Raw genomic sequence first — 54,413 nt, forward strand, 5'->3', positions numbered from 1 at the left:
CTGCTGGCTAATCCTTTGGCTGCCCAATAGCGCTGTGCAATGGCAGGAACCTTGGCTCTAAAGTCAGAGGTACTGGGCCTCAGTTTCCCCAACTGTAAAATGGATGGAAGCTGGACTAGATGATCTCTAAGGTTCCTCCTAGTTCCGTATTTTGTGCTCCGAAGTGTCGCTACTCCAGGACCGCTCGCCAAGGTCCATGCCTTGAGGAGGTGCGCCTCCCTGTCCCTCTGTCTCTCCCACAAACAGCCCGCCTCCAAGCCCACAAGCTCCCTCCCGTGGACAGCAGCGTCAAGGAGAAGGCGGTGCGGCCCCTTTAAACCGGGCTGGGGGCGGGGCTCCGCAGGGGCGGGGCGAGGACGCACGAGCTACGCCGGGGGCGGGGCACGCTGCTGCTGGCCCGCTCCGGGCCGTTGGACTCGTGCTGGTGACGATGTGGGCGCTGCGGGTGGCACTGGCGCAGCTCCGGCCCCGGCCCCAGAGGGGGCCCCAGCGGGACGCGGCCCGACGCGCGGCCTCCTCGGCCTCCCGCTCCGCGGCAGGCGGCGCCGCCGGCGTCCGGGCGCTAGTCTATGCGCAGCACGGGGAGCCGGTCAAGGTCGTTGAGTAAGAGCCGGGGGCGGGGGGCGGGGCGGGCGCTCGGCAGGGGGCGGGCGGGGCTGTAAGAACGAGGGCTCGGGCCCTGGGGTTCTGTGCAGCGGCCATGGGTTCTAGAGCGCGAGAACATGCCGCCGCCCGAGGCCTCCTAGAACCCTCACGTTCCACTGCCCTTGTCACCTCTAACGTTCCCTGGCCCCCTCCTGCTATTGAGCTCTAACGTGTCAAGTTCAGACATCACCCGGAACCCTGAAGTTACCAGTTTATTCACCTCTAACTTTCCACGTTCAGGGGTACCACGCAGTTCCAACGTTCCACGTTCTGAGATGCCTTAGAGCCCTAAACTTTCCAAATCAAAGAACCTCTAGCATTCCACATTCCAAGGCCTCATTCAGCTCCCAGGGTTCAAGTCCAAGGGCCCCATTCAGCTCTAATGTGCCAAGTTCTGCTCCGTTAGAACCCCAGAGTGTCATGTTTATTCATCTCTAAAGGACCCCATTCACCCCAGATTTTCCAAGCTCAGGTGCCCCATTAAGGTTCCAAGTCCAAGCGCCCCATTCAGCTCTCATGTGCCAAGTTCTGGGATCCATTAGAACCCCAAAGTGTCATGTTTATTCACCTCTAATAGACCCCATTCACCCCAGACTTTCCAAGTCTAGAGACCCCATCTGGCTGTAATAGTCCACTTTGCTGCCTCATTCACCTCTTAACGTTCCAAGTTCAGAGAGAGCCCTGATGCTACCCATTCAGGGGCCCCATTCAGCTGTAATGGTTCTTCATTCTAAGGTTCCTTTCAGCTCTAACATTCTACTTTTTAAAGATCCTTCTAGCCCTGATATTTCATGTTCTAAAGGCCTGTTTCATCTGTAATTATCTATGTTTTAAGGTGCTTCCCAGCTGTGACTTTCTGTATTCTAAGGTCCTTCAGCTGTAATCTGCGTTCTAAGCTGTCTTCTGCTTTTAACATTTTGTGTTTTATGACTAGAGCTTGGGAGAAGGTCTTGTGGAAATGTCGATCTGTTAGGCTAAGGAAAGGATCTGTGAGGGCAGGAATCAAAGGTCTTTGTGGAGGGAAGTTTTTTTGGGAGAATTGTAGATTTAAGGTGAGGACAGGAAAGAGGAGTCTGGAGGTGGGGGAGGTTCCCTGGGAATGAGTCTCTGCAGGAGGAAGTGACCTGAGTCAGATGGGCCGGTGGCCTAGCATACTAGATGTAGACTCCTTTGGGGACACTGGGAGCCCATGCTGCGGGGTACATGAGATTGATTAGTGAAAGGATGGAAATCGGTTTAACCTCTTATATTTGTTAGCAGTTTGCAGGTTTTCAAAGTAGGGCAAGGGAAGGAAATAAGCACTTATATAGCACCTACTGTGTACTAAGCACTGTGTTAAGTGAGCCTTGTTGTTGAGTTGTTTTTTTAGTTCTGTCCAACTCTTCTGGCCCCATTTGGGGTTTTATTGGCAGAGATACTGGAGTGGTTTGCCGTTTCCTTCTCCAGCTCATTTTACAGATGAGGAAACCGAGGCAAACAGGGCAAAGTGACTTGCCCAGGGTCATACAGTGTCTGAGGCTGGATTTGAACTCGGGAAGATGAGTTTTCCAGACTTTGACACCTAGCTGCCCAAGTCCTTTACAAATATTATCTCACTTAATCCTCACAACAACCCTTGAAAGGGTAGGGGCTATTATTATCTCCATTTTACAGTTAAGGAAACTGAGACAGACAAAGGCCAAGTGACTTGCTCAAGGTCACACAACTAGTAGGTGTCTAAGGTCAGGTTTGAATTCGGACCTTCCTTATTCCAGGCCCAGTGTACTCTGTTCACCTCACCACCTAGCTTTCTCTAGTCATACCCTTTGACATGTAACCATCAGCAGTGCCAGGTTCATCAAGGAGGCACATACTTAGGTCTGTCCTTACTGGCAGAGCGGGGAGGCAGAATGGACAATCTGGACGATCCTGGACCCATCAGAAAGATGCAAAGTTTTTCACCATCAGGGTTACTTTCTTGAGTTCTTGGTGGGGGAGGTGGCAGATGCAAGAGGCTACCACTGCTACTTTTGCTAGAGACCCTGGTGAGATGAGGTATTCTGAAAGGGAGATGTTTGCTTGTGGTGCTCATTGTAGAAAGTGATGAGTTAATGAAGTCAATAAAATGTTAATGTAGACAGTGATTGACAGATCCGTGCCTGAAAGGACCTAATTAGTTCTAGCTGCATAGGCCTCAGTGCAGAAGGCATTTGTGGTCCTGGTTGTGTGTAGGATGGAGAAGGGCTGTAAGTTGGCCAGTACCCTGATGTCTCAATCCCCAATGGCCCCAGTGTTACCGGAGGTGATCCAAAGGCCATCTTGATGTTGTACTGATATTTTGAGGGACCGGAAGACAAATGTGTGTACCTCCTAAGGGACTACACACCCTTCCGCTTTTCTGCCTTCCCCCTCTCTCCTGCCCAAGTATATGACCTTCACACTAAAGCTAACTCAGGTGTGTCTGTGAAGATCCCCTGTGTCTGGATATCCCCTCACTGCTCCCACACAGCCCCACCAGCAAAAGCATAGTCATGGATGGTGTCATGTACACCACCTCAGGGACCTCAGAGACCAGCTTATGCTACCTATAGCACAACAGGGATTCCAGGAAGAGAAGAGAGGAAATCGCGTTATAGAACAGGGAAGAGAAACGTTCTGCTGGTGATCGAACCTGTGAGACCACAGCCCTGCTTGACTGTTGTGCATAGCTCATTATAGCTATTCAGGAAGGCCATTGGGGGCTGGAGTGGAATCAGGGCAAATGGAGCCCGGGAATACCTCAGAAAAGAACCAGGTGGTTTTCAGTTTCTTTTTTCAATTAACAGGGATTTACTTTCTCTCTCATTTCCCCCCATTAGAAAAAGAAAAAAGAAAAACATATGCATAGTTCAGAAAAACAAATCCCTGTAATGATGATGTCCGTAAGCATCTGTGTGTCATTTTGCATTTCGAGTCAGGACGTGGGCCTTGTGCTCCGTCGTCAGGCTCTCTTCCTTGGTCATTTTGCTGATCAGAGTTTGTAGGTCGAGGGTTTGCCTTTATAATGTCATTGTTATTGTAGAAATTGGTCTGCCGGTTCTGCTCATTTCCATCTGCATCAGTTCATAGAAGTCTTCCCAGGTTCCTCTCTGCTCTTTGTCATTTCTCAAGAAGAGCCCGTTTTTGAGCAGTTTTGAAAGAAGGGGCATGGAAGGAAAGGGAAGGGGAATAAGCATTTAAGCACCTGCTATGTGCCAGGCACTGTGCTGCTTGATGTCCAGATATCTCAGTGATCCTTACAACAGTCCTTTGAGGTAGGTACCATCATAACCCCCATTTTGCATTTGAGGAAACAAAGGCAGACAGGTTAATTGACTTGCTCAGCTCACACATCCAGAGTCTGAAGATGAATTTGAACTCAGGTTTTCCTGACTCCAGGCCTATCTGCCTCTAAAGGGAGGGATGTGTTTTGGTTGAAAGTAAATCAATCTGCAGTCATTCATTAAACACCTACTTTGTGCTGAGTTCTAGGGATAGGAATTCCCTGCCTTCCAGTACCTTGTATTCCAATAGGTTAGGCAACATGTAAATATAAAGGTACATACATAATATATGTGTTCAATTTATTAAGTGTCTCCCAGGTGCTAACTACAGTGATAAACGTTGTGGTTTCAAATACAGAGGACTTTTGAAATAGATTGGTAGTTTGGGGAAGGACGACACTAGCCACTTGGGGGATCAGTAAAGGTATCATGGAGAATGATGGTGCTTAGGAGGTAGCTTGGTGGCACAGTGGATAGAGCACCGGCCCCTTTTCAGGAGGACCTGAGTTCAAATCTGGTCTCAAACACATAACACTTACTAGCTGTGTGACCCTGGGCAAGTTGCTTAACCCCCATTGCCCAACCAAAAAAAAGGAAAGAGAATGATGGTGCATGAGCTGAGCCTTGAAGGAAACCAGAGATTCCAAGAGACAGAGGTGAAGAGGGAATATAGTTGAAGGATGGTGATGGCCCAGAGATGGAGACAGAGCCTCTTGTGTGCAGAATGGAGAAGAGGCCAGCACAGCCAGGTCACAGAGTTTGTGGGAAGTGACCAGTGCGAATGGAGACACAAGGGCAGCCAGTATGGGTAGTGGGCCCATGTAAGGGCTGGGAGAGGTTATGGGGTGAGGGAGTAGGAAGAGGAAGGGTGTTGGATTAAGAAGAAGAGAAAGTACTTGTTTACTCCTGTTTTGAGCAAGTTCTCCTTTTGGAGAAGAAATGGAAAGAAGAAGCTGGTGAGATGTCCTCATTTCATGCCCTGGACTTTCACCACATAGCTCTTCCCTATGGATGAGCAGGTGTACATTCCTTCTCCCACTGTTCCTGAATAGAAGCTCCAGTTTGTTTTGGGGTTTTTTTTTAAACAAAAAACTTTTAATTGCTTTTTTTTTTAGTTTCAACATTCACTTTTATAAGATTTTGAGTTCCAAATTTTTCTCCCTCCCCAGACAGCAAGCAGTCTGATGTGGGTTATACATATGCAAGTCATGTTAAACCTCTTTCCACATCAGTCATGTTGTGAAAGAAGAATCAGAACAAAAAGGAAACGCCATGAGAAAGAAAAAACAAAAGCGAAAGTAGTATACTTCAGTCTGCATTCAGACTCCATAATTCTTTCTCTGGATGTGCGTTTTCGATCGTAGTGTTTTGGAATTGTCTTGGATCATTGTGTTGCTGAGAAGAGCTGAGTCATAGTTGATCATCACACAACGTGGCTGTTGCCGTGTACAATGTGCTCCTGGTTCTGCTCACTTCACTCAGCATCAGACCATACAAGTCTTTCCAGGTTTTTCCGAATCTGCCTGCTCGTCCTTTCTAATAGCATAATAGTATTCCGTTGCATTCCTACACCACAACTCATTCAGCCATTCCCCAATTAATTGATGGGCATCCCCTCAATCTCCAATTCTTGGCCACCACAGAAAGAGCTGCTGTGAATATTTTGGTACAGGTGGGTCCCTTTCCCCTTTTTTATGATCTTTTTCGGATACAGACCTAGTAGTGGTATTGCTGGATCACAGTTTGGTTGCCCTTTGGGCATAGTTCCAAATTGCTCTCCAAAATGGTTGGGTCAGTTCACAACTCTACCAACAATGCATTAGTGTTCTAATTTTGCCACATCTTCTCCAACATGTATCATTTGCCTTTTCTGTCATGTTAGCCAATCTGATAGGTGTGAGGTGGTGCCTCAGAGTTGTTTTACTTTGCATTTCTCTAATCAATAGTGATTTAGATCATTTTTTTTTCATGTGACTATAGATAGCTTTAATTTAGAAGTTCTGTTCTGTGGTCAGCTAAGACCCAGCTCTTTCTCTGCCACTGAGGCTGGGAGCACAAGGAATTTCATGTTGAGCATGGCCATTTGGTAGGATTCTCAGAAAATCATTTTATCCTAGAAAGAATCTCATTTCCTTTGCACAGCCTGAGTGAGCAGGGCGTTCATAGCAGCCCCAGAGTCGACGAGAGACCACAGAAGCTACAGCTCACAAGCCAGCGTGGCCCTTGGAACTACGGGCTCTGGCTGGCAGCGCTGCAGCCATGCTGAGATTTTCCTAGAATCCCAGGCAAGGGTAGCAGTCCCAGCCAGCACTCTGATGTTTGCAGTGCACTTCACACACACCCTATGAGCTTCACAACAATTCGCTGAGGCAGACGGTGTCCCTATTTTTTAGATAGAAAAGCTGAGGCACTTAGGGATTAAGGAACTTGGCCAAGGTCATCCAGCCAGTGAATCCAGTCTTCTCTTGACTCTAAGCCTAACATGCTTTTTAAAACCTTTGGGGGTTTTTTTAATGAACTTAATCATCAACAGCACATAAAAACCCCAGTGTGCAAAGTACAGCTCTGAGAGCTGTAAGAATCTGTGATTCCAAAGGACTGAGAGGGGATGGACTCGGGTGTTGAGGGCCAATCTTAAGAGTCTGATATGGGTTTAAGATCCAGGGCAGAGTTTGACCTCTGCCCAGGCTTTTACCCAAAAGGGCTCAATGATTAAGAGGTACGGCTCTCCAATCTCTCCCCGTTAGGAGGTTCCTGAGACATTCCTTCTTACTCTTTGAACCTTAGATTTACACATTCATTCCCCTATACAGGTGGCGCCAGGGGAGCCTGGGAAAACCTTGGAAGATACAACCCAATCTAGGAACCCTGATAACGAGGAAATTTATGTTGTCACATCCTCAGCAGATGTTCTGGGGAGTATCTCACGGGGAGAACTCTTTGAAGTTAGGCTAGATTTTCTCTATATATTCTGTACCCTCAGATGAATAAACTGAGTCAGTTCTGCTGCTCCGCCTGGCCCGTGTCTCCAGTTTATTTCACGCTTTTCCGTTCGGTGCACTCTTTGATTGCTGGCAACACTCGGGATGCAGAATGAGAGATCTACGTTTCTTGGACACTGCCAAAGAGAGAATTTTGATTAACTTTGTATGTTTGTCACAAGAGTTTTGTTTTTCTTATGTTTTTTTTTTTCCTGATGGAGGGGTGAGAAGGAGAGAAAATAGATTTCCGTTCATTAAAAAATCTTAATTTAAAACTGCAAAGAACAAGGGCAGTGTACATGAACCGGGAGCTCCTGTTACATTGATTTTTTTTAAAGTATCAGTTAAATTCGATAGTAACAAAATTGTCCTATTTGTGTTCCCTTCTGAACTTTTTTGTTTTCTTCTCGTATTTTTAATTGCTACTCTTTTGGGGGCATCTCTAGCACTTCTCACTTACTCATATTCTTTCCCCTCTCCCCCAAGACCTGATCTCTAGTGCTCTTTCCAGATACCACACCTTTGTCCATCAAAGTGTGCTCCCTACCAGGGAGCCTCTCTCTTCAACCAAGGTGGCGCCTCTGCTCCCTTCAGATTTGGAGACAAAGGGATGGAGAAAGTACATCTCCCTCTTCCTTTCCACAATGCTAAGATTTTCATAAAACAGCTTCCCACCATCCTCGAGGGTCATGGGCTTCTGGCCTGAAAGGGAGCAGGTAAGCGATATTTCAGAATCCAGTTCCTGAAAAACTAAACAGTGAATCACTTGGGTGCCTGCCCAACTCTGCTCTGAACCAGCTGGAACAAGTCAGGAAGTTGAGGAAGCCACTGGTAAAAGAACCTCTGTAATTAGCGGTCTTTCAGCGCCTCTGTTAGGGCTCTGATTGCCCCTAGGTAACTATTCATTTCGAGATTAATGCTGGTGTTTGGAGCCAGAGATCAATGCAGGTGATCTTAGAGGTTGTTTTGTTTATAGTTCTTAAGCCAAAATTATAGTACTTTTATAAGAGGCAGAAAGGATTGCTGATTTTCTGATATGAGGCTTTTTTTGGAGTACCGTTGTAAAAGCTAAAGATGCTTATTTTCCTGGAGGAACATGGGTAGATTCCAGGAGTAGGGGAGTTAACCCAAGAATGCAGGCCCTCCTGCCTTAGTTTCTCCATCAGAGAAATGAATTACACAGCAGGGAGGTGCCAGTTCAGCTCTCACATTTTATAACTGGGGAAGCAGTTAGAGAGGGGAAATGATTCAGCCAAAGTCACAGAAGAGCTAATGGTACAGCTGGCACTTGAGCCTTAGGCCCCTGACTCCCCTGTCCAGGGCCCCCCCCCATAGTGCCTCCCTCTTCGAGGGAGCTGAGCAAGGGAGAGAGGACTTTTGCAAATGGCAAGGACAAAAGCCCTCTCTCTTTCTCTCATTCTGTCTCTGAATGCCTCTCTCTCTGTTTCCTCAGTGCCTAGCGCAGTGCATTTCTTATATCAGATACGTAGTATGCATTGGCTGCATGTTGAATGGATGACTCCACCCTCTGGAAAACTGTAAAATAATAATAGTAATGATAATCATAATAGCATCTAACACTTATGTAGTGCTACTGTGTGCCAGGCATACTGTTAAGCACTTTTAACAAGTATTATCTCATTTGATCCTCACAACAACCCTGGGAGATAGGTGCTGTTGTAATCCCCCAAATGAGGAAACTGAGGCACGCAGAGGGTAAGTGACTTGTCCAGGGTCACACAGCTAGCAAGTGTCCAAGACTGGATTTAAACTCGGGGTCCTGACTGCAGGCTCAGTGTTCTGTGCACAATTGCACCCCCAGCATCCCTGTACATCTAGGGAATTCCTGAGATTGACCAGCCTTAAGAGGAGGATGGCCTTGTCCTACGTAGATTGTGCTGAATCAAAATGTCATCTTAATAATTGCTGACTTTGATTTGACACCTTTCGGTCATTTGAGCCTCACACAGCCCCATGTGGTAGATGGTATGAGGCTTGTCTCAGATGGGGAAGCTAAGTCAGAGCTGGCCTTCCTTCCTGCATCAGCTCTCTAGGAGAGGCCTCCCCCTGAGGGCGGCGCTCCCTCTACCGCGCCAGGCTGCTGCCTCAGGCTTCATGGGAATGCTTCATTGTCAAGTTAAGCAGCACCCTGCTCTGATGTCTGGCCTTTGCAGATCACTCCCCTCGGTAAGGTAATCACCTCTAGTGGCTCCCAGGGATCTGCTGGATCAAGTGGAAATATGAATTCCTCTGGCATTGAAGGCTCTTCCCAGCCTGCTCCAGCTTTCCTGGCCAGCCTTCTTACACATCACTTCCGTTCATACACACTGCAGTCTTGCTAGATTGGCCTCCTGACCCTTCCCTCAAGGATCCGTGTCTCCCTCTCTGTGCAGATGGTCCCCCATGTCTGGAATGCACGCCCTCTTCAGCCCTGCCTCTTAGAATCTCCAGTTCCCTCCAAGGCACAGTTTAGTCAACTCACAAACATCTATCGACATCTAACTGTGTTAGACACCATACCAAGCACTGGAAATACAAAGGCAAAAGCAGTCCATTCCCATCCAGGAGATCTCATGTAAAGAACTAGGAACATAGAAGATATAAACAAAGGAGATGAAAGTAATCTGAAATTTTAAGCAGCTAGGTGGCATGGTGGCTAGAGTGCAGGACTTAGAGGCATGAGAGACCTGAATTTGAATCCTGCCTCAGAAACTTGCTATGTGACCCCGGGCTAGTCACTTACCTTCTGTCTCATTTTCCTCCCCTATAAAATGAGGGTCATAGTAATGCCTGTGTCACAGGATTATGCTGTGAGTTATGAGTGAGTTAACATATGTAAAGCTCTTTGCAAATCTTAAAGCAATGTGGTTACTATTTTATATCTAGATTGGACATAGCTTTATATTTCATTGTCTCTTCTAGGTAGACTGTAAGCTTCTTGAGGGCAGGCACTGGTATACTTGTCTCATTGTATCCCTGCTTATATGTAAGCATATATGCTAAGTGATATATGTAAATATATATAAAATGTACATATATAAAACATGGGTTGTACGTGTGTATAGATACACATATATAAAACATGTATGTGTGTGTATATGTATACTTTATCAATATTTGTTGACTAATTGGGGGAGACCGAGTAGAGCCCATAGGAACGGATATAGCTAGGAATTTAGAATCTTGCTGCAGGTCTTTTTGCCCATCATTAGCCATGCAATGATCGAGAGCTCTGGCCTCTTAGGCAGTCATCTCTTAGGCGATCTCTCCACTGTGGGGAGAGACAGAGAGACTGCTGGCTGGCAAGGCTGCCTCCCTTGCTGTGTCTTGCTTTCCTGAGCCACAAACAGACCTCAACATGTCGGGTATTTGCCAGTGGGTAACCCTTGTACCAGCCGAAAGGGTTTCACTGAAGCTGGTATTGCAGACAAGTGTTTTGTGGACTTCAGAGGCTTCTGGTGATCTTTTGCTGAATGACACCGGGAGAGAGTCAGTGCCCCAGCCCTGAGCCTGATGCTTGAAGTCCTGTCCCTTTGGTCTCCAGGCCCCGAGGCTCAAAAGGAGTGTTTGAGCTTCACCTGCACTAAGGGGCATGGAGGCTGGTCCTCTGACACCTTTTTGGGATGGGGGAATTGAGGAAAAGGGGTGAGACGGTTTGCAGTACAGCCACCAGACTGAGGCGTAACGTGCTTACATCCCTGTATCACATGATCAGTCCCTGCTTGGGAATGAAATAGAGTTAGAGCTTTGAGCATTTGGGGTGTTTGACCAAATCAGACACTGCCAGGGAATTAGTCGGATCAGAGAGGCACGGTCTGCTCAGTCAGTGTTGTTTCCTCTGCTCAGTGTCTTTCCAGCCTCAAGACCTCAGTATATGCTGGGAGACTTCCTGGCCGAATCCTGAAGTGTGTGTGTGTGAAAAGGCAGCATGATAGAGGGTTACGTGACACAAAATAAAACCTTAATTTTGTGTCATGGCCTAGAGGATAGGATGGAGGACATAGAGCCAAAAAGACCTGAGTTCAGATCTTCCCTCAGACATCCATAGAATGATCATAGACGAGAGGCTGAGCCTCCCCAAGTGTCAGTTTCCTCTTCCCTCACACGGTTATGTTGGTGAAGCACATGTGTCTTTTGGGGGGCCTTCGGGGGAAGGGAAGCACTGGACCCATGATTCACTGGTAGAGAGACTTAACGCCCAGGAAGTAGCATCAGCCTCTCAGAGTCCAGGCTTAGAGAGCTGCCTGGCCACCCGCCTATTGAGTGACTTGGCCACTAGGTGGCACCAGTTTGGATTCAGTCAAAGGGCCGCACTTGAGGACCTACATGGCCTCGAGGGCGCAGGTTCCCCTTAGTTCAAATGTGACCTCAGACTTACTAGCTTTATGTCCCCAAGTAAGTGATTTCCCCTCTGCTTGCCTCATATTTCCTCAGCTGCAAAATAGGGATGATAACAGCACCTGCCTGATAGGATTGTCATGAGGGTTGAATGAGATGATAGTTGTGAAGTGCCTGGCCCAGGCCTGGTGTAGGTGCTGCTTCTGAGGTCACAGAGCCAGCATGTGGCAGCAGAGGTAGAACCTAAACGTCGATCTTCCAGGCCCACAGGCTAGCTCTCTGTCCACTAGGTTTTGCTGCCTTTCTCACCAAAGAGATTATGGATATAAAGACATGCTTTTTTAAAAGTTGGGGATTTAAAAAAGCATTTGTGACTTGTGCTGATCCTGTCCCTTTTCCACCTCCAGAAACTAGAGTAATGGTGAATCATTTGAGATTGTCAAGTAAAAGATGCCAGATTGCACAACTAGTAATTCACTGAATACAGAAGGCACTCAACAGAGGTTGAGTTGGACAATACCCACTCTGAACTTCCAGCCCAAGGGGTTCATAATCCCCAGAGCATTGGCCGTTTCTCCCAGCTCTCAGAAAGCTTTTTCTCCTGCCTGCCTTTGTCAGCCTTCCTGCGGGGCAGCATCACTTACAGGTGCACAGTCTCAGCTTCCCGAAGAGCTCTTGTGGCTTATCTAGAACATGATCTCTCAATGGAAGGCCATTTGGCATCTGACCAAACTGCCCGGCGCCATGGGGATCGCCAGAGAAACAGGCTCACGATCCCCAGGAAGGGCTTCGAGGTCTATCCTGCCTTTGTCCAGAAGACTATCCTTTGTGCTGTTACCAGCACCTGTCTGTTGGGTGAGTTCTTAAAAAGAGGCCAGAGGAACCCTGTCAGTGGTTGGCTCACTGTGGATCTGACTTCAGGAATTCAGATGTGGCTGCCCTCTCCCCTCCTCAGCCCTGGTAGTATCCTTGGCAACGCTGAAACAGCAACCAGGCGACCTGGCAGTTTCTGTGATATTGATGACATTCCTTGGGGGCCAGGCTGGGGCAGGCATCCCTAGGATCCTTGGGAAAGGCAGGCCAGAGAAAATACATGTCCTGTCTGCCCCCTTCTGGCAAGCGCTGGGATTTTCACCCCCAGTTCTTCATTAAGAGGCAGCCTGTCAGGGTGAAGAGAGCTGGTAGGGCCCATGGAGTCATCTAGTCCAGGGGTTCTTTTATTTGATACACTGTGGGAAGGGGTCGTCAGATTACCAAAGGAATCCATGACACAAAACTGAGAACCCTGATCTGTTTTTTCACTAAACAAAAAGCTATTTTCTCTCCCTCCTCCCCATTGAAGAAAAAAAAAACAGCCCTCATAACAAATATGCACAGACAAGCAAAACAAACTCCCCCACTCACTGTGTCCAAAAATGTATGTCTCCTTCCATGTGTGTCATCCATCACCTCTGTCAGGATGTGGCCTGCAGCCTTCATCATGGGTCCTTCATCGTTGCTTTGCGTCGACCAGAGTTCTTACATCTTTCAAAACTGACTGTCTTTACTGTGTTGTTATTGTATAAAGTGTTCTCCTGGTTCCACTCCATTCTATCTGTTCTTCCCTGTTTCACAGAAACTGTATACCAGCATTTGTATAGCCATTCCCCAGTAGATGGACACCCCTCAGTTTCCCATTCTTTGCTACCACAAAAAGAGCTGCTCTAAATATTTTTGTACACGTGGCTGATTTTCCTCTCTCCGAGTCTTAGTAGTGGTACTGCCGCCAACTTCCCCATATTTTAGTTGAGAGCACTGAGGCCTAGAGAGCTTAAATGACTTGCCCAGTGTCAAATAAATAGTGTCATTCGTGCAGTTTGAATCCAGGCCCTCTGACTCCAGAGCCAGGGTTCTTTATGCAGTACTACCTTGCCAGAAAAATCTGGGTTCAAATCCCACCTCAGTCAATTACTAGTTTGCCCAAGTGTGACCTTGGGCAAGTCAGCCTCTGAGCCTGAGGTTCCTTCTGTGTAAATCGAGCATTGCCCCACTGGGCAGTTGTGGCATATGTTAGCCCTCTCTTGGCTCCATCTCCAGCTGCCATCATTCCTAGGCTCTGTCCCTCTCTAGAGCTTGCTCACCCTTCGCTTCTTCATGGTGCCAAGCTGGAACCTCCAGCCAGCCCCCCAGCAGCAAAGCAGCCCTTGTCTGTTTCAGCTGCTCCACTGATTGTTGGGAGTGACATCGGCTGTGTTTTGTACCCCATGAGTGACATAATTTGTGTTTGCACTGAGAGACAGTCTTAGGTCATAGGTTCAGAACTGGAAGGGGCCTTTGGAGGCCATCTGGTCCAACCTCATTTTTCAGATGAGGAAACTGAGGCCCATAGAGGAGAAGGGACTTCCTCAAGGTAACTTAGGTACTAAGTGGCAGAGCTATGATTTAAACCCAGTTCTGACTACAAATCTAGCCTTTCTCTTGCACAATATAGCCTTCCTATGTCTTGTGCTATCAGTGTGTGGACAGATATCTCAAACTCAACGTAGCAAAGATGAAAAGAGTGTGTGTGTGTGTGTGTGCGCACGTGTATGTGTGTGTGTGAGACAGAGAGAGAGAGAGAGAGAGAGAGAGAGAGAGAGAGAGAGAGAGAGAGGGACGTTACACAGGCACACACATGTATGTCCCCCACTCTCTACTCTCACGACCGACGCCAGGCCAGAGGGCACGAGGGCCTGGACCACTGCAGTCACCTGCTGGTTGGCTTCCTGACTTCCTATCTCTCCCCATTCTGGTCCATCCTCCCTCCAGCTGCCAAAGGGAACTTCCTAAAGTACACAGCTGGCCATGTCCCAGCTGCCCCCAACTTCAGAGGCTCCCTCCAATATGAAATGCTCTGTTTGGCTTTGAAAGCCCTGCACAGCCAGGCCTGGTCTTCTGATGCCTTGCTCCCCTCGGAGGGCTCTAGAGCCCCTCTCCCCTTACCCAGGACACACTGTCTCCCGGCTCTTTGCCTTTGCATAAGCTCTCCCCCATGCCTGGAGTCATTTCCCTCTTCACCTCCTCCTCTTGACTTACTTCAAGACAACTCAGATCCCACATTCTAGATTCCTTCCAGTGCTAGTGGGCAGCTAGGTGGCATAGTGGATGGAGCACCGGGCCTGGAGTCAGGAAGACTCCTCTTCATGAATTCAGATCTGGTCTCAGATACTTATTAGCTGTGTGATCCTGGGTAAGTCACTTAACTCCTGTTTGCCTCAGTTTCCCCATCCATAAAATGAGCCAAAGAAGGAAATGGCAAACTACTCCAGTATCTTTGCCAAGAAAACCCCAGATGGGGTCATGAAGGGTCAGACACAACTGAAATGACTCAACAGTAACCACTGCTAGTACCCGAGATTCCCTTCCATGTACACTGTATGTATCTCATATAGGGGGAAGGGAAGGGAACAAACTTGTAAGCACCTACCACGTGCCAAGGCACTGTGCTGAGCTCTTTACAAATATCACCTCATTTGATCCACGCAGTGACCCTAGGTTTGACAGTTGAGGAAAATGAGGGAGACCATGGTTAAATGATTTGTCCATGGTCATAGAGCTAGTAAGCCTCTGAGGCCAGGTTCTAAATGAGGCCTTCCTGACCTCAGGCCCGGAGCTCTATCCACTGCACCACTTAGCTGCCCTGGATGTTTGCATGTTGTGCTCTGTCCCCCATTGGAATGTGAGCTCCTGTGAGGGCAGGAATTGGATCTTTTTTTTTCCTTGCTCTGTATTTGTGACGGCATAGGGCTTGGCACATAGTAGGTGCTTAATAAATGTTTGATGATGAATTCTTTACTGAACAGGTTGGTGTGAGGCTCAGATAAACTGTCTTGGGTACAATTAGGCAGCAACAAAAATTCCCCAAAGGAACACCCAATCCAAAGTCCGTTGACTATAGTCATTGATCATAGAAGATGAGCTCTTGTGGGACGGGAAGGTCCATGAGATTTAGGGGAGACGTATTGTGTCCCCATCCCCAGGATGAGGTAAGGTGTGTAGTAGGTGCTTTATAAATACTTGTTGAATGGGTAGTATTTCTTTGCATTAGAGTCAGCTGTGCACAACCAGACATGTCGTGAGGGCTCTCCCCTGCTTCCTGCCTAGTTTGGTCCCAGCACCGGCTGCCTGGGCCTCACCTGGCAGAGGAGGAAAGAGGAGGCCACCACCGCCTACACAGGGCAGACCCAGTCAGTAAACAAGCAACACAAAATAGCCCCTACTCTCACTGAGCTTACATTCTCTTGGGGGAGAAGCCACACATGCACATGTAAATCAGCACAAAATCTACATGCAGTGATTTGGGGAGACCAGGAAAGGCCTCATACGGGTGATGACAGGCACCAGGTTGGAAGGGGCCATCAGGGGTACAGACGGGAGGTGGGAGATTGGAACGCTGTATGTGAGGAGCAGCAGGAAGGCCAATGACTGAGACCTAGAGTGCATGGAAGGAGAGGAGTGAGTGATCAGCCTGGACAGGGAGGAGGGAGCCACGTGGCGAAGGTCTGGCTTATTTTTAAATGCTGAGTTTGCGTTTCATCGCAGAAGTAGTCAGAGGCCCCTAGAGCTTTCTGAGCAGGGGACTGAGAGCTGACCTATGCCCTCGCTCTGCCAGCTCCCAGTGTGAACATACCAGCTCGGTCCCTACGCTAGCCTTAGCTGAGGAGAGCACGTATCGTCCCCATTTTATAGATGGACGAAAGGAGACTTGGAGAAAGGGAGCAGTTTGCCCTGGCCCCATACTAGTGGTGGGTAGGTTGGCCCCAAGCACCAGTCTCGACCCCAAGGCACCACCTGCCACTCCCTGCATCCCAGGAATGTGCAGAGAATTTTCTCTTCAAGGAATCTCCACTGGAGAGACAGTTTAAGTGAAAGGTGTCCAATCCAGGCTTGGAGGCACTAATGCTAGTCTGGTTTTGTGTTTAGGCTGAAGACGCTGGAGCTAAGTTCTCTGGGCAGATCTGACGTCCGGATGAAGATGCTGGCGGCCCCTGTCAATCCAGCTGACATAAATATGATCCAAGGTAACCTTGGTCTTTGGTTTGTGGTAACTGGCATCTCGCCTGAGAGCCAGCTCATTTCCTTTCCTCTGCTGGGGTGGGAGTAGGGTTCCTGTCTCTGGGCTGCAGATGATGTCAGCCGAGCTGGTGGCTCAGGCCTGTAATCCTGAGGCAAGTAGGGGCTGGTGGATCACTTGAGCTCAGGACCTCTGAGCTGCAGCAGGGCTAAAGCCAAGCAGGTGCCCACACTAAGTTGGGCACCAGTGTGGTGGCCCCTGAGGGCAGGGGGCTACAGCTGCCTAAGGAGAGATGAATGGCCCAGGTCAGAGATGGAGCAGGTCAAGTTTCCATGCCAGTCGGCAGTGGAATTGGGCCCCTGAGGGTCAAGATAGGGAGACATTAGTTTTGCTTTTTTTAAGGTAGTTATGTCACATATGGTCCCCAGCCTGTGAGCCATGGACTCATGGGAGACTGAGTTATTCCAAGGGTCTGAAAATCCACAGGGAAACCAAGAATGCTCAGTTCCAGCATAGCCAAGGGTGAAACCATCCATCTCATTCAGTGATTCAGGAGGATAAATAAACAGTCACACCTGTGGACTCAATAAACAAGGGCTTCATGTATGGGGCACTGTTTGTCAGCTGTATGCAAGTGATGTGATTAACGAAATACAAATACATTGAAAAGAAAGGGAGTAATCATTCATATGACTGTGCTGACCTCTTTTTACAAATAGGGTCTCATTTGGTCCTCACAGCAACCCTGGGAGGTAAGGGCTGTTGTTATCTCCATTTTACAGTTGAGGAAATTGAAATAGACAGAGGTTAATGACTTGCCCAGGGTCACACATCTACCAAGTGTTTGAGGCCAGATATTAACTCAGAATAATATCATTGAACTCATAGTAGCTTTTTGTCATCATTCATTTTCTCTGTCAGTATTAATAGTACAACTGGTATGGACAGGGAGGGGCCTGTGACATTTTTTGACATTCAAAAGGGTGCCTTGTACTGGAAATGGTTGGGGATCACTGAGCTGGCGTGTCAAGCCTCTTTGAATAGAGGGAAAAGTACCATGACACAAGGCAAGGAGTGTTTGCGGTGGAGTCAGAGGTTCCACGCCTGTCCCAATGCTGCCTGTGGGCTGGTCACTTAGCCCCCCTGGGCCTCAGTTTCCCCATCTATACAAGGAAGGGTTGCCTTGGTTGGCCCCTGACGTCCCTTCTGGCCCTCATGCTGTGACCCCCTACCATTTCCCTGTTTGAAGGTTTAGAAGTTAAAGGGAGAGTCGGTGACAGTCTGTGCTTTTTTCTACCCCCAGGGACGTATGGCATCCATCCTGAGCTGCCAGCCATCGGAGGGAACGAGGGGGTTGGCCAGGTGGTAGAAGTGGGCAGTGCGGTGACGGGAGTAAAGCCTGGGGACTGGGTGATCCCAGCTGACATGAATCTCGGTAAGTTCCTCAAGGACCGTGCTGGGGCAGCCTTTTTGGAGCCTGTGTATTCATTGCCAATCTCATTAGTTTCCTTCAGCAAATATTTACCATGTACCTACTGCTGTGGGAAATTCCAGTGTTCCTTTGATGAGCCCAAGGTTCTCCCTGAAACAAAGGCCTTCTTTTGAACAGGGATGGTGTAGGGATGTGGGGTCCCTGAGTCCCTGTAACCTCTGAAGAAGTAAAGCTGAGCGAGGGTCACCCAGAGATCCACAGGGAGGCACAGGGTGAGTGGGAACAGGCCACAGAACATAACTGCGGAATGATGAGAAAGGAGAGGTGTCAAGGACTCCCTTGAAGAAAACTAGAAGGGAAAAAAAAGAGGGATGGGCCTCCCATGTGGCAAGAGTTAAGGCTGACTGATATCCACAGAATGTCCAGAGGGTGTCAGGGTGTGCTCTTTTTGGCAAACTTACAAAAATGGCAGGTAAGAGTCACAAAGGATGGCCAAGCTTGGATGGATCGCAGTCTGCATCTTTACAGGGAATTCCCACACCCATGAGCTCACAGGTTCACCAGAGCAGGGTGCCTTAACCTAGGGCCACGAACTTGTTGGATTTTTAACATCTTGATAACTGTTTCCTTGAACTAGGTTTACTTTGTAATCCTGTGTATTTTATTCATCCTAATAGATCCTACACATTTAAAAAGATGATTCTGAGCAGGGGCCCATAGGCTTCTGCGGACCCTGCCCAAGGACGCCCATGATGCAGAAGAGATTCCAAGAACCCCTGCCCCGGTATATCTGGGACACTATGCACCATGCCCTGTCCTAGAGACTGGAGGGGACGCAGAGATCAGATGTGATTCTGGGCCTGCAGGAGGGTGCTAATCATCGGGTCTTAGATACTGAGTCAGAAGGAAACTTAGAACCATCTGGCACTCAGATTTATTAAGCACCTCATATGTGCCAGACACTGTGCTAAGCACTGAGGATAGAAAGTCAGAAGACAGCCCCCACTCAAGGAGTTCCCAGCCTAACGGGGGAGACAGCATGCCAACAACTCTGTACAAACAAGCAGGAGAGGGGCAGCCAGGTGGCACAGTGGATAGAGCACTGGCCCTGGACTCAGGAAGACCTGAGTTAAGGGGGCTCTTGGCTAACACGTGGACACCTTGTCCAACGTCACACAGCTTAGCACCCCCCACACCCTTCACTGAATCCTCTTTCATAGCTCTTTCTTTCAGCCCCTCTCTAGCCTTCCAACTCTCTAAGCTTTAATTATTACTGGTGTTATCTCCTGTTTATCTTTTTAGTGAGGTTCAGATAGAAACGGCTGTTATCCTGGGGCTCTTCTTTTATAATTTAGTGTTCTGAAAACTATCGTGCACAACATATTGTGTGTTGTCTATAAAACGACTGCGTTTAGTTATTAATATTATCATTCCACTCTTGGGGCTCATGTCTTCCTCACTTCTGTGTCCCTACCACCTCACCAGGGTTTATGTACACCTGCTCAGAAAACTCAGGCGTGGTGCCTTCATCTGTCCAAAAATCCTGTGAATTTTATTTGACACTTAAAAACCTTATTCTGAGAAGGACGTCTGTAGCTTTTGCTGCACTGCCAAAGGAGTCTGTGACATTTTTTTAAAAAAAGGTTCAGAAGCCTTGCTTCCATATCCTAATGCTTCAGACTGTCATTGTCCACTCCTTTGACATGGCAAAGCCCCAGTAGTATCCTTCTGGAAGAGCCTTAAGGGATTAGTATGACCGTTCCCTGGCTCCAGTGTCCTCAGATTTGTTTCTCGTGCCCCTGAAAACCCTGCCCTAGGCATACCCTGGGATTGAGCAGCGTCCAAAATGAGGACTGCTCCCCAGAAGTGCCCGTGGCTGTGCTATTTCCCCTCAATCAGACATTTATTAGGTGTGTACTGTGTGCCAGGCACTAAGCGATAGAGAGACAAAAAGAGGCAAAAGGCAGCCCCTGTCCTCCAGGAGCTTACAATCTAATAGGAGAAGCAACAAGCAAGCAGAGCTGTATAGTGCAGGCTGTATATGGAGTAAGTTGTTCAGTCATCTTTCAGTCTTTGAGGTTTTCTTGGCAAAGATATTGGGGTGTTTTGCCAGATGGGGAAACTGAGGCAAACAAGGTGAAGTGACTTGCTCAAGGTCACACAGCTAGTAAGTGTCTGAGGCTAGATTTGAACTCAGAAAGATGAGTCTTCCTACTCCAGGCCAGGTGCTCTATCCATTGAGCCACCTAACTGCTGTATGTAGAATAGGTAAGAAGTAATTAAGAGAGGGAAGGCACTGGAATGAAGAGGGGTTGGGGAGGGCTTCCTGTAGAGGGTGGGATTTCAGCTGAAACTTAAAGGAAGCCAGGGAAGTCAGTAGTCAGAGGGGAGGAGGGAGAATGTGCCAGGCCTGGAGCCCAGAGATACTGTCTTGTTTGTGAACAGTCAGGAGGCCAGGGTCACTGTATCACAGAGTACATGGAGGGGAGTGAGGTGTAAGAAGACTGGAAAGGAAGGACAGGGCTCTAAGTTAAGAAGGGCTTTGAATGCCAACCAGAGCATTTTGTATTTGCTCCTGGAGGCAACAGGGAGCCCCTGGAATTTGTTGCAGCCTATTGGCAGGCCCCTGGTGCCAGCTGCCCACAGGAGAGCTGCCAGAGCTGTTAGAGATCTGGCAGCTGGAGGAGGGTTTCTGGAGCTAGGTCAAGTCCCCCTCCCCTTCAGCTGCCCAAGGAAGTTGGCCCTTTGAAAGAGCCAGCCCTGCCACCCCACCCATGGACGAGCAGAGGATGGTTGGCTTCTGGACGGTCTGAGTACTGGATGTTCAGGCTAGAGATGGGGAGGGGGCAAAGGAGGGCCTGGTTCTGATATCAGAACAGCCTGGGATCTTTTTTCTGAGCAGAGATGAACAAGGAAGGCCCAGAGTCACATCCCTAGCTCTCTGCCAGGTCAGTGAGGGTGACTTTGGATTCCACTCGAGGTCATTGTCTGGGCATCTGTACACATGGAATGGAGCAGAGACTCCCATTGCCCTTCCATTCGCTTTGCTCTCTAGCCTCCAGGGGAGGGGCAGGTGCTGCCAAGCTTTTGTGGCCTTCCCTGGGATGGAGTTAGAGGCAGACAGACAGTGAAGCCCTGGGAGGCTAAGGCTTCCACGTCCACCCACCCACTGCTTGTCTGAGACTCTTCTCACTAGGTCCTCCTAACTGTTTCCCTTTCCTGGAATAGTTGCATAACCAAAGTGTCTGTGCCATCACATCCTGGGGTACAGAGAATAATGGCTTTAGTATCAGCAGGCCCAGACTCTCCTGGCTCTGGCTGCTGTGTGACCTTGGGCTGGTCACTGCCTTTCTCTTGAGTCTCAGCCTCCTACATCTGTTACATGACGAGGTTGGCATAAGCAGTATCTGCATCTGATCTCACTTTTGTAGGGTGGTTTTTTGTTTCGTTTTGTTTTTAACTTTGGGGAATTTTTTGGGCTGGGACTTGTGACTTCATAGATATAGGGAACTTCCAGTGAGAAAACTCCTTGAGTCAACTAACAAATGAGAAAGCTTCTCTTAAAAGCTTGTTGTTGTCATTCAGCCATGTCCCACTGTCCCTGACCCCCTCTGGGGTCTTCCTGGCAAGGTCACTGGAGTGTTTGCTGTCTCCTTCTCCAGCTCATTTTACAAATGGGGAAACTAAGCACTGGGGATATAAAAGACAAAAATTAAGCATTCTCTGCCTTCAAGGAGCTGATGTTCTGAAGAGGAAGACTACATGTATGGACATAAGCATGTATAGTGTAAATATGTGCGGAATTGATACAGGGCAATGGGGGGCAGGGGAGGGGATTCAGGAATTAGGGGTCCTGCTGAAGGCCAGCAGCTGCTCCCTAAGTTATGATGAGACAATAAATGAAGTGCTGGGCTTGGAATCAGCCGATCAGTAACACTCATTAAGCACCTGCTGTATGCCACGCATGGTGCTAGGTGCTGGAATTGAATTCTACCCCAACCACAAACTGGCTGTGTGACCTTGCACAAATCATCTCACTCAACTCTGTTTTTTTCACCTGTAAAATGAGGGCAGTGATAGCTCCTCCCTCCCAGGGTGGTTGTCAGGATCGACAGAGACGCTGTAAAGAAAACTCTTGGCAGACTTTGGAGCGCCATAGCAGCGTTGGGTGGCTATTAGCCTTAGAGAACTGCCTGAAACACTTAGAGGCTAAGTAGCCCACATTCACATGATGCTTTTATCTCATTGGATCCTCAAAACAACCCTGGGGAGTTAAGGCTTTTCTTATCCTTTATTTTGCTGAAGAAGAAACTGAAAGTAAGAAGAAGTTAAATGACTTACCCAGGGTCACACACATTAGCAAGTCAGATTCAAATTCAGCCTGATTGTGTCAGAGACAAGACTTGAACCCCAATCTTTTTGACTCCAAAGATAGTCCTCTCTCCTTTGTGCTCTGTGGCCTTGAATGTTGTGATTATATGGCTGAGCACTTAAGTCAACAAACACTTATTAGGCATCTCTTGTATACTGAGCATAGTGTTCTATGGCAGCCTGCTCTGAGGTGGGCAGTGGAGGAGTAGAGACAGTCATTTCTCTTTCCTGAAGATAAGGCAGCTATTCCACACCTGATATTATTGTTGGACCTTTAATAACCCCAAATCCATCATTATTTCCAGATGTTTTAGAATATCAGATTTTGAGACCTTTGCTGAGCAGAATAAGAATCTGAAGCGATAAAGGGTTACAAGGGAGCAGGGACAGAGCTTCAGGCGTTTGGGAACAACCCAGCTTCTTTGGTGTGTAGACACTGGTCTTCTCTGACCCAGGAACTTGGCGGGCTGAGGCTGTAGTCAGCGAAGAGTCCCTGATCGTGATCCCAAATGACATTCCCCTGCTTTGTGCAGCCACCCTGAGTGTGAATCCCTGCACTGCATACAGGCTGCTGTCTGACTTCGAGCAGCTGCGACCAGGTGAGTGACCTAGGTGGAGCTGTCCACAGTCCTGATCTGGGGGCCACTGGGGAACTGAGAGGAGTGCAGTCCAGCAGAATGGCCTTGGCCTAGGAGCTGGGGGAGTCGCTAGTGGTCCAGAGTATTCTCCTTTCCCTCTGAACGAGAGCCCCTGCTCTCCTCTCTGTAACAGTAAGTCTGCAGGGGGGCTGGGTGACACTAACCTTGGTTCAACCAGAATTCACCAGAGGCAGCAGGGTGCCTTTCTAGGCTCCTCCCTCTCTCACCCTAGCTTGTCTCTCTTCTCCATCCCATGGTCTCTTCTCACACAGCTACCACTCACCTGCTCCTTTCCAGGAGCCTCCTGGTCGCTATCTAACCCTCAGGCAGCTCCCCTCTCCAGTTCATCCTCCGCCCGTCTGTCAGTGATATCCTGAAACATAGGTCTGACAATGTCACCCCCCTACTCAGTAAATTCTAGCTGCTCCCTCTTACCTCTAGAGTTAAATAGACATTCTCCTGTATAACATTTAAAGCTCTTCACAGACTGGCTCCAACCTGCTTCTCCATCCCTGTTATACATGATCCCCCTTCCTGCACTGCTGCAGGCCATCCTGCTGTTTCTCACCCATCAGGTGCTCATTTTCTATCTCCCCACTTTTCCCACTCTGTCTTTCCCTCCCCCACCCCCCCCACCATGTCTAGAATCTATTCCCTCCTCTCCTCTACCTCTTACAACCCCTTGATTTAGGCTTAGCTCAGGGGCCACCTTGTCCGTGAGTCAGTTCTTGATCTCCCTCCCCCTCTTCCCCAGCTGCTAGTGCTGACTCCACCAAAATTACCTGCATTTGTTTCGTAGAGGTCTCGTATAGATTTTGGTGTGTGCGTGTGTGTATGTGTATTTATGTATATCTCTACATATTTCTATATGTACCTGTGGTCTCCCCAATGACTGTAAACTCTGTGTGTGTATCAGGAGCGAAGCGATGACTGTTTGATGTCTCTGTATCCTCAGTGCCTCACACAGACTTTGGTTCAAAGTAGGTGATTAATAAATGCCAAATGATTGACTGGCTCACTTGCCTTAGAGAAGAATAAAGCAGAGGCCTGGGCAGCAGTCCAGCTGGGGCACAGTTATGCGCTCTTGTCCAGGTTTCGCCTGGGATGGTTTATTTATTGGTAGCCCTTCTAGAGGCTGCCTGATAATCTGCAGCCTGTCTGAACACTTGTTATGGTGCTGTTGTGGTTTTGTTTGGGTGAGGGGAAGGGGAGCGTGAGTCACAGTCTTAAAACAGAGGGCAGTTCTCAGGGGTCTAACAGTGACTTACGTCTGAAGAACCCATGTCTGTGTGCCATGACTTTGTGTGTTTAGCTTGGCTAATCTCACGCTCCTGAAACCGTTGGCTTCCTGGTTTCCAGGGGCTGTGATACCCAGGTATTTTTCCTGTTAGTGACATAAATGGGGGCCATTTCCTAGTCCTCACTATGGTAGGCATAGTTTGCCTAAGATGGAGAAAAAAACACTTCCTATTCTTTTATTTTCAAATCTTTAATAAGCATACCTAGAGATCAGTTGACTTCCCTCATCATTTCTTAAACTGGCAAGACACAAGTTTGCCATCTGAGCCTTTCTCACCATTTTGCTTGGATTGCTTGACTCCACTGGAATTTAAACCAAAAGAGTGTCTGTTTCCCTTGCTTATAAAATGGTAGAGCAGAAAGAGACCCTGAAACCTAGAATTTCAGAATTAGAAGGCTCTCAGAACAGAACGTCAGAGATGGGAGGGGGCCTTAGAACATAAACTCTCAGCTAGGAGGGCCCTTAGAACATAGAACATAGACTACCAGAATCTAACAGGGTCTAGCACATAGGATCTAGCAGAGTCCTTTGCAGGTGGAATTGTAAGACTAGAAGAGGTTTTGGAATGTTGGGGCTAGGAGGGAGCCCAGTGACCATGACATCCAAGCCTCTCATCTTAGAGGATGGAATTTAGGCCTTTTAAAGGAAAAGTGACTTGTCTAAAGTCACACAGTGAATTAGAGCTAAAGCAGGACCTCAGTCAGCCATCATGAAAAATTAAAGTTTAGAGCAGCCTCCTGCCCTCCCTCATTTAGCAAGAGGCTCACCACCTTCCAGGATATCCTCGGAATACCAAGGGTTCCCTAGCTGTTATCAGGGAGTAAGAGCCTTGAACACAGGAGGCAGGAATTGTATCTCTGGAGGAAGAATACACTTCTCTTTGTCACTTACTCCAGATAGAACCTGACTCCTCCAGGGCTGGACCTTGGCTGGTATCACAAATTCTGTCTAACGCTGTCCTACACCTAAACAGAGTAGGTTGAGGATGACTCCTCCTTTCGCTGTTACACAGTGTTTAGGGCAGAGGATCTTTGAATTCTAAACAGATTGGGGTGGGACGCTGGGATCCCGTGTGGCCCTGGGACCCTGCCTCAAAGTGATCCTGGTGAGAAGTGACTGTGAGGCATAAGCTCTTTGCAAGTGAGGAATCCTTTCGTTCTTTGTATCCTCAGGGCCTAGCACAGTGCCTGGCATATAGTAGACCCTTAAAAATACTTGTTGACTGATTGACAGCAGTGTTTTTTTTAAAGACATTAGGCAGGGCTTGGATGACAATATGAAACCCACTCTGGCCCTCGGAGTCTGCTCTGGGAGGTCCTGGGCAAGGAAGATATGGCCATTTGACTCATGTTTCTCTTCCCACCTCTGCAGGAGACTCCATCATCCAGAATGCAGCCAACAGTGGAGTGGGGCAAGCAGTCATTCAGATTGCTGCAGCCTTGGGACTGAGAACCATCAACGTGGTCCGAGACAGGTGGGGAAGCAGGAGCTGGACTGTGGCTTATTTGCTTTGTCCCAGAGTCCATCAGAGTCTGTCTGACGTAGTCTGTCAGGCTACCCTCGAGGGTCTTTACAGGACTCTTGACTAAAGGGCAGAGGCAAGGCAGCTAGCAGGAGCTGAGGAGGAGGCTAGATCACAGCGAGGCCAGAAAACCGAGCACAGGCCGCCTTCCAGAAGATTCCTAAGGACCGTGTGTGCACATGTGACTCAGGTGGATTTGAGAACGGCCAAATGCTGTTCCCAGCTCTGGCACTAGATCACAGAAACCTCCGCGAAGCAGCGGACCCGATTTCTCCCATGCTGGGGACCAAAGAGTCAGCCATAAGGAATGAAATGGAGGTGGCTTTTAGGCAGGTTTGGCCAGATATATAAAACATGGGGAGTTAGGGGGAAGCTTCCTTTGGTGGATACCCACTCTTATTTGTTACTCCCATCACATGGGAAGGAACCAGGGCCCTGATTTCAAAACAGCAACTTCTATTTGGGAATGTTGAAATGTTTTATTCTTTGAGCAAAATGAGTTTCCCAAGCCTCACGTGTCAGGAATGTGGTACAGCCCTTCTAGTGGGGCCCCAAGGCCAGAGACCCTGCTTCTGATCCTGGCCCTCAGCTTGTTCTGATTGCCTAAGCACCCTCAGGTAGTGCTTGCCATAATCTGGGAGCCCGCTCTGGGATTGAGAGCATGGGAAGTAGGGCGTGATGACCTCTGGACCATTCCAGTAGAAGGAATAAAGGAAGTGAGCTGATTTGTTCCAAAGTGTAAATTTAACCAGAAACAGCATGAGAAATGGGGCAGGATGGAGTCATGTCCCTTAGAGCTTGGCTTGTCCCAAGGAGAGTCTCCAGCTATTGGGAATTAGGAAACCTGGAGCCCTGGCTGCATGGGGAGCCTTTGGGAAAATAGCATGACTCAGGTCACTTGGTTCTGTTTGGGGCCTAGGCCGGATCTCCAGAAGCTGACAGACAGACTAAAGGACCTGGGGGCTGAACATGTCTTCACAGAGGAGGCAATGAGAAAGCCAGAGATGAAAGACTTCTTCAAGGTACTTGGGGTGGGGCTGTGTTCTCTAGACCAAATAAACTTGAGGTAGAGAAGCCAAAGGGTCAGCCTGTGGTTTGAAAGATAGCCTGGCATAGTGAAGAGGGCCCTGAATTTGAAGTCTGCAGACCTGGGTTCAAAGTCCCACTCTGCTGCCAACTGTCTGTAGGACCTTGGGCAGGCCAGGGCCAACCTCAGCTCCTTCAAATGTAAAAGGAAAGTATTGAACTAGGTCACCTTTGAAGTTCCTTCTAACTAGAACCATGGTCTTGTGACATAACAGTTCTGGGCCTCAGTTTCTCAATTGGTAAAATGGGGGCAGGGGGAAGGAAAAGGTTGACTAGAGGACCTCTGAAATCCTTTACTACTGCTCTGTGATGCCCTGAAGTCTGTGATTCTTGAAAGCAGCCAGTCCTGAATTTGGAGAGTTCCCCCAGCTCTTCTCATGTGGAAACCTCTCTTCTTTCCTGGAGAAAGCATCTCTCCAGTCATCAGTTAACAGAACATATCAGCACACAGTCATCTTGGGGCAGTATCCCATAGGCTCTGTGACAGACTGAAAAGAAAGTGGAAGACAAAATAAAGGAAATGTTTACAACAGAGAGCCAGCATGCTGTAGGAGCCTTGAGGAGGGGATTCGAGCCTGGCTTGGGGCACAGGCCAGTCACTTCTCCTTCCTAGACCTTGTTTCCCCATCTGTACAATGGAGTGTAGTAGTCCCACAAAATCTCTAAGGCCCCTTCCCCATCTGCTAATGTGCCGTGGTTCTCTGATCCCCAGCCTGACTCTGAGATCTCACCCTAGCACAGCAGTCAGTGTGGATTCATGAAAGCCACAAATCACAAGAACACTCTAGCTCACGGTTCTAGAGCACTTTACAGTCTTCAGAACACTAGCATCCATTATCTTATTCGAGGATTATCTCATTGGGAATGGACTGCCTTCCACAAACTAGCCTTGCTAGGTTCCCAGGACCTAGGCTTATCCCCAGCTGATGAAATCTTTCGGCCACAGCAGTTTATCTAAGGCATAGATGGAGGAGTGGTACATGAGCAGCATCAGAACAGGAAGCAACCTCCTCAGTGAAGTCATGGAAGCATGCTGTCTGCTATTAGTTATGAGCCAGGCCAGGCCACAGATGACCAGCACCCTTGCAAGGGGACTCTTACCATAGCGCACCTTTCTCAGGTCACCCGGCATTATTCCATTGCCTGCTGGGTTCAAGGCATTGTGCCAGGGCACAGTTCTAATCTTTTATTTTAAATCCTTGGATTCTCTCAGGGAGAAAGCCTCTAGACCATGGGTGGTTCTCCTTTTCTGTGTCCTGAGCCCCTTGGGCAGACCAGTGAAGCTTATGTGACCCCATTCTGAGAAGAATCATGTTTTTCAATGCAAATGAAATTAACATGTTTTTCAATGTAAATGAAAAACAAAATGAAATTTGTGAGATTACAAAGGAAACCAATTCCATTGAAATAAAGGCATCAAAATATTTTTTAAAACAATTTTGTGGACCCTTGCTCTAGGCCAACAACTGTGCTAGATGCCAAGATTATAAATACAATGAATGAAACAATCCTTGCACACAAAAAATTGACAGTACATATACACAAGTATACACACACACACACACACACACACACACACACACAGAGTCAATCAACTACAAACATTTATTAGTCATCCAATGAGCATCTATTAAGCACTTTGTGCAAGGCACCATGCTAAGTGCTGGGGATTCGAATAAAGGCAAAAACAGGCCTGTCCTTGAGGAGCTGACAGTCTAATGGGGAGATAACATGTAAACTATATATGTGCAATACATGTTTACATATATATTTATAGAACAAATGGAAGGCACTAGCAACTTGGGAGAACAAGCCTTCCTGCGGAAGGTGGAATTTGAGCCAAGTCTTGAAGGAAGCCAGGGAAGTGAAGAGAGAGAAGGGATTCCAGGTTTGGGGGATGGTAGGCATTACAAAGGCAAAGAATTGGAAGGTGTGTGAGAGACAACAAATAAGCCACTGGCTTAGCTGGATCGTAGAGTACATGGAGGGGGGAGGGAGGTATGAGAAGACTGGAAAGGTGGGAAGAGCCAGGTTGTGAAGGGCTTTAAATGCCAAACAGGAGCATATTTGATCCCGAAGGTAACGGAACCATCGGGACTTAGGAAGTAGGACAGTGACAAGGTCAGACCCTCACTTTAGGAAAGTACTTTGGAAACTGAGGGGAAGATGGATTGGAGTAGGAGGAGACTGAGGGCAGGGAGGCAGATTGGATATTGCAGTAGACCAGGTAAAAGGTCATAAAGTTCTGTACCAGGACTGTGGCTATGTTGGTACAGATGTGACACATGCCAGAGATGATGTTAAGGCCCAACTTTGGATAGAAATTATAAATGAACTCATAGGATCCCAAAGACCACCAAGCAAGATAGTGTAGAGGGAGAAAAGAGAGGGCCTAAGCTAAGGATGGGGAACCTGCAGCCTCGAGGCCACATGGGGCCCTCTAGGTCCCCAAGTGGGGCCCTTTGACTGAACCCAAACTTCACAGAACAAGTCCCCTTAATAAAACTTGTAAACTTTGTAAAATTTGGACTCAGTCAGGAGGCTGTACCCAAGGACCCAGAAGGCCACATGTGGCCTCGAGGCCAAGGTTCCCCACTCCTGGCCTAGGACAAAAGCTTGTGGGACACCCAGGGATAGAGAGGATGACCCGGATGAAAATCTAGCAGAGGGGACTGGGAGGAGGTGCTCTGACAGATAGGAGGAGAACCAGGTCAGTATCCAGGAGAAAACCTGTTCAGCGGTGTCAGAGGCCGTAGAGAGGCCGATAAGGATGAGGATGACCGAGACAGGCCTTCAGATTCATCAGGTAAGAGAGAATTGGTAACTTTGGAGAATAAGTAGGAAGAGAGTAAGTACAAAGTAGTTAAGTTCAGGGTATTTGGGAGGGATCAGGAAAGGCTTCATGTAGGTAGTGATCTGTTAGCTGCACCTTGAAGAAAGAGAGGTTTTCTGTGAGGCAGAGGTGAGGAGGCAAGTGCATTCCAGGGATGGGGCACAGTCAATGGAAAGATTTGGAGATGGGAGAGGGAGTGTCACTGTGAGGGATACAGAGAAGGGCAGCTTGGGTAGTAGAATGCAGGCAGGAGAATAATGTTCAGTGATGCTGGAAGCCAGCTTGTGAAGGGCACAAAGGACTTGGAGTCAAGGAAGGAACCGGGTTTGAGCATTTATTAAATCCCTGTTGTGTGCGAGGCACTGAGCACTCCAAAACAACCGTCCAGCCTTCTGACACTCACTCTATGACCTTCCTGAGCCTCGGCTTCCCTGTCTCTAAAATGGAGATGATACCTGTAGAACCTACTTTCCTGAGTCATTGAGAGGTTCAAATAAGACAATGTATGCAAAGTGCTTCATAAACCTTATAAAGGAGCAGATGCCTTACGCATTTGTTGATGTTAAGTCATTTCAGATGTGTCCGACTCTCTGTGACCCCATTTGAGGCTTTCCTGGCAAAGGTACTGGAGTGGTTTGCCATTTCCTTCTCCCACTGATTTTACAGATGAGGAAACTGAGCCAAATAGGGTGAAGTGACTTGCCCAAGGTCACACAGCTAGTAAGTGTCTGAGGCCAGATTTGACCTCAAACAAATGAGTCTTCCTGACTCCAGGCCTGGTGCTCTGTGCACTTTGGCACCACCTAGCTGCCTTATACATATCGGCTATTACTCACAGGATTTTGGAATCGAAAGGGCAATGAGCTGTCCAGTTTTTGCCTGCACAGGATTCCTCGCTGTTGTGTACCTGACAGTCAGGCCTCCAGTCCCTGCTTGAAGGCTTCCAGGGAGGGAGAACACCCAGCGGAGGGCTCAGGCGGGCGCCAGGCCGGTCACCTGCCACGTCAATCCATTCCACTCGGACAGCTCTGGTCCTTCTGATGTTTTTCCTGTTGTAGAGCCTCCGTTTGCCTCTTGGTAGCCTCTACCCATTGCTCTTGGCTCTCCCTCTCCAGAACCAACAGAACACGGCCGGTTCTCTGTTCCACACACCAGCCTTCACCTGACTCACAGGACACTTCAGCAGCCAGCAGTGCAGCCCACGCCCAAGGGGAGTGTCAGGGCTGTCCAGTGAGGGGGAGCCCAGCCCCCAGTCCACTCTTGGGCTGATATCAAGTCTAAACTTCATGTCTCCTCAGCCTTCTCCGCCCCAGATATTTAAATGATGATTTTGTCCATGTACCATAGGTGCAGGACAGTATTCTTGGACTCTATTTGATAGGAGCCTTAGTCTATGTCCTTTACAGATGTCAAGGGCCTCCCGTAACTAACCCCTGCCTACAGTGAGCTTGTAGTCTGGAGTCAGATGTTCAGAGCTGGAAGAGACTTTCAGATCATCCGGTTCCCTCATTTTACAGCAGAGGAAACTGAGGCATGGAGAAGAGGAGTGACCTGTCCAGAATCACACAGAAAGTCCTCAGCAGAGCCAAGGCAGGAGCCCAGGTTTCCTGCTTCCAGGTCCAGTGTTTATCACTGTGCTCTGCTGCCTCAGGGTCGGGGAGATCAGAAAGTACACACCTGCAGGCAAGAGCCTCATGTGTTACAAGCCACAGAGAAGCACTGGGGACGTGACTTCAGGACCAGAAAGTCCAGGGGAGGTCCAGGCAGAGGAAGGACAGGGCCGAGGGTTAAAGGAGGTGATGGCTGTGGGCCGGTGAACAGCTCTCATTGGCAGAGCATGCGCATTGATCATTGTTCTTTCTTGCCTCTCCTTCCGAAGATGGCTTCTGGGCCAAGTGGTTTCAGCTTCACTGCAGGGATAGAGAGCGGGGAGAACAGGGGGGAGAGAGAACCCTGTTTGGGTCAAGCCCACAACAGCAGGTGACCCACTCTGCCGGTTCCTTGTTTTTCAGAACTTTCCCCGCCCTCGACTTGCGCTCAATTGTGTCGGTGGCAGGAGCTCCACAGAGCTGATGCGGCACCTGGGGTGAGTGAGTGAGTACCTGGCTACCCACAGATCAGAAAGAACCAGCTGGCAGGTGGACAAGCCTTGCCGGCAGCTGGCGTCTCAGCTTAGAGCAACCTGAGTCAGACTGCCCGTAGCATTGTGGGGCTGTGCCAGGCACTGAGAAGATACCATAGGTGGACAAGACATGCCTTTAAGGAGTCCTCGTGAGTACACTAGCAAAGGAAGGAACTGTAGATGCAAGCTTGTAGTGGGAAACCCAGAGCCCAGCTGGACAGTGAGGCTAAGAAGGCAGCCCGCCTCTGCATCTGAGTCATCCGGCCAGCTGAGGCACCCAGAATCCTTTAGTAGAGGCTCAGTATTGGACCCTTGGGTTCAAGTACCAACCCTACCATTAACCTGCCGTGTGACCTGGGGCAAGTCACTTCCCTCAGTGTCTTTCTCTGTCCAGGGGATCTTAACTCTTGTTGTTTGCTGTGTTTTTTGTTAATTCTTTTTGTTAAGGACCATTTGGCAATCTAGCAAAGGCATACACTCCTTCTCAGGATAGTGTTTTTAAATAACCAAAGGAAATGCCAAATTTCATTTAGGAGTTAGTGCAGGGGTGGCCTTGAGGCCGCAGGTTGCCCACCCCTGCATTAGTAAAAGTCCAGATGTATTTTTTTCCCATCCGAATTCATAGACCCTCTGAAATCGATCCAGAGATCCCCAGGGGCCTCAGGTTAAGAATCCTTGGACAGATGGCCTTGAAGGCCCCTTCCATATGTAATTCTCTTTCCTCTTCCTGGTGAGCCTCAGAATTCAGCCACTGATCTTAGCTAGAAAATATCGGAACGATCCAAGGGGAAGAGCCAAGGTCAATGAAGGCAGGGTATCCTTCTGCCTCTACCACTAACCAGTGGTGTGACTTAGATCAGTGTATCAAGCTATCTCTTAAGCATTTGGCACATGCCAGGCACTGCTAAGCACTCAAGATACAAAGACAAAAACAAAACAGTCCCTGCCTCTAGCAGCTAACGCTACTTTTAGGGAAACAGCAGGTACATACATAAGTAAATATGAAATATATACAAAGTAGACTCAAAGTAATTTTAGTTGGAGGGAATGAAAGGGTAGGGACTGAGGGAAGTCCTCGGACAGCAGGTGTGCTTGAGTTGAGCCTTGAAGGACACTAAAAATTCTAAAAGACCAAGGTAAGAAAGGAATGTGTTCCAGGCCTGGGGACAGCCTTACAGAGACACAGATATGGGTTGTCTGGCTGGACAGAGAGTGCCCAAAGCAAGGAGTATTGGGTATGAAGCCTGGGAAGGTAGGATGGAGCCAAACTAGGAGGACTTTAAATGCTAAATAGAAGAATTTGCATTTTGTCTTAGAGGCAGTAGGGAGCCACAGAAAGCTTTTTGAACCAGGGAGTGGCATGACCAGATCTGGGTTTTAGGAATATCACGTTGGTAGCCGTGTGGAAGATGGATTGGAAGGATGATGGGCCTGAGACCAGCTGAGAGGCCTGTAAAGTACCCCAGACCAGAAGTAGCAAAGGCATGAGTGTAAAGAAGAATGCAGGTGGGAGAGACTTGGAAGTAGAATCCACAAGATTTAGCAGCTGGTTGGATACAGGGGATGAGAGCAGAGTCAGAGATTACCCCAAGGTTACAAACCTAAGTGACTGCAAGGATGATAAGAACAGAGGAGGCACAGAAAGAGCAAACTTTAGCGGGAGAGAGGGAGGAAAGAGAGTAAGTTCTGTCTGGGACCTGCTGAGTGGGAGAGACCTAATTTAGATGGGTATTTATCCTCTCTGGATTTTGGGGGGTTTTTTCATCAATAAGACAAAGTAGACATAACCTACTTACCATTCCCACCTCCCCAAATGTTGACTGACACAAAGTTTGTGAAAGAGTATTGAAAAATATAAAGCATCAAACAAATGTGAGGCAGTATTGGTACTAAATTTGGGAAGGATAATCCTTTAAGAGGTTTAAAATTCTTCCACATTTCATGGGAACTGAATGACGCATGGAGATGTTGCAAATGTTGCAAAATTTACTTCCCATGAAAGCCAATGACATGGGATTAACTCAAATAACGAACTAATGGGATTGTAATAGTTGATAAGTAATTATAAGTTGTTTTAATTTCCTACACACCCTCTGCTTCTCTCTCTCCTCCATAAGGCATTCCAGGGTATCTGGAACCTGAAAGTCAAAAATAGCTTTCAGTCGTCTCACCCCCGTGCCCTCCTTGATGTGAGTTGAACCTAGTTCCTCTTGGGACGGTGAGCCAGATTGCCAAAGTCTTAGTGTGGGCCGAGAGCATCTTTTGTTAGCTCCCCCGCTTCGGAGAGTGGGATAGGGGAGCACCCCACCCCACAGTGCTGATCTAGGCAGGCAGTATCAAACCAACAAGAAGCTTTGGTCCCTCTCTTGAAGGGCTCAAAACGTAATTGAAGAAAAGAGCAGGATACACTAACAAGACTAATGCTTCTGAAGCTGTGGGTGAGAGCAGATGAAAACAGCTGTATTCCCCTTGATGCCCTGAGTGTTCAAAAAGAGGTGCATATGGATCACAGTTTGACTAATTGAAACATTTTCCACGGGAGCTAGGTATCAAAAGGGAAGCCAGGTTCTTTTGAACGATGAATAATTCCTTCACACTCCTCGTTACCGATCTGTAAGCTTGGTTATTGTTCCTCTGATGCCCCATCAGCGTACCTGTGAAGGTGACCCATCCAGCTGGAGGGCTCTGAGTATCAGCTCAGGGGTGGACCGTCAAGAGGTCTCTCATGCAAGGACCAGACCAGCCGAACCAAGAGCGGAGGCACGGCTCTGGAAGGGACCCCAAAGGCCTTCTCATCCAACTCGTTCTCCATCAGACCCAACCAGTGCTCAGCCAGCCTTCACTTGAGGACCTGGAGGAAAGGAGAAAGCGCCCCCACCTCCTAGGGAGCCCATCCCATTTGTAGATCGCTCTCATTGATGGGAACTTTTACCTTCTGTCCAGCCTGAATCGGCATCTCTGCAGCTTCTACTCTTCCCTCCGAATTCTGCCTTTTGTGGCCAAACCAAACAGTTCTGCTCCCTTCTCCACGCGCTTTAAAGATTGAAAAGCAGGAAGCACATTCTCCTCTAAGTCTTCTCCATATTCAGTGTCCTGGGCTGCTTCTGCGGAATGTCATGTGCCATGAAATTGAGGCCCTTCGCATTGCTGAAGACCAGTCTCCAGATGCTGTCTCACTTATCCATGACGTTTCTGAAATGTGGTGCCCAGGACTCCCAGTGGAATTCCTATCTCCCTAGTCCCGGATGCTCTGTCTCTTACTGCAGCGTGAGGTCTCATTAGCCCCCTTGGCTACCATGTCGCACTGTTGACTGACACTGAGATTGGAGGCGTCTAAAACTCCCAGATCTCTTTCAGACAAACTCTTATCTACGTACAGCTGGGCCATCTTGTCTAGCTGACCTTTTGAACTCCAGTGTAAAATTTTAACTTTCCTCTCTGTTAAATTGTATCTTATTCAGTTCAGCCCAGTGTTCCAACTTCTTGGATTTTTTTTGAATCCTGGCTCCAAAAGTTTCCAGATCCCCTTGATGCCTCTAGGATAAAATGCAAACTTGTCTGTGACTAGTATGTTAGCTGTCCTTTTTAGCTTTGTATAGTGTGCACATTAGAAAGATGAGCCATCTTTACCTTTATCCAAGCCATAAATAAAAACATTAAACAACATAGGGCCAACTCAGTCCTCGTCCTTCTTGTCCTCTCTGCAGCCTTTGACGTAGTTGGTCACCCTCTTCCCCCGGATACTCTCCTCTCTAGGTTTTCTTGACCCTGGCTTCTCCCAGTTCTCCTTCCCAAATTACTCATCCATTTCCTCTTTCTGGACAGTTGGTCTGTAGTATACTCTGATGACAAAACCACATCTGTTTCTACCTGTGTGATCTTCACCTAAATGCTCTCTCTCTACCATGCTACTTCCCCTCTCTCTGTTCCTGGATTTCCTCACATGAGGACATCTTCTCAGTTTATAATGCTGCCTTTTTTTTTTTAAGGTAGGGCATCCCAGAGAGCATGATGCTTCCCCAGATGAGAAGCATTTTATTCACTTTGAGTTCATCTGCCAGAGCCAGGTTAAATCAGTTCATTAACTCATAGAAGCAGAGACTCATAGTGGGAAGGGATTGGCAAGCTCTAAGGCCATGCACTCCCACCCCACCCTACCCCACCCCACCTCAAAGCAGAAGTCCTGCTGCTGCAGCCCCAACAAGTCAGCTCAGTTCAGCAGGCACCATTAAATGCCCAGCAGCTGGGAGGGACACGTAGAGGCAACACCCAGTTTTGGAGTGGGGAAGTGGGGGGGGGGCAGACAGATAAATGTATATTAGTTGATTTTTTTTTTTTTGCTTTTAGGCAATTGGGGTTAAGTGACTTGCCTGGGGTCACACAGCTAGTAAGTGTCAAGTGTTTGGTCTGAGGCCGGATTTGAACTCAGGTCCTCCTGACTTCAGGGCTGGTGCTCTATCCACTGCGCCACCTAGCTGCCCCTGAATTTTTTTTAAAAGAAAAAACCCAAAGTGTACGATGCTGCCCCATTCCCCTTAGACCAGGTATAAGCTTCCAGAGCCATTTTCCATTCCTGAGTCCCATCCCACCAAATCTCAGCAAAATCTTTGAGGTCCAGTTTTCCTCTTTGTGGTAAGATCTCCCGTCCATCTTGCTTGTCACACATGCTGTGTGCATTTAGAGAGAGATGGCTGATCTGTCAGCCCTCGGGTTTAGTGACAGCTCCTTTCTTCAGCGTGAGTGGCTGGGCCTCTCTGCCCAGCCCTTTTCTTCTTCTGACATTGCAGCAATTCTTGATGGTAGCTAGCTTGGTGGGGATAAGTTGGCAGTCTTCTCCCGCCTCCTTTTCAGTTGAAAGGCCTTTTGATTGTATTTATACTAGTCTAGGCAAGTATATTTTTTAATTAGGCTTTTAAAAATATATATTCTTATAGCATAATCCTTTCTGGATCTCTCTCTCTCTCTCTGTATCTCACTTTCACTTTCATACACACACACAAACACGCACATGCACACAAGTTAAACACCCTTACACCTACTCCTGGAATTGAACCCTCCATAGTAACAAAGAAAACATTCAAGCAGAAATAGCCAAGACAGTGGCCATGTCTGATAACATATGCAAAATTTTGCATAAAGCAGGGATCTTAGCTAGGATCATTGAGCCAGAGCTGGAAAGGATCTCAGAAGAATTTAAATTCAGCCACTCATTTTGCAGATGAGGAAACTGAGACCTTAGAAGCCCAGTGCCTTACGGGATCATGGGATGATAACTTAAGAGCTGAAGGACCTCAGCAGCCATCTAGTACAGAGGTGTCTAACTCACTGCTTGGGGGTTTTCTAAGTCAGTAAGCACTAGCAAAGATCCATTTATATTTGAGTTTGATACCAGTGACTAGTCCGACACCATCGCCTCATTTGACAAATGAGGAAGCCAAGCCCCACACAGGGTAAATGATTTATCCAGGGTCACACAGGTAGCAGATATCAGGGGCACAGAAGAACTCCAGAGCAAGGGCTCTTCACACTAGAGAAGGACCATTACCTCCCCTTTGGAACCAAGACTGGTTATTACCAAATACGTTTTTACCAGCCTTTATGAAGCATTCCGTCCCACACTGAAAGCCTGTCAGTCAGATATTTGGAAGTTAATAGAGTCTTTGTACTAGTCTTGGGTTTTGCTAAAGGCAGACCCGCACTGTGCAAACTATAGACCAGAAAGAGGGATCTGCCACCATGCTGCCTTCAAGCTTGGAGAACACTTTGTATACATCCCCTCATTTAATTTTTACGACCAGGTAATGAAATACTATAGGTATTATTGTCCCCATTTTACAAATGAAGAAACAGAGGCTCAGAGGAAATAAGCTGGTAAGCATCTGAGGCAGGATCTGAACTCAGGACTCCCTAGCTCCAAAGTCTGTGCCATATTCATTTCACTACACTGACTCCTTCACAAGCACAATGCCTAACAGAGGAAGGGCAGCTGGATGGTGCAGCAGATAGAGTGCCAGTCTTGGAGTCAGGAAGACTCATCTTCTTGAGTTCAAATCCAGCCATGTGACCCTAGACAAGTCATGTCACCCTGTTTGCCTCAGTTTCCTCATCTGTAAAATGAGCTGGAGAAGGAAATGTCAAACCATTCCAGTATCTTGGCCAAGGAAACCCCAAATGGGGTCACGGAGAGTCGGACATGACGGAACAATAACAAGCAACAGAGTACCTAATAAGTGCTAGTTGACTGACTGACTCAAGCCAGGTGTCTCTGGACCAGCCCCTTCTGGTTGCCCTGCCCTGCCTGCTTTCCTCCCGCCCCAGTGACCTCAGTAACATGCCTGACAGGCATCCTGCCGTGGGTTGAATGTTTCCTGTAATAGGCGTGCACGTACAGCCTTGCAAGACCTGTCCACCTGTAGCTACAGAGCCAGGGTTCTTGTTAAAAAATAGACACTTTATTTTGAGTTCTATTCGCAAGTGCACGTAGGTTTGTATTCAGATATATTATCAGGAGCACAAGAAAAATAGTCATGCACGACGAAGCCACCACACCTAGTCTATCAGTGATTATACGAAGTGTGGCTGAAATACACCATCCTCCCGCTGTTCACCTGCTGTGGATGCTGTTCAGGTTCTCTTGGTCCCTTTTGCCTTTACTGTGTACATAATGGGGATTTACTGTTGTTGGCTTTAACCACAAAGCTGTGAGCGCCTGTCCTTTTAGCTCATCCTCCTGTTCTGCTTTGTACAAGGCTTCCTATAATTTGGATTATTTGTCATTTCTTATGGCACAATGATATGCCATTACATTACCCTGCCATAATGATTTGTTCAGCCATTCCGGTCCATGGACACCTAGCTTATTTCCAGCTTTTTGCTATTAGTGCTACACACAGTTCTCTTGGACGAGGTCTCATTTTTTTCTATCCATATTTGCCTTGAGCTGTTATCCCAGTGGTGGTACTACTGAGGCAAAAGGTCTGCACGTTTTTGTCACTGATCATGTAATTCCATATCGCTTTCCAGAAGTGTTGGGCTAGTTCAGGATTCTACCAAATAGTGTGCCTGTTTTACCACAGCTGAACCTGCTAGTTTATTATCTTTTATTGTCCATGCCAATTTGATAGGTAATGGGCAGAGTCTCAGAATTGTTAGCCCATAATTTTCTCTAGAGGCAGAGTGGCTTAGTGGATGATCTGCTTCACAGAGAATCAGGAAGGGTTGAGTTCAGTCCATCTCTGAACTGAACTAGCTGTATGACCCTGGGCGAGTCACGTCACCTCCACCTGCCTCAGGCAACTCCCTAGGACTTGGCTGGAGTTCCCAGCGCTGCTAAGGTACTGGGAATTTCTTCAGATTTCAAGCTTTTTAGGAATGTATGAAAGATGTGATAATCTCTTGCCCTTTTTTTTCAATCTTATGGTTTTGAAGAGGTCTTGGAGAGAGAATTGTTAGAGCTGAGATGTGGCTAGAGCTGGGTCTTAGACCATCCTCATTCAGCACCCTCATTTTACAGATGCCCAAGAGATGGGAAGGATCCTGCTTCGAGTCACACAGAATCCTAGTAGTAGCAGACTAGCCCAAACTTGTATTTGCTGTCCTTATGCTCTTCCCACACCATCCTTCTCCCTTCTGTGATCTGTCGCTCATCTTGGCTTTGCTGACCAGTAAGCCAGCATGGATAAGTGAGGCCTGGAGATCAGGCCATGCCAGGATCTGTGGGAGGAGCTGGGACTGTGTAACCCAGAGAAGAAAAGACGTAGAAAGAGCATGTTAGCTTGCTATCCTGACGTATTTGAAGGGCTGTAATATGGAAGAAGGATGAGCCTCCAAAGAAGGCTGGGACAAAGCATGGCTGTGGAAAGGAGACAGATTGAGGGAAATGGAAGGGAAAGTTTGCTGACAGTTTTAGCTGCCTTTGGAGGCAGAATAGGCTGCTTCAGGAGGTCAAGAGCTCCCTGTTCTCAAAGACTATCCAGGTGGAGGCCAGATGATGACTCATTGGGATGCTGTAGAGGAAATCTTTAGGTAAGGGTTTAGGACTGTGTCCTAAGATGCCTTCCTCAGGGATCATCCGATTCCATCAGTTTCTTATTCTAAGAACCGGGGAGCAGGAGTCTAGGGGAAGTTGAGGGATGGAGCTTAGTATCACCCCTGATTGGGGGTGGGGGGGTGCGGTATTTGGCTGCTCTAGTGCGTGTGACAATCCACCGATAAACAAATATTAATTATGGGACAGTGTATAACAACAGTACCTTCAGTGTAGTAGGCACTTAATAACTTACTTGAACTCAGCAAACATGAAGTGCCTACTGTGTACAAGGATCATTGTGCTGGTCACTGGGTAAAGACAAAAATAATGCTCCTCTCCCACAGCCCCTTATCTCTGGTATTTCTTCAGGTACAGTGGCACCATGGTGACCTACGGAGGGATGGCCAAGCAGCCAGTCACAGCCTCAGTGGTGAGTGGGCACAGGGTTTCCTTGCCATCTGGAGGTGGAAAAGAAGTCAGGGAAGACTCGGGCTCCCACCCTCAGACCAGGCCCCTGTATTTCCACCTTTCGCTCTAACATTCTGCTCTTCTCTGAGCCCTCAGTCTCTCTCCCCTGTGTCCACAGAGCTCATTCATTTTTAAGGACATCAAGCTCCGGGGCTTCTGGGTATCTCAGTGGAAAAAAGACAAAGGTACAGGTGAGTGAGGAATGACGTGAGCTCAGGCCAAGGGAATAATGGGATGGCTGCCGGTGGGGGGGGGGGGTTGCCTGAGGAAACCCAAAGAGCCTGCTGGGCCCTGAAGGAACATGGCTTTTTTCACTTTCATTCAGTCCACATTAAGCCCCTACTGTGTGCCAGCCAGCAAGGAGGCCTGGCATAGAGAAGAGACATTTGGGTTCCAGTGCCACTTCTGACATCCTGGTTGTATAACCCTGAGTGCAACTCTCAGCCTCTCCTTGTCCTAGGCAGCTCTTTAAAACAATGGGATTGCAGAGAGGGTGGCTTACCCACATTAGTAGAGGACCTTTCCTCACCTGGAAAGTTCCCTATAATCAGGGAATCAGAAGGCCGCTCCTTGTCCCTATTTTCTCTGTGCCAGCCACTGTACCAGGTGCTGGAGATGCTAGGACAAAACTTCCATTCTTCTGGGGCAGAATGAACCCAGACGGAAAGCACCCTAGACCAGAATCTGAGATTGTTAGGTCCCCAGGAAGTGAGCTTGAATTTACACCCAAGCATTAGATCTGAGGGAAAAGCATTCCCCAGCTGGCCTTTGCTTACCCTCCTCCTGTCTCTTCCTGACACCCAAGGCCAGCCCCAAGAACCCGAGTGCAAGGGAAAGATGTACAGAGGATTGGGGGCTGTGGAAAGGGATGCCAGGGGGCTTAGTTCCTGCGGTGGCAGGAGGGGTTGGGCGCTCCAGGAAAGCTGCTTATGCATCCTTAGCCTTCATCTAGTACCAGGCCCACAGCACTTCCTTCCTCCCCTCCCTCCTGCCCCAATCGCTCTGAGATGCTTTGCTGTGAGCCGACCCAGCCAGCGCTCCTGACGTCCTGCATGGCGCTGATGATAGCTCCATTCACTGTGCCCATCCTGGGGACAAGAGCTTGGGGTGCCTTCTCTCAGCCACTCTTGCCGGTCACTCTGGAAGGTATGGAGTACAAAGGACTTCACAGACAGTTCTCTCCATTTTCCAGATGAGGAAACAGAGGCTCATAGAGGGCGAAGACTTGCCCAAGGTAGTGGAGCCTCGACGTGAACCCAGGTCTATTACCACCGTCTGGTAGTGCATGCTGCCTTTGTGGGGGAGGGGGTGCCCAGGGCTTCCACAGTGGTTAGAGCACTGGGCCTGGAGTCAAGAAGACCTGAGTTCAAATGCGACCTTGGGCACTTCTGGCTGAATGATCCTGGGCAAGTCACTTCAACTCTGTTTGCCTCAGTTTCCTCAACTGTAAAATGGAGACAATAGCACCTACCTCCCAGGGTTGCTGTGAGGATCAAATAAGGTGATATTTGTGACAGCACTTAGCCCCGTGCCTGGCACATAGTAGGCACTGTATAAATGCTTATTTTCTTCCCTTTTTCTTCTCTCTTCGCCCGCCCCCCCCCCCACATGTGCTAATTAATCTCTACCTCACATTTGGCTGCCTTCCCATCCACATCAAGGTCAAAGTTGTTTTGCCAAAGTCCTGTTGCAACCACTGCCTTTGGGACCTCCCCCAAGAGCCCTGCTGGGCTCCAGCTGGTCCTTTCTCTGTGATTTATTTGTCTCTTCCCCTTTGAGATCCCTCAGGAGATGGGGGGGGGGGGGAGAATCGGGCTTTACAGAGAAGAGATATCTCTCCTGAAACTGCAGGAGAGGAGGAGCAGGCAAAGATGCTGCAATGTCCACAAGTGCAGGCCAGCTCTACAGCCCGGGAGGGCCTAGATAGGCGAGGGGAGACCGTCAGCTGCAACGAAGGCTGGGCAGCTGCCACCCCCTTTGCCAGTTCTGCTTCTTTCTTTGCGGGAAAGGCCCCATGGACATGGCAAGATTTAGGAGGTGACAGATGTCTCAAAACCAACTGAGCTAATATTTTTTAAAAGTTACTGTGAACTTAAGCATAATAGCCATGGATATTTCCATATATAGAGAACAGGAAAACAGAATTCTAACCATGAATATTACCTACAGCTTGTCATTTTCAGTAGACAGAGCTGGACCCCGTAAGTCCTAGTACAGTTTCAACCCTTAACAGCCTGTCACATCTGACACAGTGCTGCCCCCACTGTCCTGCTTGTCTCTCTTCCTTCCCCTTTCTTCTGGCTAGTTTTGACATGTTTCAGTAATGGTCTTTGCTTTCTTTTTTTTTCTTTTTTTTAAATTTTTCTTCTACCATTTTCTCCCCACCAAAAAAAAAAAGTCCTCCCTTAAAACAAATATAGTCAAACAAAATAAATTTACACATTGGTTATATCTTAAGGTAGAAAACCAATTTTTTTTTAAACAGGAGAGAGGTAGGCAAATTAAAGGAATTCCCAAATTCCTTGAAGGTCGTTTGAAGACAGTACTGATTTTACACTAGATACCCCAGAGTTGACACAGAAAACAATGAAGACGTGCGTGGAGGGAGCACTGGATTTAGAGCAGGGGGCCTGGGTTCCAATCCTGCTTCAGTTATTCTATATTTGTGTGATCTTGAGCCAGTCTCTTCCCTTCTTCTAGCCTCAGTTTCCCCATATAATTAGCTCTCCATTGTAGAGCCCTGTGACCCTTCCCACATCCTCTCTCCTCTCACAGACCAGTTCAAGGAGATGATCCTCACCCTGTGTGACTTCATCCACCGAGGGCAGCTCACGGCTCCAGCCTGCTCTCAGGTCCCACTGCAGGATTACCGGGTAGCCCTGGAAGCCTCCATGAAGCCCTTCATTTCCTCAAAGCAGATTCTCACCATGTAACAAGCCAGATGAATGAGTAACCGGCATCATGAACCAGTGGAAGAGGGGTGCGGCAGGCCCCTCATCTCCTGTATCAGCTCTTGGCCAGGTGTTGTCTCTGCCACAGCCTCTCTCTGCAGCATCGCTGCTCCCCAAGGTGGGCCTGATTCTGAGATCAGGAAACAGAGGCCATTCAGCCACAGCCTGGGCACCAGTCCTGGGCTTCACTAATAAAGTGTGATTGCCAGTTTCTTAAACAGAAAGCAGTCTTTCCCCACTGGGTATCAGGATGCTGGCCATTTGGAGGCATCCACATGGTCTCACTTTGCTTTTCTCCACTTACTGCCCAGCGTGGAGAATCTTAAAAGTACCAGAAGTTTGGCGTGCAGAGGAGGACAATTCGTGATCCAGCTCTGAGCTTTGTAGTTTGGGAGCAAGGTAGGCTTATGACCTAGGGGGACATAGATGCTATGCTGAGGGCTAGGACATAATCGTGGAAGCCAGAGGTGGTCAGTCCTCAGTATATGTCCTCTAGAGCCTAGATGCTGCTCCACCCTCTGGAAGAGGATAGGTAGAATTAGGAATTAGAGTTCCCTGTCTCAGTCTTGACAGGGAGAACAGAGTGTCTCTGGGTCTACCCCACCTCCTCCCATCTTCCTTGGCTTTATAACATCATGACCTATGTGGCCTCACTCCTCAGACTCAGGGCTGCCTGGTTAGAATCCCTTCAACGCATCTGACCGGGTAGCAGAGCTGATGGGCTCTCTGTAAACCCCTTCCCAGACATGTTTCAGAGGGTGTAGCTCTCACCTCCAGCACTTATTCCCCCGAAGCCTAGCCTCTAGCCCCCCAAGTGTTAGGGGGAAGGAATGTGATTGCAGGCCAAGTGGAAGGGGAGTCAGTCAGAAGTGGGAGGCCACTCCCTCTACTCTCCCTCAGCTGTGCCTAACCTGTCCAGGGCCTAAGTTCAGCCAGAAGTACCTTCACTTGGAGGAGGGGTGGTATGTGAAATCAACCCTGAAGGGTTCAGGCTGTTATCAAGACTGACCAGAAGAGAATCCGCCCCTGCTATAGCACAGGTGGGGCAGCTTCCCACCTTTCTCTGTGTGATGAGCTCCAGGGGCATCTCTGCCAGGGTGCGGTCAAAGCACGGGGGTGTATGGAGTGTCCACAAAGGCTTAGCTATTAAGGCTAAAAACTGCACTAAGACTTTGGGGAACACCTTCCCTAGAGCTCTGGAGGCCCCGTCTTGCCTGAAAAGTGACCGTTTTAGAACTGACAGGGAAGGTCCCTCTCCTCCCCCACAGTGCTTGCATCTGCCCAACCACAAACACTGAAGGAATGTCTGCTGTGTGCAGAACCCTGTGGCAAGTGCCCAGAGGGAGTTCACTGAGAAATGAGTTAGAGCTGCCCTCAAGGAGCGTAGGGAGGCAAAGTACCCACAGAAACAGCAAGGCTACAAAGTGGATGACATCATCAGAGGTAAAAAAAAAAGTGCTGTGAGTTTTTAGGAAGGAGGTAAGAGAAAGGTTCTTGGCAGGGGAGGAGGGTGGGTAAGGGGTTTGAACAAGAATGCTGGGCCAGGGGCAGTTAGGTGGCACAGTGGATAGAGCACTGGCCCTGGAGTCAGGAGGACCTGAGTTCAGATCCAGCCTCAGACACATAACAATAGCTCTGTGACTTTGGGCAAGTCACTTAACCCCAACTGCCTTACCAGAGGGGGGTAAAAAAAAAAAGAATGCTGAGCCAAATCGTATAAAAGAGGGATTTAACAGGAATGGATGTGAAGTCTAATGCTTGTGTTCCAAAACCCATATTCATGTGTACAAGATGGGAGAGGTCAGTAATTTGTCTGAAAAAGATCTGGGGGTTCTTGGTGGGCTCTGGCCTTGGTACATGGCCAGAAAAGCTGGCCATGTTAAGAGGCATAGTATCCAGGACTAGGGAGATGTTAGACTTGCTGTCCTCTGCCCTGGGGAGAACATAGGGAGAGTATGGGCCAAAGGGTGGCCAGGATGATGAAACAACTCAGAATCATGGCGTCTGAAGACAAATTGGAGCAGGGTGTTTGCTAGAGAAGGGAAGATTCTTGCTTTAGGCTTGATGTCAGAGGAAGCATCCTAGTGGCTAGACCTATGAAGCAGTGCAAAGGGCTGCTTTGTGGGGAAGGGCCTCTTCTTCCTTGTGAAGGTCTTCACACAATGCCTGCATGATTACTCGGTTGTGTTGATGAAGGTTCTGTTCCCGGGATTCCTGTTTGGGTATAGATTGGACTCTAAGGATGGTGTCCAAAGTCTCTGCTGACTCTTGAAATTCTGCATTCATGGGCTTTTAGTTGGAGTGTCAGGAGACATGTGGCTCAAAAAGTATGTTGGGGCCAGACCATAAAGGGCATTCAGTGCTATGCTAGGAATTTGTATCTTTGCCTCCAAGGAACTGAATTGACAAATAACCTGATCAGAGTTTTGCTTTAGGAAAATTAATCTAGCTGTAGATATTGGATAGATAGGAAGAGAGAGAGAGATTGGAGGTGAGGAGAACAGTTAGAAGTCTATTGCAGCCTCCAGGCAAGAAGTAATAGAGACCTTGACTAGAGTAGGGGCAACCGGAATGAGATGGAAGGGAGGCCACTGTAGAAGTGACAGGTTTTGTAGAGCACTGAATACCGTCAGGTGGCCTGGGAGGGGAATTAAGTTAATAACTAGAAAGTCAAATCAAAGGAGCAGATTTGGGGAGAAAGATGATGAATTTGGTGTTTGAAGTGTCAATGAGACATCCAGCTGGAGCTGCCCGTTAGAGTCTTGGAAATGTAAGGCAGGACCACGGGAGAGTGATCAGAGCCGGAATGCTAATTTGAGTCAGCCTCGGGAGCAAATAAGAGAGCCACGGAGGAGTAAAAAGGAAAGAAGGTCAAAGGAACTTTCATAACATCCAAGCATTTCTCCAACCACAGGTCAGCATTCCAGTGCTCCATGAAATTTGAATGAGATTTCTGCGAGAATTCTAGTCATATTTCCCCCCTCTAAAACTTTAAAACCTGGAATGATATATGTATCCAAATGCCCATTCCATATGGCAATGTGCAGAACAAAATCAGCTGAATTTCCTCTCATTTCTCTTCATATTTTCCCTGAGTAGGCTTTAATCCTTTTCCTTTTGTGACGTCAACACCTTTGACAGTCTGGTAAAGCCTATGGATCCCTTCATTAATCATAGAATTACAAAGGAAACCAATTATACCAAAGTACAATTATCAAAATACTAAAAAAAAAAAATCACAGAGCCCAGGTTAAGCAAGCCTGTCCTAAAGCCATTCCCCATCTTCCAGACAAGCATTTATTTAAAGACAGCAACATGTTTCAAGCCTTGAGTTGTTTAATGGCCAAATTAAATTAGTTCAGGAAACAGCCTATGTCTAGGGAACCAAAATGAGAGATCAGAGAGGTGAAAGACATTTGAGAAAGAGGAGAAAGTGACATCACAAGCCAAGGGGAGGGAGAGAGGACGGGATGTTTGATGGAACAGAAATGCTGCTGGAAAGGGGTGAAGACTGAGAAAAGGCCATTGGCTTTGGCAGTCAGTTAGGCCTTGGAGAGAATCACTTGAGGAACCCAGTGAAGACGGAAACCAGCTTGCATGAGGTTGAGGAGTGTGTGGGTGATCAGGACATACAGGCAGCAAGTGAAAAGGTTTTTTAAAGTTGTTGACAGTTCTTGAAGGGGAGGAGAGATTTAAGATGGCAGTTTGAGAGGGTAGTAGGGTCAAACAGAAGTGGGTATGGTTTTGTTTTCAAATGGGAAACACTTGAACATGTGTGTGTGTAGCCCACAGGAGACCGATTGAAGGGGATGATAGATGGAGCTGTCATTCATTTCAGTCATTCAGCCCCCATTTATTAAGCAAAGTCTCTCCCAAGTAATTTTGGACAGAGGAAAGAGAACTGACGGCTACCAGGAAAGGCTTTGTATTAGGTAGCTGAGCCTTAAAGGATGCTAGGAAGCCTAAGAGGCAGAGGTGAGAATGGAGTGGGGTCCAGCTATGATGTTTAGCCGGGGCAAAAGTGGAGAGGTGGGAGGTGAAATGTATGTGGGAAGAGGATGGGGGCCAGTTTGACTGGAGCCTAAAGTGCATAAGGAGGAAGATTACGAAATCTGTAAAAACAGACTGCAGCCAGACTGTGAAGGGCTTTTCATGCCAGGCTAAGGCACTAGGGATCCCTTGAAGCTTCTTGAGTGGAGGTGCAAAGTGCTTTGGCACTTCAGGAATGGAAATTTAGAATGCAAACCATGTGTTGCCCAGAACTGAGAATAAACAAAGCTTGAATAGAAGAAAGTGGGGGACGGGAAGAAAGAGGAAGGAAAGAGATGATTTGAGGTAGTGAGCGAGCTGAAGTGTCTGATCCTGGATCCCAGGCTGGGTAGGAAGGCAAATGGAAATGAAATGGATTTGAGAGCCTGGTCAGCTAGGAAGCAGTCAAAGGTCAGGAGGTTAAAATGGGGCGAGACAAGATTAGTAAGCAGTGGGAGAGGTGGGAGGACCGTCTATTGGGTTCTAAGTTATTGTCATAAAAATAGCAAGCATTTATAGAATGCTTTAAGGTTGACAAAGCCCTGTCCTCATTTGATCCTCAAGACAGCCCTGTAGGGTCAGTGCTATTATCTCCATTTTACAGATGAGGAAACTGAGGCTAAGAGGTTAAGTGACTTGCCCTGAGTCACACAGCTAAATAAGTTTCTGTGGCACCATTTGACTCCAAATCCAGCATGATGTACACTGTACCATCTAGGTGAGTTGAAAATCGTAAGTCTAAAGGTGGATGAGACCTTAGCGGTCCCCTAACTTAGGTCGGGCCCTCTAATTATACAAATAAGGAAACTGAAGTCCACCAAGGTTAAGCCAAAAATCATACCGGGAAGTGAGTCCCTCTTTCCTGAGATCCCTCCCAAGCTCCTGGAGACGCCTAGTTTCAAAGCCTTCCCTGAAGGATTAACATCCTTTAAGAGCTGCTGAACAAGTATTCCCCTTCCTGTCAGACCTGTACTTCTGAGTCATTCTTCAAGGAGGATACTTACTATACGGGAACTGTGAGGGTATCCTTTTTTCCCCCTCCATGAAATATCTGTACCAGGAAATGCCCTTCTTTCTCTAGGTCTGATTTCCTGAACGCTTGAACTTGGACCAAGTGCATGTGTGACACTGTTTTTGCCATGAGCTTCTGCAGGAGCAGTGTGCTCCAATGGGTACTTTCCCTCAAGCGAGAAAATCCACCCTCAGGAATACAAGTTTCCAATCCATGCTCAGAAGCAGATCTTGAATATCCCCCAAAGGATGGGGAATCACAAAGTATGGCCATACCAGGTGGGTGGGTATAATAGGGTGCACATGGAGGCCACCGGAATTGAAGAAGCCCAGAAATAGTGAGAACAAGGTGTTTGAAAAGGTCGTTAACAGTGCGTTGAGGTTCTTGAGGGTGCTGGCAAAAGTTGGGAAGGCCAAGAAAGTCCAAGCCAGTGCCAGTCCCAGTGACTAGGCCCTGACAGCAATGAATATGGGAGAAAAATGCATCTAAGTAAGTGGCTTGTTTCCTGAAATAATTAAACTTGCTCTTGGCCCCCAAAGGGTTGCTCCCACTACACTAATTGGGTGGAAGGAACAAGGAGTTCGATTTTGATCCCATATTTGGGGGAAGCACCAGAAACAAAGAGGCAGTATATCTTGGTAGGTAGAACTCTGGACTTGGAATCAGGAAGCCCTGGGCTTCTGTCCTGGTACTGACACCAGCCGTGTGATCACGGGTGACAAGTCACTTAATCTCTCTGCCTCAGTTTCCTTCTTTGTAAAATGAGGTATTTCATAATACTTCACAGAGTTGTGGTGAAAATCAGATGAGATAATGTCTCTAAAGTAGTACATAAATGCCAGTTGTTATAAACCATTAGAGAAGAATGGGCCACCTTGTGAGATACTGAGTTTGCCATTCCTGGAGATGTTCATACAGAAGCAAGATTGTCAAGAATGTTGTAGATGGGGGTCCTGCTTGGCAGTGGATTGGGCAAGATGATTAAAGAAGAGGTTGGGATTAACAGCAACGAATAATGCTCTGTCCCCTCTAACCTCTCCCCTCCTCCAGACCTCAGGGTTAACTGGCAGAGGGGGAAAGGCATGGATCATCCCCAGGCCATCAGGATTGCTGCTAACCAAGGGTGAGCTGGGCCTAGGAGAGAAATTTGCAGGAGTTAGTATCTGAGGCTGCCCCCTGCCTCTTCTTTTCTGAATCTCTTCCTTCCTCCGGGCAAGCTTGTGAGATCCAAAGGAATGAAGGCAGTGTGGAACCATGAAAAGAATGCTCAATCCAGAGTCAGAAGATCTGGGTTCAAATCCCCACCTATTACCTGTGACCTTAAGAGGCCCCTTAACCTCTCTGGGCCTCAGTTTCCTCATCTGTAAACTAAGGAAATTGGACTGTATAGCTTCTCAGGACGCTTCCAGCACCAGGTTTATGATCCTATGAAACTGTGGCTATGGGGTTCCAGGCATCATGGCAAATGGGGGAGAGGGGCAAGGTAGCCGCAGCCTGGGAAGGCCTGCCCCTTCAGATTTGCCCACAGCAAAGCTAAGGGAGGTGGGAGGTGGCAAAGAAGCAGACAGGGGAACCCTCTTCAGCAGGGGGCTGGCTGGGGCGGCTCCATCAGTGTTGCCACTTCACTGACTGTCCTGGCCATGTGCAAACCTGGCTGTTCCAAGGAACCAGCTTTCCCCATGTGCCCAGCAACCATTTACCCCACTGAGATTTACAATACCTTAAGTAAATAAAGCACTATTCCATTTGCAAAGCTTTCTTAATTGAGCTCTTGTTTTTATATCACCTGTCATTCATCACATTAATTATGCACATAAGTTTTCTGTTTCTCATTTGATACAATTTTCGACTTCATGGTGTAGGACTTTTTTTAGCCTCAGGACCCGGTCCTTTTATACACTTAAAAATTGTTCATAATGAAGGGCTTTTGTTTTTGTTGGTTATATCTGTTGATATTTACAATATTAGAAATTATAACTGATAGTTTTAAAATATAAATGTATTTTAAAATACTAAATCCATCACATTAACATATGTAATATACTTTTATGCAAAAAAAATTAAATGACAAGAGTGACATTGTTTTACATATTTTACAAAATCTTTGAAGAGGTCTGGATTCTCATCTGCTTCTGCATTCAATGTTTTTGGGGTTAAAGTCTGTTAAGAAAATGGTCTCACACAGATAGGTATTTAGAAAAGAAAAGAGGGGCAGCTAGGTGGTACAGTGGATAGAGCTTCGGCCTTGAAGTCAGGAGGACCTGAGTTCAAATCCGACCTCAGATACCAGCTGTGTGACCCTGGGCAAGTCACATAACTCATGACTGCCCCAGCAAAAAGTAAAAACAAAAAGAAAAGGGAGGAGTATTTTAATGGATAAATAATATCTTACTCTTCTTATGAAAATAATTTTGACCTCAGGGACACTAGAGATCTGTGGTCCACAATTTAGAACTGATGTGCTGAAGTTTTCAATTAATATTGAATTGTTTATTTTGTTCTTTGCTTTATGTTAACCCCTTGTGTTACTTTAACCTTTGCTTTCAATCAGTGGTCACGGTAAGCTCTCATTTCTGATATGCCTTTGTTTTCCAGACTCCCTTCCATAGGTTTTAGATTTTTTTTTTTTTTGGTGAGGCAATTGGGTTTAAGTGACTTGCCCAGAGTCACACAGCTAGTAACTTATGTGTTTGAATTCAGGTCCTCCTGATTCCAGGGCCGGGGCTCTATCCACTGCACCACCTACCTGCCCCTCCATAAGTTTTCATTGGGCAATATGGCATTCAAGTTTTGTATTACACGTGCCATCTAGACAAAGTATTGACATACCTCTTTGGTGCTTTTCTGAAGATCCTTAATGACTCTACAGTTGCTTCCACCATGGTGGTTGGAGATGGCTGCCATTAGGGGTATTCCTTTATGTCTCATACCTTTCTTCCTATGGCTCTTGTCATGGCAATGACTGCTACATGTACCACTGGGCATAAATCCTTAAATGTTTTTACATTTTCCATCAAATATGAGGATGGTTTCTTGATGGTGGTTTATTATAGATAGCAACTTCTTTTAAATCGATGTTTTGATCTATAATTGGTCTGCTATTTAGATTCATGCTGTCAGACTCCAAAAAGGCTTTTTGCAATTCCAGCATAAGTTTGCCCGTCCCCTTTTCTAAATCATTTGAGATGTTGCTTCTGTTTTTGTCTCTGTTTCATTATTAGGTGCATTATTAGGTGTAATTTCTGTAGTCACCATTAGGTAAAGATTTTCATTGACCTGAGGGTGTTCAGTGTTTTCCTCCTTCCACAGTTTAGTAGCTCTTCAATTTCATAATCTAATTTTGAGAAGGCTCAAGGATGAGGCTTTTTTTTAACTCCCCCATGTTGGTCAGCAGTCCATTGGAGCTAAGGACACTGGGGACAAAAAGCAGGAGGAAACCTTTGGCCCCTAGCTGATAAAATCTATTCTCACTTTCCTTCTGGCATCGCACTGGAACATAATAAAAGCATTCATGTTTTCAGCCAGTTTCATACTTTGCCCCCTTTCATCATTAGCACCATCTGCACTGAAGCATTTCCAACAAGTCAGGTATTGGTACTTTTGATTTCTTCCTATGTATCTTGCCTTTGGGGGGGACCCAAATGCAGAAGAACATTTCACACAGCTGTCTTCCGGTCAAGCAGATCATCACAGTGGTTTCAAGTAGGGCCAGCTTACTATCCTAATTTGCCCTGTGGATTTCTTAGATTTGTAGAAGTTTTGTCCCACACTAGCACACCAAGGGAGTCAATCTAGTCCATTGCCAGAGATTTTCAGGTTCCTGCCAGGTTTCCCCACGTCATAGCAGTCTCCGAGCTCACAGAAGTTGTACATCATCTTAGATGGCATTCCATGACTGCCTTTTCACCTCCATCTTGAGATGGATGATGGATTGGGCTTTGAGGGGTTATCATCATCAGAGCTTCATTAGCCTTTAGAGTGCTAATGCTTGTACTCTCTACCTGCCAGTATTATTATGAGACTCAAGTGGGCTAGAATACATAAGGTACTTGGAAATAATGCATAGATTACTGGATGTTTCAGTTATTGTTAACACCCTCTTCTGCACTGAGATGAGCACAAGAGGGGCTGAAAGACCCTGAGTCTAGAGAAAGCAGCCCAAAGTGGGGAGCCTTGGAGAAACATCCTTGGAGCGGGATGCTGAACCAGACAGGGAGATCCTAACCTGGATTTAGGCTAGGGCAAGGCCAAGAGAGCAGGACCTGACCATGGCCGGCTGGCTCTTTGACCCCAACTCCCACCCTGATGATTTAGTTCAGTGGGGTCCATCCCAACTTTCCAGGCTGAAGAATACTTTTTCCAACACGGGTTCTGGGCCATCTCTGTGGCACCGGATCCCCAGGCTCTTCCTGGACCATAGAGTAAACAACACAAAGGGAGGAACTCGAGTCACCGGCAGTCATTTCTTCCTCACTAAAGCTGGGGTGCACCTGAGCCCTGCCAAGATTTAGTTCACATTTACCATCCCCCCCCCGGGAAGACCTGCAACTGCCAGGGAGACACTAGCAAACGTCCCTTCAGACTCAGATTGTGATGATGGGATTGGCGGCAGTGACAGCTAGGGGCTAGTGTTCTCTTCCCTTCACCACAAACTCTCCTCATACCCCTTAAATCCTAGCATAGGACCCCTTACTATAATGAATGCTAGAACACATGCAGTTCTGAGGTAGGGCTAGGGATTCAGCCCCGCCCTGGCTCCGTCCCCGAGGCGTAACAGGGGCAGGGAGAGGGGAAAAGTTTTTCCCCAGGACATCTGTATTGCTCATAACCTGGGGTGAGTCACAGGAGCGATTTTCAGAAGTCAGTGAAGTTGTGTGTGCTTGGTGCTAATCCCACCCACCTTCCCCTTTCAGAATCTCCTCCCTTGACTTCTGGACCTGCCTATGAAACTCAGAAGAATGAAGTCGTGAATGCCGGGTTTCAGTTCTGGTGGCAGAGAAGAGAGAGGGAGAATTGGAGGGCACAGCAGGGTCAGCCTTCCCACAACCATCACATCCCACCCCAGCCTAGAAAGATGCCAGCGAGGGGGGAAAGAGTAGACAGAGGAAATATTTAACTGTGAGCTTCTACTGTTTTGTTTTGTTTTTTAAATATTAGTGATACCTTTTGTTTTTATATGTTTCACTTCCAAATGTATCCTTCTTTCATCCTTGGCCAGAGAGCCATCCCTTATAACTGTAGCAGTCTGACAAATCTGGAGTACCCCTGCATGGCTCCCACTCACCCAAACAAAAAGGAAGGAAGGGAGGGAGGGAGGGAGGAAGGAAGGAAGGAAGGAAGGAAGGAAGGAAGGAAGGAAGGAAGGAAGGAAGGAAGGAAGGAAGGAAGGAAGGAAGGAAGGAAGGAAAGAAGAGGAAGGAGAAGAAAGGAAGAAGGAAAGGAAGGAAAAAAGAGAGAGGAAGGGAGAGAGGAAGTAAGTTCAGCAAACAACACCTCAGCTAAGTCTGCCTGTACATGCAATGTCACTCACCAATAGTCCCCTACCCCTGCCTATTATGTGTTACTAATATTACTGACAGGTGGACAGAATAGTGGAATGAATACTACATTTAAGTCAGACAGTCTGAGTTTGAATTCTGGCCCTGCAACTTAGCTTTTCCATAAGTTGTACTGACATGTTTTGTTTTTACATTACAGACCTTTCCAGATTACCCACACATACCCCCATGAGAGTTCTTTTATAAAAAAAAAAAAAGTAAAATAATTCAACCAAACTAACAATACTGTGGCCTCATCTGAAAATGCTTGCAGCATTCCACACCTGTAGCCCCAACCTCTCTACGTTTGTGTCTTTTTTTTAACCCAGAGAAATCTATTTTCTCTCACTTGCATTCCCCACTCCAGTGGAACAAAAGAGAAAAGAAAAATAAACTCCTCGTAACAATTATAGCCAAGGAAAACAAATTCCCTCACTGGTTATGTGTAACATAAACATACATATGTGTGTATACATATATAACACACATAGATATGTGTATATACATACATATACATATGTAAATTTCTGCACCTGTCAGGAGATGGAAAGTATATTTCATCCTCAGTCCTCTGGAGTTGTAGATGGTCACTGTATTGAATAGAGTTCTTATAACGCTCAAAGTTGTTTATCTTTATGGTGTTTTATTGGAGTAATTATTCTGGTTCTTCTCATTTCATTCATCATTTTATAAAAGTCTTTAAAACTGTTCATTTCTATAATATTGATAATAACAGCTAATGTTTATATAGTGTTTGCACTGTGCTAGGCTTTTGTCAAATGTTATTTGATCCCCACAACAACCCT

At 47.5% G+C, this 54,413-nt stretch overlaps 1 protein-coding gene across 6 annotated transcripts; it reads left to right on the forward strand.

Moving 5' to 3' along the window:
- Window positions 1–385: 385 nt before the first annotated feature.
- Window positions 386–53,201, forward strand: MECR (mitochondrial trans-2-enoyl-CoA reductase). Of its 6 annotated transcripts, none has more exons than XR_013482488.1 (11): window positions 396–603; window positions 16,187–16,284; window positions 17,581–17,712; window positions 22,536–22,679; window positions 25,390–25,492; window positions 26,460–26,562; window positions 31,472–31,545; window positions 39,980–40,040; window positions 40,197–40,269; window positions 42,854–48,348; window positions 49,121–49,823. XR_013482488.1 is itself a non-coding variant. In XM_020983347.2 (10 exons), exons 1-10 carry the CDS (start codon window positions 431–433, stop codon window positions 53,184–53,186), a joined length of 1,086 nt encoding a protein of 361 aa, XP_020839006.1. In that variant the 5' UTR covers window positions 387–430; the 3' UTR covers window positions 53,187–53,188. The 6 variants fall into 6 exon arrangements, 4 of the variants coding, with proteins under 4 accessions (XP_078001646.1, XP_020839006.1, XP_020839004.1 ...); XR_013482487.1 differs by having other exon boundaries at window positions 42,854–47,776; window positions 48,140–49,823; XM_020983347.2 differs by lacking the exons at window positions 42,854–48,348; window positions 49,121–49,823 and adding an exon at window positions 52,984–53,188 and having other exon boundaries at window positions 387–603; window positions 22,614–22,679.
- Window positions 53,202–54,413: the final 1,212 nt, after the last annotated feature.

This window comes from Phascolarctos cinereus, unplaced genomic scaffold (assembly GCF_003287225.1).
Source record: "Phascolarctos cinereus isolate Bilbo 61053 unplaced genomic scaffold, phaCin_HiC Scaffold_726;HRSCAF=1367, whole genome shotgun sequence".
Lineage (NCBI taxonomy): Eukaryota > Metazoa > Chordata > Mammalia > Diprotodontia > Phascolarctidae > Phascolarctos > Phascolarctos cinereus.

Bases quoted from the DNA above. Each gene is read 5' to 3' on its own strand.
- MECR (XM_020983345.2), top strand. From the start codon at position 431: ATGTGGGCGCTGCGGGTGGCACTGGCGCAGCTCCGGCCCCGGCCCCAG. The intron at 40,041-40,196 runs GTGAGTGGGCAC...CTGTGTCCACAG, and splicing joins AGCCAGTCACAGCCTCAGTG to AGCTCATTCATTTTTAAGGA. The intron at 40,270-52,983 runs GTGAGTGAGGAA...TTCCCCTTTCAG, and splicing joins GAAAAAAGACAAAGGTACAG to AATCTCCTCCCTTGACTTCT.